Source organism: Mirounga angustirostris, unplaced genomic scaffold (genome assembly GCF_029215605.1).
Source record: "Mirounga angustirostris isolate CCGP_5_RB_7025 unplaced genomic scaffold, mMirAng1.0.hap1 SCAF_13, whole genome shotgun sequence".
NCBI lineage: Eukaryota > Metazoa > Chordata > Mammalia > Carnivora > Phocidae > Mirounga > Mirounga angustirostris.
In genome coordinates, this window is record NW_026991721.1 from 21829515 (window position 1) to 21901603 (window position 72089).

Consider the following 72089-nt stretch of genomic DNA (forward strand, 5'->3'; position numbering starts at 1 on the left):
AGGTGCATGTCTTTTTGGTTCCACATTTAACTCTACAGTATTCAAGAGTGCCTGAAACATGGAAAGATTAAATAAATAAGTTTGGAGTAAGTCAGAAACTGAGGAAATGCATAAATAAATAAATGAGGGAGGAGACATTTAGAAATTATTGCAGCAGAAAGTTGATTTCATAACTAGAACAGCATTTTCCAAAACCACCTAATATGTTATGCTTTCAGACATAGGCATCCACGAATGAGTGAAGTGCATAGCGATCTGATGGGTTAGTGAAAGCTGGCACCTGGCATCAAACATGTCCAGAGAAATGTGGCAGCTTCATGGGGAGGCATATTTACTTTTGGGCTTTCCAAAGAACATCTATGTATCTGGTAAAAATCATTAGACAATGAATTCTTGGCTTGGTTGCATCAGTTGCTTGTAATAAAGCACACTGTGGCCCCTGCAAACAGTTTCACATGAAACTTTATATAAGACTGAGAAACCCTCAGCTGATTTGCAAGTACTATTTACTGGAATTTTTAATAGGCATTCAGGGAAATTCTGATGGCAGGTCCTAGGAATCCAGCCACTGGGGAATACAACTGCAGATTCCTCAGCTATTGATGGTAGTAAAGTTGGAAGCAGATTATAAAGACAGAGTCATTCAGAGAAGATAAAGGAGAAACTGTAATGAGTAGCACCAGGATACCCAGTGGGGCCTGGGATTTATGAGTAGGCAGAAGCTATTTACCTAAAATGAATATGGGTACAGGATGTGTGGAATAAAATGGACAAGATGAAAGAAAAGAAGAAGAAAGAAAGAAAGAAAGAAAGAAAGAAAGAAAGAAAGAAAGAAAGAAAGAAAGAAGGAAGGAAGGAAGGAAGGAAGGAAGGAAGGAAGGAAAGAAAGAAAGAAAGAAAGAAAGAAAGAAAGAAAGAAAGAAAGAAAGAAAGAAAGAAAGAAAGAAAGAAGGAGGGAAGGAAGGAAGGAAGGAAGGAAGGAAAGAAAGAAAGAAAGAAAGAAAGAAAGAAAGAAAGAAAGAAAGAAAGAAAGAAAGAAAGAGGGAGGGAAGGAAGGAAGGAAGGAAGGAAGGAAGGAAGGAAGGAAGGAAAGAAAGAAAGAAAGAAAGAAAGAAAGAAAGAAAGAAAGAAAGAAAGAAAGAAAGAAAGAAAGAAAGAAAGAAAGGAAAAGAAAAGAAAAAAGAAAGAAAGAAAGAAAAGAAAAAAGAAAGAAAAAAGAAAGAAAGAAAGAAAGAAAGAAAAGGAAAAAGAAAGAAAGAAAAGAAAAAAGAAAGAAAGAAAGAAAAGAAAAAAGAAAGAAAGAAAAAAGAAAGAAAAGAAAAAAGAAAGAAAGAAAAAAGAAAGAAAAGAAAAAAGAAAGAAAGAAAAAAGAAAGAAAAAGAGAAAGAAAGAAAAAAAAGAAAGAAAAGAAAAGAAAAAGAAAGAAAGAAAGAAAGAAAGAAAGAGAAAAAAGCTGGCTCTCAAAAGGGATCTTGAATGCATATACAAACACGTACCTTTAAATCTCATGTACAGAGTAAGTGTGACTAGTTAAATCAAACAGCAATCCCCAGTGCATTTTCACATTTTTATACTCAGCTAAAAGGATACAGCTTTCTGCTTTTCTTCAATGTTCCTCGACCCCTTTCCCATTTAATGTTACTTTCTTTCACCAACATTTAAACCAGCTTTTAACCCAATGGACCACAAGCTCTCAACTCAGGTGATTTCGTTGCTCTGCTAAAGGACAATCAGCAATAAGTCAGACATTTTTATCTATCACGCCGGGTTGTTGGTGTCTCTGGCATGCAGTGGGTAAATGTTAGGGGAGCTTCTAAGCATTCTGCAATGCACAGGACAATGTCACTGGGACAAAAATTTCCCAGCTCTGAATCTCAATATTTCTGAGGATGACAAATAGTGAGTAGCCTAGTAATTAATTTTCTGGGGTTTCCACCATATCCCCATGGAATAAATGGCCTTATGTTGAAAATAATTTGAGAAGGAAAGCGAATAGTTAGCACTTGAGAACGGTGTTTAATAGTAATGCTTATAAAGCTCCAAATCCATTGAATTACTGAGTTTATCATGAAAATCTCAATATTCAAAGCCATTGGACAAGAGTTTAAGGCAGAAATTTCACACCTTTTTCCACAGTTTTATCAGCCCATCAAAATAGTGACTTTCTATCAGAGGTAACAGCTAATAATTTCACTGGATAAAAGGTTTTGCCATGCTATGGCATTATCAAAAAGAAAAAAAAAAACAGAGAACAAAGAATAGTAGTAATAAAGTGATAAAATATAGAGGAAACGCATAAATAAGTATAATAAAAAGAGAATTACTTTCATCTATGTGGATCAAAAATCATCTGCCTGGTGCTGATGTTTGCATTAAGCCAGCTGGAATTTCCAGACAAATTGCTGCATCTTTCACACATTAAACTAATGCTCCTGACTGAATGAATGCAGTTTATTGCCAGGGCATATGATGTAGCAACACTTAGACTATGGAAATCAGACAGATGGCTTGGCAAATTAATCTGTAAGCAGTATACCATAAGGTTGGTCAGTGACAGTGATGGAAGAGTGTGGTCCTTGAGAGGGACGATGCAAAGGTGAAAAAGATCATGAAGAAGGAATGGGAAGACTGCTATTTGCTTTTCTTATAAAGCCACTGGATATGTCAATAAATGTACTTTATTTTTAAGTGCTGAAAAAGAAGAGTTTTACTATTCATAAACAAACAAGTGAAAACTGAGATATCTGAAACTTTGTGACAATTAGAGTCTTGTCCTTGCTCCAAGTACCTCACCAGAATTTCAAACAAAGGGATCAAATATAAATTTGATCAAATATAAGTTTAGGGATCAAATATAAATTATTATTCTCTTTAGGGATCAAATATAAATTATTATTCTCACTATAGGTGTTGGAGTTACTTTATGTGGGACTTTGTGTAATTTTAAATTGTCACTTGTAATCCATGACCACCTTTTTCGTTTTTCAAAATTCTAAGAGTTTAATTATGTGTGTGATGAAAAAAACCTTACTTAAAAATTAAAACATTAAAAAACACTTAAGTACTAATACATGAAGACAATCACTACTAATTTTTTCTAAAGATCCCATAAATGTGATCATACAATGTATGTGTCTAACCAGAGGTTGTCACCTAATCATATGTGGAAGGGATGAAAAGTACAAAGGTGTTTTTAATGAAGTATACTCAAACAAGTTTCTGTGAGGTATTTTCTATTTTATCAGGGAAGTATGAAGTGAGTCCATTTTTTGAGGGTAAGAGGAAAAGTACCAGCTTTGGAGATTAACAAGAATCTTATATGCAGAGCAAAATGGCTTTTTTTCTTTCAAAGGAAAGAAATCTTAAACAAGGCAAAACCTAACATATATCAACGATTTTTCTAATGCTATGTGCACATTGCATAGTGTCTGAAACATAGTAAGCATTTGCCTGGTAAGAACACTGTATCAGCTTTTGATGCAAACCAGCCCACCCAGAACTTAGTGACTTAACAAACATTTGTAATTGCTCACTAGGTCTGGGATTTTTTTCCTCTAGGCCAGGTTGGCTCAGCCTGGTCAAAGTAGCCTCATGCAAGGTCTGGCAGCTGGCTCAATGCCAGCTAAGTGAAGAGGTAACTTGACCACGTATGTCCCATTATAATTCTGGCTAGTTTGGTGTGTTCATGTAGAGTTCTCTAAAACCAGCGAAAGAGAGAAAACCCCCAAGGTGCAAATACTCTTTCTGCCACTGCTTACATCATGTTTACTAAAAGCCTATGGCCAACTCCAATTCAGGATTCAAGGGGGGGTCTCTCTAAAACAATAATCATGTAAAAGCAGATATGTTATCCTAAATTAAGTCTAAGGTACTTCAACTATACAGAGCCTACCTTAATATACGCTGAGGTTGCCATACATGAGCTCATACATTTCTAAGTTAAAAAAAAATGAGTCAAAATACAATATCTAGATCTAAAATATTGGCTCAGTATAGAGAAGCACTTCCTTGAAATTTATCTTTCATCGGTATTATTTTCAATGTAATCCCTTACCAATTATTTATAGGAAAACTGGTGATGAGAGACTGCCAGGCCATTTCCAAGTGATCAATGAGTAAGGCATCTTTCAGAAAGATCATAATTGGTGGATGCTTTTTATTGATTAATTTTATTTCATGAGAATAGCATGTATTAAGTTGATGTAGGAAAATATGGCATCTTTGGACCATATACTTCTTTGCAGTAACACATACATACACTAGAGTGATTTCTCGCATACACTCAGTTCTCTAAACCAATAAATAAATAAATAAATAAATAAATAGCAAATAAAATAACAGAGCAGAACATTTCTTGGGGCACCTGGATGGCTCAGATGGTTAAGCATCTGCCTTCAGCTCAGGTCATGATCCTAGGGTCCTGGGATTGAGCCCTGCATCAGGCTCCTAGCTCAGCGGGGAGTCTGCTTTTCCCTCTCCCTCTCCCTCTCCCTCTCCCCCTGCTTGTGCTCTCTTTCTCTCTCAAAATTAATAAAATCTTAAAAAAAAATTTCTTTGTTTCAATTTACATTGCTTTTGTGCAACACCCATGTAATGTCCATGAAATACTGCTCACATCTACACAAAATGATTCTCTACTTTAGAAATCATTACGTAGTAGGTGAAAATATATAATGCAGCTCACAGTAACAAAATATTATTGATGAATTAAGGGACATAAAAACTTCAAGCTATAATTGAAAAAAATGGCAGGTTTAAAAAACATAAAAATTCAATTTTCTGAGTGAAAGGATACCACTGATAAATTCAACATCTAAAGAGAGAGAGGAGGAAATCTAAAATAAAAATAAACAATATGGGGGTGCCTGGGTGGCTGAGTCATTAAGTGTCTGCCTTTGGCTCAGGTCATGATCCCAGAGTCCTGGGATCGAGCCTCGCATCGGGCTCCCTGCTCAGCAGGAAGCCTGCTTCTCCCTCTCCCTCTGCTGCTCCTCCTGCTTGTGCTCTGTCTCTCTCTATTAAATAAATAAATAAAAATCTTTTAAAAAATAATAAATAGGGGCTCCTGGGTGGCTCTGTCATTGGGCATCTGCCTTTGGCTCAGGTCATGATCCCCGGGTCCTGGGATTGAGCCCCGCATCGGGCTCCCTGCTCAGCGGGAAGCCTGCTTCTCCCACTCCCACTCCTTCTGCTCATGTTCCTTCTCTAGCTGTCTCTCTCTCTGTCAAATAAATAAATAAAATATTTTTTAAAAATAAATAAACAGTATGGAAAACTGTTAACATATGTAATATAAAGAAAACTCTAGCATATTGATATTAAAAAGCAAAAATTAAACCCAAATCAAAAGAAACAAACCAGCAATCAAAATGAAGAATTTTGGGTAAAGAACATAAGCTTTCAAAGAAATGGAAATACAAAAGGGAAAGAAAAAAGAAAAGAAAAGAAAAAAGAAAAGAAAAGAAAAGAAAGGAAAAGAAAAGAAAAGGAAAGGAAAGGAAAGAAAGGAAGGAAGGAAGGAAGGAAGGAAGGAAGGAAGGAAGGAAGGAAGGAAGGAAGGGAAAGAAAGAAAAGAAAGAAAGGAAAGAAAGAAAGAAAGAAAGAAAGAAAGAAAGAAAGAAAGAAAGAGAAAGAAAGAAAGAAAGAAAGAAAGAAAGAAAGAAAGAAAGAAAGAAAGAAAGAAAGAAAGAAAGAAAGAAAGAAAAAGAGGGAGGGAAGTAGGACAAAAAGGAAGGAAGGAGGGGAGAAAAAATGAAAAGTAAATAATATTTAAAAATGTTCAATTTCATTTGAATATATGAAAGATAAATGAAAATAGTTATAAGACAATTTTCCATTCTTTTGTTTGGCAAATAGTAAACAATTTTTTAATAATATCTTAGATGACTATGTTGAGGGAAAATGGGCACTTTCATGTAATCCTAGTGGGATATGAATATAGACTCTACTTGGGGAAAATATGCTGAAAGTATTGACCAAAAGAAAACTATAAAATACTCATGAAAGAAATTGAGGAAGACACAAAGAAATAGAAAAACATTCCATGCTCATGGATTGGAAGAACAAATATTGTGAAGATGTCAGTGCTACCTAGAGCAATCTACACATTTAATGCAATCTCTATCAAAATACCATCAACTTATTTCAAATGGAACAAATAATCCTAAAATTCATATGGAACCAGAAAAGAATAATACATTATATGTTAAAAAAGAAGAAGAAGAAGAAGAAGAAGAAGAAGAAGAAGAAGAAGAAGAAGAAGAAGAAGAAGAAGAAGAAGAAGAAGGAGAAGAAGGAGAAGAAGATAGTAGGAAGGGAGAAATGAAGGGGGTGAAATCGGAGGGGGGGACGAACCATGAGAGACTATGGACTCTGAGAAACAAACTAAGGGTTCTAGAGGGGAGGGGGTTGGATGGATGGGTTAGCCTGGTGATGGGTATTAAAGAGGGCACATACTGAATGGAGCATGGGGTGTAATACACAAACAATGAATCATGGAACACTAAAAAAAAAAAAAAATCAAAGATGAATATAAAGCTTGTTTTTTTTCCTAAAGTAGCTTGCAGTAGGCAAATAATTTTCCAAAAAAGGAAACTTTTAAAGTGATATCAAAACATGCAACAAAAAAAATCTATATAAATTCATCAGAGAGCTGTCAAACAATGGGTTAGACAGACCACGATTACAGAAAGGGATAATCATGGAGCATTTTGCCTGAAGATTTTTTTCTGATTCTGGCATCACCCAACAGGTTAGGAATCTGGGTTGGGAATCTGGGTGTGGCCCTTGGAAGAGGGCTACTTCAGGGGCACAGGAAAACCAGCTGGAGTTTTGCTGACCTGATCAGGATTTTTTTTTTTTTTTTTTAAATGAGAACATCAGTGGTCAACATCCAAGAGAAAAGAGAAGAGTGGATTAACTGGGCCTGACACATGGCAATTCTCCCCTCAGGGCATTAACTGAAATTTGCAGCTGTACAGGAAGGGAGATAGAATGTGAAGTTCAGTGAAAGCATGTGAAAAAGGAAAGACAGATTTTGATAGTCTCGCCCTGCTAGGAAGATAAAAGAGATTAAAGTTCAGGACGGGCCAGAAAGAGAGGCCATACTAAATAAACTAGATTCTTGGTCAGAAGCCCTGGAGGCTTATGCTCTAAGAACTGGAGAAAAAAAAAAAAAAAAAAACAGATCCTTACCAAATTGGCTACCCATTCTCAACTGGGTTCTCTTTTTGATTTAAAATGATCAGTCACCTTTCCTTCTCTATAGCAAAGGATGAGCTCTTACTGGAAGATTGTCAACCTCTATAAAGTTTTTCTTCTAAATAAACTATAGAGAATCCAGGTATAAACAGAAATAAATGAACACGGATCTCTTGTAGCTACAAGGTTGAAATTTCTGAAAACCAAGCCTCAAACTCTTTCAGGTGACTGGATTATAAAGAAAAACTGAAATCACAGACTAAGTTTAAGTCACTGCTTGCGAAATTACTAGTCGGGAGAGCGAGATATTGGGAGGTTCTGATGAAACCGTGGACCTTGACCCCAAAATTTCCAGTAAGGCTCTCTCTCTTACAAGTGAAAGCAGGGCATAAGTTTCTCCCTTGTCTAAGGAGGATAGCCCCTCCTTGCTTAAATACCTAAAATAATTTCTCTTGAGATAGCTGCCCTGCAGCACAATGCTGATCTCCCTAAAGACCCACTCGTATTAGCTCTAGCGCCTTCTAGGTCTATAACCAGATTCAAATATGATCCAGGAGGGAGGGTATGTGCTACGGTGAGCGCTGTGAATTGTGTAAGACTGTTGAATCACAGACCTGTACCCCTGAAACAAATAATACATTATATGTTAAAAAAAAAAAAGAAGAAGAAGAAGAAGATAGAAGGAGAGCAAGAATGAAGGGGGGAAAATTGGAGGGGGAGATGAACCATGAGAGACTATGTACTCTGAGAAACAAACTGAGTGTTCTGGAGGGGAGGGGGTGGGGGGATGGATTAGCCTGTGATGGGTATTAAAGAGGGCACATACTGAATGGAGCACTGGGTGTTACATGCAAACAATGAATCGTGGAACATTACATCAAAAACTGATGATGTAATGTATGGTGATTAACATAACAATAAAAATTGAATACAAAAAAAAGAAAGAAAGAAAGAAAAAAAGAACAAATATGATCCAGGAGGAGATATCAAAAACACTAAAAGACCTGCAAGATTCTTCCAAATAATATAAGCAGGAACCTCAGAGAATATATATTTAATGGACCTTAAGGGCATTGTACCACTTTGGAAGGAACATAATTTTGGCTGGAGTTAAATTTATTATTAGGAGTATGGTAACAAGACAGTCCAGACTTAGTGTGTTACTCTGAGTAGCTGGAAGTGACTCCAACAGTTGATTCTCTGAGGACTGCACCCCAACGGTGGAATACACTGAATGATGTTGAGATGTCAAAACTTCCTTAGTATTTTATAGGAAAAAAACAATATGAAAAGGCTTTGGGAGATAGAAATGCTGGAACTGATTTATTACGGATTCTCTGCTAACCTACTTCCTTATATTATTGTCTACATAAAGGCCCAGAGGATACCTTTCTCACAGAGGTTTCTAGAAATGTATTGATCAGGGAGAAACGGCATCCTTGCAAGGCCCTGTTGTGTCTGTAGTCCGTAGCCCAGGAATCGGAGCAGAAAAGGCTGCCATGAAAATGGTCTCCCCGACATTAATGGGGTTGATGAGATCCCAGAATGCTAGGGGCCACACATCAGCCTCTAAACAGAAAGAGGATGAGCATAGTTACCATAATGGGCCATCCTCAGAACAGTTTGACCAATAAAAATATTTGGTTACGAGTAATTTCTAAGTCTGAAAAAAAAATGGGCAGTAGACTAATGTCTTACTTGATGTATGCAAGTGAAAAGAGAATACTTGTAATGAAGGATAGTTGGAAGAAAGGCAGTCAGGACAAGGGGCCCTGCCCTAGGAGGAAACCACCCTTAAGAGGATTCTACACCTCTCTGAAAGGAGCCCTTTCCCACGTGAACAACTACTGGATAGGTAGATGAACACGTGGCTAAAAAAACTGATTGGGTGACAGGTGCCTGGAGAATTAATCAGATTTAACAGCCTGCCAACAAGCCCATAAAAACCCCTAGATTTAGACTCTGGTAGCAACCCTCTTGGGTCCCCTCCCTCTATGGGAGCTTTGTACCATCGCTCAATAAACTTTGCTTTGCTGCCCACCACTCTTCTTCTGGTCTACCTCTTCATTCTTCTAAGCGGCGTGACCAAGAACTATGGGCAGTAAAGGAAAAGAAATCCTGCACATTTGCAGGTCTGGTGAACTTGAATCACTACAACTGAAGATCATGATCCCTCACAAAATTCCCAGATTTAACAAATTCAAAGATCGAGGGCCCTGTGAATGCAGGAGAAAAAATAGGTTCTCTTGAGGAAGAAACTTGTTATATCATTGTCCATTCTATGCATATTTTCCAGGTTCCAGAATGTACTGTGGAAATCAACATATATTGGTCTACCAACCAATGTAGCAATGTAGCAATAATATATTCTGGAGGAATTTCAGAGCTGAATTCCTTAAACATAAAAGTTACAAAGATAGGGTCTTTATTATATCCTTCTTTAATACCTCTACATGGTCTGTACAAAAACAGATGCATTTTGGAGACCAATAGTGGATTATCATGAACTTAATCAGATGTTTATTCTATTCCATCTGCTATTCCAGAATTGGTTTTTCTACCAGCTGCATCTGGTATTCAACCAAGGATCTTATGAGCGGCTTAGTTTTACCTCTTAGTAAAGACCACTGGACTTAGTTTTCTCTCACCTGTCTATGAGAATACTTACTACCTTAGTGTAAGGACATGGCAACTCTCCAGCATTTGGTCATAATGTAGTCAATAGGAACACTGACCATCTTTCATTCCATAGGACAAAGTGTTGGTCTTCTACATTGATGATACCATATTGATTAGACATTGGTGAAACATATATGTGTGCCAAAGCGTGGAAAGAAAATTCTACACAATTAAAGAACTTGCCATTTCACTGCAATGCCAAGGATCTAGTAGTCTCGAGCACAGTAGGGCAGTCTTTCCAAATGAAAGGACAAATCGATACATGTGACATCCCCTACCCTAACAAAAGAAACATAGAAATTAACGGGCATCTTTGGGTTTCAGAGGCAACATATATTTCATCGTTGCATGCTCCTTAAGTACATTTACTGAATCACTTGAAAAGGGCCAAGAGGAAAAGGAGGCTTTTCAACAAATTCAGGTTGCTGTAAAAGCTGCTTGTCACTTCAGCCATATGACTCAGCCAGTTGCATGGTACATAAGGTGCCTGTGACAGTAGAAATGTTGGAATAGAGAGTTTGGCAGGCCCTTGTGGGACATAATAAAACATTTGCGCCTTTCAAAAGTGAATGGATACAGCACGGTAGCCCCACTGGGGAGTAGCCCTGAAAGATGGGAGTGAAGAGAACACCTCCCAGTGACAGAACTTTAAGGAAAGTACATGGTTGTTCACTTACCCTTAACGGGAAATGGCTAGAGATACTGATATACATTGATTCATGAGTAGTGTCTAGTGGATGGTCTGGAGATTAAAAAATGCAAAAGAATAAAGATGAAAAGTGTCAAGATGTAGGAAGAGATGTTGGTTGAAACTCCCTGAATGGGCATAAAGTGTGAGGATATTTATATCTAATGTAAATGTATTCACCAACAATATCTTCAGTACAGGAGGTGGTCAAAAATCATGTAGACAAAATGACTGATTTCTGCTGATGTCCCTGAGCCTCCTTCCCCAGCCACCCTTGCCTTTAACCAATCGACTCACTGTGGCAAGTACGGAAATTATCATGGGCTAAGCTACATGGCATATGACTTACTACCAACTATATAGTCGATCAGACCAGTCTTCAGTGACAATTTATCATCAGCAGAGAATAACCCTGAGTCCCTGATATAGCATCATTTCCCAGGGGACCATGCAGCCACCTGGCTGAAGGGGAACTATTTGTACTTTCTGGAATAGGAATATATCCGGGTATAAACTCATGTTCAGTATTACTAGTGCTTCTGCCCAAACTATCATCTGGAGAGCTAATAGAATGCCTTATTTTTGTCATGATATTCCAGACCCCAAAGCGTATCTCCGGGAAATTAATTTTACAGAAATTCAAAAACAAGGTTCTCCTGCTCAACTGTTCACAGATCTTAGTATTTTTGCCCATAACTCTGAAGTAGTTGTCTTGATAAAAAAGATGCCATAGCCTTCTGGAGGACTGTCATGGCACCAGCTGAATGACAGACAACACCTTGAGGTATTGTAGCACTGTTCTGCCAGATAAGGTATATGCTCTAATATACAGTAGTATCCTTTGTACCATAGCCATGATACATAATTACAGGAAACAAAACAAGGAAATCACATTTGCTTTGCTTATTACCTATTATAATCTAAGGAAGAAATACTTCAAGTAAAACCAGTGGTCCTTCTGACTGGAAGCAGAAACAGCACAAAGAAAAGGATTGCTGGGCTGTGATGATTAATCCTATCTGTGATGGGGAAATTAGGTTGTTACTGCACAAGGAGAAAGAATAAGCTTAGAATATGACGGCAACCATGAGATTTTTCTGGGAATACTCTAAGTATCCCATGTCTTATGCTTCTAGTGAGTTGAAAACTACAGTAACCAAATACAAGAGAGACAAATACTAGTGTAGACACTTTAATAAAGAAGTTTGAGTTGCCCGAATAGGTGAGACACCATAACCAGATTACAGATATAGAACAGATATTGGAAAAAGAAACTTGTAATTACTGCCTGCTACCGCTTTATTAACTGCTACATTATTTTTTTAAAAGATTTTATTTATTTATTTGACAGAGAGAGACACAGCGAGAGAGGGAACACAAGCAGGGGGAGTGGGGGAGGGAGAAGCAGGCTCCCCGCAGAGCAGGGAGCCTGATGCGGGACTCGATCCCAGGACCCTGGGATCATGACCTGAGCTGAAAGCAGTCGCTTAACCAACTGAGCTACACAGGCGCCCTTAACTGCTATATTATTTATGCATTTTCTTCTTTGCTTTGATATTATTTGTATATATTAACCAATTATTTTTCTCTTCTCTTAACTCTAATATGTGTTCTTAGAGGTTAAATCTCAAACTAATGTTTAAATTAAAGGACATCAAAGGGAAAGTGTAACTTAACTAAAAAAGAATGAATATCATCTGGAGATTCTATGGGTCTTTGCATTTCCCTCTTTGGGGAGAGTGTTGGCATGTCTTCAGTTTTGTGTGACAGAATTCTTCCCACTCAGTTAAAACTGAAAATTTGTTTAATCAGTGTCTTTACTCAGAAATTACATATATTTATAAGGGACATGTGTGAATGCTGCATTGGCAAAGAGGTAATTATAATAATTTTTTTGCTTCAACCTAGCGTCATCACTTTTGCCAGTATTTTCCAGAATTCCCTTCCCAATGTGGATCTTGCTTAGTTTGCTCACAAGAGGTACCTGCCTAAAGTGTGAAGGCAGTCATGAAATTGAGGCCATTATTACTCTAAACTGTTTGTAGCCGTCAGATGTTGCGGTCAGAAGTGGTGAATGACTCGTCAACTTGCAAAGATACAGAAACTTCTACAAAGGCTGGAAGCTATGTGGCCATTACCCCCTTTTATATTTGTAGTAGTAGAGTCTCAGATTTCCCCAACTGTCTGTTTTCTTTCTCCTCTCCAGTGCTTCAGATCAAAACCACAGCAAGCGGTTTCTGATCTCTTGGCCACAGCCATCCAGACATTCTCTCACCCAACTCTACACACATATGTGTAACCTCTAGTTCCTATATGCAATCCTTATCTTCATAATACTGGTAGTATCTCTTATGTTCTTACTGATCCAAATCAGATAAAATAATTAAGTAGCTGGATAAATAAACAAAAGCAGGACATATGTGAACTAATGAAGTGAATATGTTAGGAAACAATGATCATGATTGACTCAAGTAACACTTGACTGAGGTTCAGAGAAGGAAATCACTCAGTCAGATATGATTATAAGTCACCTTCAAATGATTCCCTTAATGGAATTAACAATATTTACACAAAAACTATAGAAGATAAAAATCTCAAAGGAGACACATTAGACACAGCCTTTTTGCCTTTTTTAAAATTAGGAGCAAGACAAGAATAACTGCTGTCATCACTTCTTGCCACTGTGTTGAATAGCTTTTCAGTGCACTACAACAAGAAAAAAAAGTAATGTAGAAAAATTATATGGGTATGAATTCTGGTGAGTTGTTAGATTTAGGTAATGGGAAGATGGGAAGATAGAACAGTTTATCAAGGGAATAAACACATAGAAAAACAGATTTAGAATGGATTAAGGGGGAGATAGAAGGTTTGGGAAAGTTCTTGGGAATAATAGAAAAAGTAAGTAAACCAGGAAAATGTAGTCGGGTCTCAGATGTACTGCGGTCTTAAATAAAAAGATGTCAATCAGTAGGTTTCCCATAATTTTTTTCCCTCCAGCTATACTCAACTGTTTGGATGCACATGTGGAGACATATATGAATTTCACAGGTATTTGGTTAGGCAGTGCAACAACAGGGTAGAGCAAGGTTGGTGAAGACGGAGGTAAAGTGATAAACACTGGATTCTAAATTAGGTAAGAAGAGAAGTGGGGATAAGAGGGAGGACACATGGGGCGCCTGGGTGGCTCAGTCGTTAAGCGTCTGCCTTCGGCTCAGGTCATGATCCCAGAGTCCTGGGATCGAGCCCCTCATCGGGCTCCCTGCTCAGCAGAAAGCCTGCTTCTCCCTCTCCCACTCCCCCTGCTTGTGTTCCCCTCTCTCGCTGTGTCTCTCTCTGTCAAATAAATAAAATCTAAAAAAAAAAAAAAAAAAAAAAGAGGGAGGAGACATTACAGTGGCACAAAAGGAGAGTAGTGGAGTCACAATATGAGACTGATGCATTTGAGGAAGTGAGTCTCAAAGATAGGGCGTAGTCAAAGAATAAGATAATGAAAAATTCAGAGAGTGGAAATGGTATGGTTGTTGGTAATGGCAATATTTGGAGAATACTCCTGTGGGAGTAGTCACTAGGGTAAAAATGAAAATCAGATTGGAGGTAAAAACATTAATAAAAACTCAGAGAAAGTGGGTGGATTATATGGATAGTGAGCTCCACAAGAATAAGGACAAAAGTAGGATTGAGATAAAGACAGTGAAACATGTATTTTCACTGATTTCACAATGTTGATTTCACTGATTTCAAAATTTCACAAAATTTTCAGTGATTGAAAGAGAGTGACTGGGTAAGTTGACTGGATAATTTTATGTCATGGGATTCAAATAAATCATTATTCATTTATTTGAGGAATGAGGGGGAGATAGTGGTAGCAATAATTTGGATATGAAAATGAGAATCAAGTAGGACATATATCTTAGCCTATGTCCTACAGCATATGGGTGTGGAAAGAAATAAAGCTTACCAGAAACAAAATATTTAAAAATGTATCATATAAACTGTAACTCTAACCAAATCTGTAATAAGTAGACTATTTTACATCCTATATGAGAAACTTTTCAGTGTCACATTTATTTGGAAAGAGAGAAATATATACTTATAATTCCTTATTGAAAACACTTAAAATTTTTATACTGTGCTTTTTTAATGTGTCAGTGGCCAGCAATGTCCAAAAGTTTTATTGCTCAAATTTAATATTTCTGTCTTCTGAAAGATTTAATTCAGATTTAATTTACATTTTATTTATTTATTCTAGAGAGAGAGAGCGAGAGTGCACGTGCAGAAGAAGAGAATCCTCAAGCAGACTCCCCGCTGAGCGCAGAGCCCAACTCAGGGCTTGATCCCAGGACCCTAAGATCCTGACCTGAGGTGAAATCAAGAGTCTGATACTTAGCTAACTGAGCCACCCAGGCACCATTTTAAAAGTAAATTTCTTTATTTTGGATATGTTATAAATGAAAATCAATTTATATCATCATTATGAAATTTTGATTACATGTAATTCTTTTTATTCAAGAATTATTTTCAAGTATTTTTTTCTTGAAAATTGTTTTTTACCATTCTTCATTTTATCTTGCATCTTACCTCCGCAAATATAAAATGAAATAAATACAATGTGTTTAAAGAAAGGTGTTCTAGAAGAAAATTATAGGCCTTGAATACTTTCCAAATTGTGTCTTAAGAACAAATAAAAATTGAAGCTGACAGTTTACATAATTCAGGAAAGCAAATCTCACAAATACTCAATGTTTTTATTTTCAGCCCATTTCCTTTAACATGAAAGAAGTTTAAATAGCATGCATTTTTTTGTTGTTGTTTTTTGTTTTTTTCAGTGGATGGATATCATGGGGCTTATAGAATCCCCATATAACTCTTTTCTTGCAGAATTATTCTGAAGTTGATTTGGGAGCATTTTGTGGGGAGCGTGAGGATAGAACCAAGGAATATAAACAATACAAGGTGTGTTCCTTACTGGAGTCGAAACTTTGTATAAATATCAGGCTAGCAAATCGGTTTTGTGGTCTTACCAGGGTAAGTACTAATTGTTAGCAGCAAATATATGAAAGCTTTGCCTGACTTTGCAACAGAAGACATGTCCGCAAATGACTCTTCTAGATATACTGTCTTTGTTAGAGTTCTCTAAATGCTGTTGGAAAGCTGTACCAAACAAAACTGTTAAAGAAAAACAACAACAGCAGCAACAACTAATGAGGGCAATGCTGATAAATCAGACCCTTGGGTTGAAAGAAATTAGACACTGTTCACATCTTTGTTGAAAAAAAGAGACATTCTTAAACTTACTCTTTTTAAATGTTAGTTTGACAGCAATGTGTCCTTCATAAAACAAATGTTTACTGTCTTCTGATAAGTAGCTCACTCAAAAACATATACATTTTGCTTGCCTAATTGTCACAGAGCTATCTGTCCCGCTTGTAAAATGATATGAATGGAAATTCAAGACTTAACGAAAGCTACACTCCCTAATGTTCACTAAATTAGCTTTAACCTTGACTTTCCAAAGTCTGTACAACTTTATGACAAGGATATCCCTGCACATAAAAAGATGCTGTTCGCTATGTCTTTCATCATACTTCAAACTACTAAGCACCTTCAGGATGGCCTCGAGGGTCCTATATAAATGGAAGAAGAAATACACAGGTACACCAATAATTACTTTCCTATCTCACAAACTGACTTCCAAAATTTAATATGATAAAACCCTTAAGGTTTTGGAAAATATGCTGAGTCATGTTCCAAGATTCAAAAGATTTTTGAATTGATTATTGTTTTTCTGATCTTTTTTATGTCAAAATGTGTATGCAACCCGAGGAAATAAATCACATAGTATAAAAATGACAATACAACCAGAAAATAAAAAGAAAGAAGACTGGGCGTTCAAAATCAAGTCAGGATAATATCATCAAATGCTGCAAGTAGAGATGCATAGAAAAAGAGACATATTGATGAGTATTTTAGGAGCAAATTATCTTTCAACTTTAAAATTAGAAACGTCAAAGTATTAGGTGTTTTAAAAATAATGGTGTCCTGTATTCCTAAGAATTTATGTCTAGTTGGTTAGCTTTTGGGGGGGTTGGAGATGAGGAGAATGTCAATTCAAAATCTTGTCACCCCAAATTTTTAATCATATTAATGCTACCCCTTGATTTTGTAATATGTGCTTTGTGCTAAAAAATGCAACATTTGAAGGGACTCAGTGAATAAGTAGGCGTGTGTAGTGCAGAGTATGGATAATGTAACCCAACAAAGTAGATGGAGTAGGTATGGGGTGAGGTGATGGTTGTTGTTCTGCCACTTGGCTATCTAATCAGTGGCGTAATTAACTTAAAGCAACCTCTAACAGAATGGAATAATGCCATAGACAACTTCTACTCTATAATTCTCTATAACCATCTCCTTTTTTTTTTTTTTTTTTAACCTTACCTCTTTTTTCCTGGCTATTCTGACATAAATGTCTATGTTTCTGCCTAGTGTCAGGGGAAGACTACTTGCTACTTGAAAGAATTCATTTAGTCAAATACCAAAAAGCCAAATCTTCTAAGATTCAGAAGAATGCTCAATAAAACTAAACTTTACAAGTTATTGGAAATTACTGTGGGTTGTTCATTTCTTAGAGAGAGAGAGAGAGAGAGAGAAGCTAAAACCTCCATGTTTCGTTTTAAACAAACTAACAGAGTATCTTATTGAAATTAAGAATATTATTCCAGGTTGCAGTAATTCCTCAAAGTAGCAATTAATTTTGCTCAGTACTGTCTTTAATGAGAAGCTAAATAATTTTTTTTAAGAATCACTGTGTAACCACCAGATTGATCACAAGCTGCAGAAATTAGGTTAACCAGCAGGGGCTGCAGTCCAGCATTGCTGTCATCCAACAGAAGTGATGGGATTAAAAATAAATAAATAAATCAAAGATTAAGGGTTTAATCTTTTATTTAAGCTGATTAAAGCTGATTAAAGACAGAAATACTTCATGCATGAAGCTTCTTTTTCTATTAAATAACACATAAGTGATTTGTTATTTAATAGTTATATATTTTTTTCTCATTAAACTTTTGTTTTAATGGGTCTCAAAATTCTGAGACAGAGTTTTGGTCAAATTGTTTCCATTAAAAAGTACTGACTTTGAAAACTAATAATTTAAAACCGCCACATACACACAAAAAACCCCAAATGGCCCACAGAACATTCTCCTTTCCTTCTGAAGGTTTTATGATGCACTGTTAACATTAACCAGTCTTGTGCTATTAAACTTAAATGGCTAATTGACACAGTCCTGAGACTGTACTTCCACCGCTCATTAAGACTGGGGTGGCAGCCATTGGGCATAATATTCATTTAGCCCCCTGAGCTTTCTGGGCAGACTTGGTGACCTTGCCAGCTCCAGCTGACTTCTTGTCCACTGCTTTGACGACACCCACAGCAACCATCTGGCTCATGTCAGAAACAGCAAAACGGCCCAGAGGAGGATAGTCAGAGAAGCTCTCAACATGCATAGGCTTGCCCGGACCCATATCAATGATGGCAGCATCATGAGAGTTCAAGACCTGGGGCCATCTTCCAGCTTGTTTCCAGAGCAATGATCAATCCTTTCCTTGAGCTCAGCACACTTGCAAGCAATGTGAGCTAGGTGACAATTTAGCACAGGGGCCTATCCAGCACTGATTTGGCTGGATGATTCAGGATAATCACCTGAGCCATGAAGCCACCTGCTTCCATTGGTGGGTTGTTTTTGCTGTCACCAGCCACACTGTCCCAAGGAACATCTTTGACAGATACGTTCTTGACATTGAAGCCCACATTGTCCCCAGGAAGAGCTTCACTCAAGGTGTCATGGTGTATTTCAATAGATTTTACTTCGGTTGTAACACTAACTGGAGAAAACGTGACCACCATGCTGGGTTTAAGAATACCAGTCTCTACTTGGCCCACAGGGACCGTATCAATACCACCCATTCTGTAGATGTCTTAGAGGGGCAGACGCAAGTGCTTGTCAGTTGGACCAGTTGGCAACAGAATGCAATCCAGAGCTTCAGGCAGCGTGGTTGCACTTGCTTTGCCATCTTTATGGGTGACTTTCCATCCCTCGAACCAAGGTTATGTTGGCTCTAGCATGTGTCACCATTCCAACCAGAATGTGGCACAAATGCTACTATGTTGGGATGGTAGCCAATTTTCTTAATGTAGGTGCTGACTTCCTTAATGATTTTCTCATATCTCTTCTGGCCGTAGGGTGGTTCATGGAATCCACCTAGTTAACACTAACAATTAGTTGTGTCATACCCAGTGTATAAACCAGAAGGGCATGCTCACAGGTCTCCCATTCTGGGATTCCCTTGTAATCAATTTCTATCAAGTTAAGAAGATGCATGTGACAAAGAAACCCTTAACATTCTCCTCAGCTTGACTAAACTTTAGACAGTCTTCTTGCCAACCAAAAAAACCTTCCCTTTTTGGAGAGCATTTACTTTAGAAAACTGGTAAATTCTTTCTCTTCCCCTTTGAGGTATATGCAGATTTTTAAAAATTATCTTGCCAGTACTATGATCCAGGATTGTCTTTATCAAGAATTTGGGAGAAATTCCTTTGAACTGTAATCACCAAGGAAGATTAGAACCTGTATCACACATCTCTGTTAAGAAAGTAGGAGCCTAATTTCTGTGGGTACCAGAGAGCAAGACTACTCATAGAGAAAATCATTTGCAAACTCAGGAAAAATTCAACGTGGTGGACACATTCCACTAGTTAACCTCCCCTATTCTTTATACTAGCTCACCCTAGTGCCAAGGGGTAGGGGGAGGAGACAGAGGGAGAGAGAAGACAGAGAGAGACAGAGAGGGGGGAGAGAAGACAAGTCTCTCACCTTTTGTTTCAATGGAACTGAGCCAGACTGAGTTCTGGACCCTTTCCGTTATTGCAATATTCTTGAATAAAGCCTTCCTTGCCTATTTAACTTTGTCCAATGTAGTGTTTGCTTTGACACATGCATCCACATTTTGCATCTTCACGAGAAAACACAGTCATCATTCATTCATCATTCGTTGATTCAGAACAATAATTTATTCATTAAGCCCATGAATGTGTGTTTGATGTCTGGTACATGCAAGAGTCTTTCAAGTGCTGGGATTCAAAGATGAAATACTCTTGCTCCTTATATTTCAATGGCCAGAAATCTTTAAATTTCATTTATAAAATACACATGGGAAGTAAGGATTCCTTTGGGAAAAAAAGACTTTACCCAACTTGGAGCCTCATGATTTACTCAGGAGTTTTTCATTTGTTTATTTTGATTTATTTATCTTGTTTGCTTGTTTGTTTTTGCTTGTTTATCTTCTCTAAGCTGGAAGCCTGAAAAGGCCCCAAACCCTCTTCACAAAGCTGCAAACAGAAATTTCAGAATGCTGGGTTTTTTTTACAACGATTTTAATGTCAGAAGAAGAGAGGAGCTTTTATCCAATTCTTTTTGTAGTCATTTAATTATTTGCTTCATTTATATTCCTTTCAGATTTGAGCATGTAAACACAATGCTGAATAGGTGGTTTGTCTTTCTGCTCATCACTTTGTGGACAGGGAAATCTAATTTAAGCTTTATGTGTAAGTTGCTGATGGAACAGCAGTATGTTATCCCCAAATGATGTCAGCCACATGACCTTATAGCCATTCATACTGATTTGGGAAGAGGCAAAGTCACTGTTATTTTGAATTTGATACAACTATAAAATTAGATCCTGCCTATTAGAGCCTAAACTTGACCTCTAGGATATATGACCTAAGCTATCATGATGTACCACCCATTAGCAAAATGATAAGTCAACTTTCTTAGAGAAGTCACAGAAGTTACTTTAGAGGATGTGGCAGACATCAGAGAGGTATACAAAATGAGAGTACTCTCTGGTAGTTTTTTAATAAAGATGGTATTATCTAGAATGAATAATTTGGTAAAGCATATTCACTATGACATTAATTCTAGAATAAGAAACAACTTATCCATTCTAAAGCCACGAGGAGACAAACTCCTTTTAATGATAACTATTTAAAATGTTAAGAACTAGAGTAGATTTTGACAGGATCCTGTAGTAAATCTACTACCCCATATCCATGTGCCTTTATTTTGAAAGGATGAAGTGAAATCTTCAACAGAGGCCAGAGCAACAGAGAAAAATTGGGTGAGCCTTGATGTGTGACTCACTAACCGAAGGGTGAAAAGTATGACTTCAGTGGAATCTACGAAACCAGATCAACACTTCTGGAACAAACCATCAGAAGGAAGTAAACCACAAAAGCCTTTACCCAGTAAAGAGCCTCACAAAATTAAGGATTACAGAAACCACCTCCTGTGCAGATTCTGATTATGTGGAACTCCCAGCTCAGCCCTGAGAGAACCAAAACACACATGAAAAAATATTAAATGAAAAATTGCTGAGACCTAGCGACTTTATCTTGTAGATTTTTTTTACATGTAAAAAAGAGAAGTACACTATGAGTATGAAAAGATGCTCAGTGTAGATTTATTTTTAATAATTAAAAGCTCTAAATTACCTAAATATTCAATAATAAGAGAATGATTATGTAAATAATGGTTTAGTTATAATAAAAGAGAATACTAGGCAGATATTCAAAATCATGCTTAAAAAATTAATGAAATACTCATTCTAATTTTAGGGGACAAAAGGGGCAGGCAGAATGCAATTTATGCCATTTGCAAATATACATAATATGATGCATGTACCTATATAACGATACTAAGATTTATGCTAAGATCAAAATATCACCCTTCTCTAGGTATGGAGATCATGGATTTTTTTTTTCCTTCTTAACTATCTCCTCTACTTTTCAAATTCCTGGCACAAAAAAAATACAGTTTTTATCATCAGAAAAAAGAATCTTTAAAAATTAATAACTATAAATTGTTGATACTAAAATTTTGCTCCTCTTGTAAACTAAGCAATTAGCCTGCCACAGCTTCACAGATGTTGTCAGAAGACACATGATTGTAGGTCAGAGGCAAAGATCTTTATTACTCATGACACAGCAGGCAGCATGAACTTCATAATCAAATTAGTCCTCTTGCCCCACAGAGTCCCACGGGGGTGAGGCAGAGAATGCGGTTTCGGCCCAGGGACCCAGAGTTCACAAAACTGAGATTTTCGGAGGCTTCTAGCAAACCTGCCCAAAATTTGTCTCCAAAGGGAAACATTATCCTTATCATACCTTTCAGGGAACAAATCTGCCCTCTGCCCCAGAGGGAGATACTATCTTTATCTTTGAAAGCTGTTTGCTATAAAAATATCCTTGGAAAGATAGTTTGGAGAAAAACATCAATGCCTCTTTGCAAAATCATGTGCGGAAATATAAGAGACCCATTGGAAGTATGTGTCCCACCACAAAACACATTTCCAAACTCAGTATCTGTTTTTTATTTTTTATTCTAAACTTCTTTGCAAAGGAAACAGTGTCTCCAAGACATTATTTTTACAATTACTGATATGATACTGCCATCCTGGCCCCTCCTGAGTCAGCTATTGAATTCTTCACAGGACAGCATTGGAAGTCCTTTAAAACCCCACTAAGAATCTATAGTCTTTTTTTTTTTTTTTTAAGATTTTATTTATTTATTTGACAGAGAGAGACACAGCGAGAAAGGGAACACAAGCAGAGGGGGTGGGAGAGGGAGAAGCAGGTTTCCTGCCGAGCAGGGAGCCCGATGCTGGGCTCGATGCGGGGCTCGATGCGGGGCTCGATCCCAGGACGCTGGGATCATGACCTGAGCTGAAGGCAGACGCTTAACGACTGAGCCACCCAGGCGCCCCAAGAATCTATAGTCTTGATTCCCACTTGTGACACTGCATTTCACTGCTAAGCAAACACTGGCTTGTCCTTTTGTTCTCATGGGTAGTTTTGAGCATCTCTTACTCCCCAGAGGAATCTGTGGCAAAAGATAGATTTGATGCACTACCCACCCTGATGTGTGATGAGGTAGCTTTGGGTAACCAGCTCATTTCAGCCAGTCAGGATCCAAAGATACAAAATACATTCCCCACCAAGACATATTCCGAGAGGACTGCTCTTGTCCGTAAAATAAATAAAAACAGGCTATTAGACAAAATGAAATTCTCTGATGCTGGTTCACATAGATGCCGCATGCCCTTCTACAAATGAGAATCTCCTGTTGGTCAAATGGAATCCAGGGATACCTGAGTTACTAAATCTCAATTCTCTCTGACATTCGGGAAGTTGAATTCCCCCCGCATTCTTGGATCTGTGTTTCATTATTTCTCCTTTCTTCTAGATAAAGATCAAAGTTAAGGTACCAAGAATGACACAGGTGAATGTCACACCACCTACCATAACTGTAACTTTGGAAAAACACTTAGCCCAGTGATTTTTTCTTTTTCTTCCTACTACCACCTCCAATATCACTAGCATTCTATCTGGGGGGAAAAAAAAATCAGATTTACAAAAGTAGCTAGAAAAGTCTAAATAGAACTTAAATGTTCTCACCAATAAATAAACAAATAAATAAATAAATGTAAATAGGTGAAGACACGTTAACTCAATGAGGGGTGGATGGGAATCCTTTTCCTGTGTATCAAATCATATTGTCACACTATACACTTTAAACGTATCTTATAATTTTATTTATCAATTATACCTCAATAAAGCTGGGAAAGGAAAAAGAAAGGAAAGTCTCTCTAAGCTTTCTGGAAAAGTCCATAAATAAAATTAAAATACTAAAGTCATACAGCTTTTTCTAAAATGGTCATTGAACCTAGTGATTTAATGAAAAAGCAAGTAACAATTTACTATTACAGGTTACTATTACAGTAACCTGTAGAATTTGCAAACACCAATACCTGAGAAAAAGACGAGAATTAACAAAGTCTATGCTGATTATGAACTAGCTTTTTTATCATGTTTCTGTTCATATCCCTATTAAATAAATGCTTTGCTTTAGATCCAATTAATGATTTTATTGGTACACAAAACTTTCCTTTTCCTCAATATATTAACCTATCAATGTTTAAATAAAATAAAATAAAATAAATCTCCATGCTACGAACAATGGTAGGCACATTGGTGAGTTAAAAAAATGAATTATTTTTGACACTGACATTTATAAAAAGTAAAAAAAAAAATGTTAGAGAACAGAAGCAGACAATAATATTATTCTTTCTTTGTCAATAAACAGCTCCATATTTTATATTTTTGTGTCCCATTTGATTTCACTTAGCATGAACATTTTCCAATGTCATTACAAAGCTTTATTATAAGCGATTATATGGAAGTAATATAACTTATTTAACTATTCCCCTTTTGTTGGGCACTATTTTCTTATTTTTCACACTTATAAAAAAAAAAAACTCCTATTACCAATATTCCTGATCATAAGGTGGAGACCACATTATTTCCTGAGCTAGATTTCTAGAAGTAGATTGCTGTATTAAAGGAAGGAGTCATTTTTAAGGCTCTAGATACCTGCCAAATCTCCATCCAATACACTGTTATAGATTTACTCTTCTTTTGTAGTGCATGGGAATTTTCATCCCACTGGACTCTTCTCAGAATTCAGTGTTAAATATTAGAAGAAAATTATTTTTATTTTGGCTTTAATTTATATTTCTTTAATGAGAAATAAAATTAAACATTTTTTTCTCATAGAAATATACCATTCATATTTCTTCTTCAGCAACTTCTTAGTCTTACATGCTTACAAAGGCTTTTTCAGTCTCTATTTTACTCTCCTGTTCAGAGTGGTTGGGAAGATAAAAATCTGCATTTTTCCCTAGTCCCTTAAAGTGAATTGGGTTGTATCATTTAGTTAGAAAGCATGAGTTCTAAAAGATGGACATGGAGGTTGATGCCACCTTCCTGCTGGGGTACCAGAAGACTAGTGGCCTCCGGTGTGTGTGGATGTTGGCAGTGGCCCATTTTCCACATTCTGTTGTTTACTCACCAGCTTCATGGATGTGTAGCACTTGGGATATTAACAGCAAAGTTTCTAGCAGAGCAAAATTTGGATCCTGGCCACTCTCTAGGCAAGAATATTATTGTGGCTCCTTAATTCTCACTTCCCTAGCTATTCCAAAAATTTTGAAAACACCTCTCTTACATTTCTTTCTGCTAGAAATATCTACACTGGTTTCAATTTCCTGCACTGAAATATGGCTGAGACACCGTCTATTCCTCAGGTCCTCAGGCTTCTGTCCTTGTGGCTTATTTGTATGGGTCTATATGGCATATTTTACAGAAGACTTTTCATGATTTTTTTTGCAAAGCAATGCAAAAAATTAATATTACATATTTGATAACCCACTTCATAAAGGGTTTTTGGCTACTATTCCCTAGTGTCAGTATTAATATATCTATTAGTATTTATTCATTCCAAGATCTTTTATTTCTATTTTCTAGATTCCATCTTTTCTCTAAACTACTAATTAATTTCCTTGTTATTTTTTTAATTATGAAATATATTTTAGCTTCTGATACATTTAGAAAATAAAAAGGTTATAGATCTTTTAGATTTAAATTTTTTTAATCATTAGTGTGTTTTCTTACCTGTTGAAGAAGAAACTCCTTATTTTTCTGTAAGTTTCTTTGGGTATTCATATCATTTATTTTTTTCAGATGAACTTGAGAAATATGCTGTCAAGTTCTAAAAAGTAAGTCATAGCTGGTTTTAGAATTGTTTACCTTTTTATATGGCTGACACTTTCCATCCATAAATATTGTTCAGTCATCATTTATTCAAATTTTTTTCATTTCTTAATAAAATATCAGTCATAATTTTCTTAAGATATTTACATTTCTTAATAAGATTATTCACAATCTTTTTTCCATTTTACGTACATATTTTTTCTTTTTAATAACTCTTTAACATTTGTCCCACCCTCCACCCCCACCTCTAGCAACCTCCAATCTGTTCTCTGTATCTATGAACCTGCTTGTTTTGGATTCTACATAGAAGAGAGATCATATGGTATCTGTCTTTATGTCTGACTGATTTCACTTAGCATAATATTCTCAAGGTCCATCCATTTTGTTGCAAATGGCAAGATTTCTTTTTTTTAAATAAATAAAATTCCTGTGTGTGTGTGCACGCATGCACATGTGTGCATGTGTACACATCTTTATCTACTTATCTACTGATGAACACTTAGGTTGTTTCCATAACTTGGCTATGTAAATAACACTGCAATAAACATAGTAGTGCATATATCTTTTTAAATCAGTGTTTTTGTTTTCTTTAGATAAGTACCCAGAAGGAGAATTGCTGGATCATAAGATAGTTGTATTTTTTTAAATTTTTTGAAGAACCTCTGCAGTTTTTCCATAGTAGCTGCACCAGTTTTCATTCTCACCTACAGTGCGCAAGGGTTACCTTTTCGCCACATCTTCACTATTTTTTGTCTTTTTGATAACAGTCATTCTGACTAGTATGAGGTAATAGCTCACTGTGGTTTAGACTTTCATTTCCCTGATGAGTAACGGTGTAGAACATCTTTTCATGTACCTGTTGGCTATCTGGACATCTTCTTTGGATAAAAGTCTATTCAGATTTTCTGTCCATTTTTAAATCAGGTTGTTTTTTTTTTTTTTTTGGCTATTGAATTGTATGAGTTCTGCATATATTTTGGATATTAGCCCCTATTCAGATATGTGATTTGCAAATATTTCTTCTCATTCAGTAGGTTGTCTTTTCATTTTGTTGATAGCTTCCTTCACTGTGCAGAAATATTTTCGTATGATGTAATCCCACTTATTTTTGCTTTTGTTGCTTTTGCTTGTGGTGTCAGATTCAAAAAATCATCTCCAAAATCTGTGTCAAGGAGATTACTGCCTATATTTTCTTGTAGTTTTATGTTTTCAAATCTTACATTCAAGTCTTTAATTTATTTTGAGTTAATTTTTGTGTATGGTGTAAGATAGTGGTCCAGTTTTATTGAAGAGCCAGTCCTTTCCCCATTGTATATTCTTGGCTCCTTTGTCATGAATTAGTTAACCATATATGCATGGCTTTATTTCTAGGCTCTCTATTCTGTTCTATTGACCTATGTCTTTCTTTTCATACTAATGCTATACTGTTTTAATTACTGTTGCTTTGCAATATAGTTTGAAATCAGGGAGCATGGTATCTCCAGTTTTGTTCTTTCTCAAGATTGCTTTGGCTATTTAAGGTGTGTGTGTTTGTGTGTGTGTGTGTCTGTGTGTATATCTGTGTGTGTGTGGTGCCATACAAATTTTAGGATGTATCTATTGCTTTGCAAAAATGCCATTGGAATTCTGATAGGAACTGCACTGAATCTATAAATTGCCTTGGGCAGTATGGGCATTTTAATAATATTGATCATTCCTACTCATGAGCACAGAATATCTTTCTATTTATTTGTGTTTTCAATCTCTTTCATTAAACTCTTATAGTTTTTAATATGCAGGTCTTTCACCATCTTGGTTAAGTTTATTCTTAGGTATTTTATCCTTTTGGATGTAATTATACATGGAATTGTTTTCTTTATTTCTCTTGCAGGTAGTTTGTTATTGCTATATGGAAATGCAACAGATTTTGCATATTGCTTTTGTATCCTGCAATTTTACTGAATTTATTAGTTCCAATAGTTTTCATTTTTTGGGGGGGGGTTTATGATGCCTTTAGGACTTTCTATATATAATATCATGTCGTTGACAAATAGTGACAGTTTTACCTCTTCCTTTTGAATTTGGACCTTTTTTTTCTTTTTCTTGCCTAATTGCTCCAGTTAGGACTTCCAATTCTAGGTTGAATAAAAGTAGTTAACAGTGGGCATCCTTGTTGTGTTCCTGATCTTAGATGAAAGGCTTTCAGCTTTTTACTGTTAAGTATGATGTTAGTGGTGGGCTTCTAATATATTATGTTGAGGTAAGTTCCCTCTATACCCACTTTGTTGAGAGTTTTTATTATAAATGGATGTTGAATTTTGTCAAATGCTTTTTTCTGCATTTACTGAGATGATCATATGATTTTTATTCTTCATTTTGTTAATGTGGTATATCACACTGATTTATAGATGTTGAACCACCCTTGCATCCTTGGAATAAATCCCACTAGATCATGGTGTATGATACTTTTAATGTATTATTGAGTTCAGTTTACTAAAATTTTGTTGAGCATTTCTCCATTTATGTTCATCAGGGATTTTGGCCTCTTGTTTTTTTTTCTTGTAGTACCCTTGTCTTGTTTTGGTATCAGGGTAACACTGGCCTCATAAAATGAGTTTAGAAGAGTTCCCTCCTCTTCTATTTTTTGGAAGAATTGAGAAGGATTGGTATTAATTCTTTTTTTTTTTTTTTTTAAGATTTTAGTTATTTATTTGACAGAGAGACACAGTGAGAGAGGGAACACAAGCAGGGGGAGTGGGAGAGGGAGAAGCAGGCTTCCCACAGAGCAGGGAGCCCGATGCAGGACTCGATCCCAGGACCCTGGGACCATGACCTGAGCCGAAGGCAGTTGCTCAACAACTGAGCCACCCAGGCGCCCCTGGTATTAATTCTTTGATGTTTGCCATTTTCACACTTGTTGTGTTCTCCCTTTGCTTTGCTTCAGAGCACCAGTATCTCCCAGGAGGGAGTTTTGACAGGTGTCTGGTGCCCCAATCTTTGTGGTTGCCACCCAAGGAACACATCTACATCATCTGGCTCTGGCAGCCAATGGGACTTATGTTCGTGTGTCCCACAGAACCATGACCAACAGGGGAAGAGCTCATAAGCAGCTGCCACCTTCCAGGACATAGCAAGAGGCAAGAGATCCAGAAGCTCAGTTTTCATGGGAAGGAGGCCCAATTTTTGTAACTGCTGCCCAGAGGATACCACCAGATCACCTGGCCAGCAGAGCATACGCTTGTGGTCTCATGGGACAGTATATATTTGCATACTTTTAAAAGCTGTTGCCTGAGGGTCTGGCTTCCAAAAAGCTTGAATCTAGGTGCTGAGATCCTCCCCTTAGGGACATTGATAGGTCTTGACACACTCTCAATTATTAGGAGTCATTACAAATATAAGAGGCTGCTTGGATAAGCACAAAGGTTTGAGAGACAACAAAGAGTTGGTGCTGGGTTGAATAACAAGGTTCACCTCCTACACAAACTGGGAGAGATGGTTGTTTCATCTATTGCATGGAGACCAACATAAAGAGTTAAACAGAATGAAGAAATAAGAATATATTCCAAGAAGAAAAAAAAAAGATAAAACCTCAGAAAAAGAGCTTAATGAAACAGAAATAAACAACTTACCTGCTAAAGAGTTCAAAGTTAGAAAGATGCTCATTGAACTGGGGAAAAGAATGGATGATCACAGTGAAAACAACACAGAGATGGAAAATATAAGAAAGTACCAAACAGAAGTCAGAGCTGAAGAATATAACTAAACTGAAAAATACACTAGAGGGGGTCAACATCAGACTTACAGAAGAAAGGATCAGTCAGCCTGAAGCCACAGCACTGGAACTCACCCAGAGCAGTGGAATTCACCCCTCCCCCCCAAAAAAAACCCAAAAAACAAAAAACGAAAAAATAGAATGAAAAAAAGTGAAGAAGCTTAAGGGAGGTAAAGGACAATATCAAACAGACTAACATTTGCATCATAGGACTCTCAGAAGGAGAAGAGAAAGAGAAAAGAGCAGAAATCTTGTTTGAAGAAATAATGGCTGAAAACTTCCCTGAGGCAGAAAACGGATCTTCAGACCCAGGAAGTTCAGAGAATTCCAAATAAGATGAACCCAAAAAGACCCACATCCAAATACATTATAATGAAAATGTCAAAAGTTAATGACAAAGAGAGAATATTAAAAGCAACAAGAGAAAAACAAGCTTTTGTTACATATAATGGAAACCCCATAAGACTACTAGAAGATTTTTCAGGAGAAACTTTGCAGGCCAGAGAGAATGGCACAATATAATTGAAGTGCTTAAAGAAAAAAAAATCCCAACAAGAATATTCTACCCAGCAAAATTATCATTCAGAATTGAAGGAACAATAAAAAGTTTTCCAGATAAGCAAAAGCTAAAGGAGTTCATCACCACTAAACAGGCCTAAAAAGAAATGTTAAAGAGATTTCTTTAAGCTGAAACAAGAGTACTTATTGGTAACAAGACATATGAAAGAATAAATCTCACTAGAAAGATAAATATATAATAAAGGTAGTGGATTAATCACTTATAAAGCTAGTATAAAAATTAAAAGACAAAAGTAGTATATATGTGTTAAATTTCTTTGAATTGTCTTTAAATAGATTAAGAAATATAAGTACAGGGGCACCTGGGTGGCTCAGTCATTAAGTGTCTGCCTTCGGCTCAGGTCATGATCTCAGGATCCTGGGATTGAGCCCCGCATCAGGCTTTCTGCTCAGCGGGGAGCCTGCTTCTCCTTCTCCCACTCCCCCTGCATGTGTTCCCTCTCCCGCTGTGTCTCTCTCTGTCAAATAAATAAAAATCTTAAAAAATATATATATATAAGTACACACTATCTCTATACATCACCTCTTTCACTTAATAATAAAGAAATGTGTCATATATGGTTTAAAAATATAAAATATATGCAAATATAAATACATATAAAATATGTCAGAACTGATGTTAGGCATTTTAAGGATCTAAAAAAAAATGTCTATTTCAAAGGTAGAATCAAGTAAATATAGATAAATACACCAATGTTTGTGTGTGTGTGTGTGTGAAAAGACATCTTTTCAGACTTCAAATATGACTGAAAATGCATTAGAATACAATTATATGATTCTTCTTCTAAATCATCCTTTGCATTTGGTGATGAAAAAGTAAGAAATTTGCCAAGGGACCTATGATACTATTATAGTGAATTCAATATGCCATAACTTTAGCAAACCATGTAGCTATTTTGCCAACTAATACCAAGCCCCTCATTCATATTTGCACAGAAATCCAGGACAGTGTTCAGCAACCTTTTTCTTTAAAAGGCCAATTTATTATTTTTTTTTAAGATTTTATTTATTTATTTGTCAGAGAGACAGAGAGAGAGCACAAGCAGGGGGAGCAGCAGGCAGAGGGATAGGGAGAAGCAGACTCCCTGCTGAGCAAGGATCATGATTCGGGACTCGATCCCAGGATCCTGGGATCCTGACCTGAGCCAAAGGCAGACACTTAACTGACTGAGCCACCCAGGTGTCCCTGTAAAAGGCCAGTTTATAAATATTTTAATTCTTGCAGGCTATTTTGTCTCTGTCGCAACCACTCAACTTTGACATTATAGTGCCAAACCAGCCATGAACAATATGTAAATTAATCGACAGCATTGTGTTCCAATAAAACTTTATTTACAAAAGCAGGCAGCAGGGCAGATTTGATTGGGCCATACTTTATCAACCCTTAGTCTAAAACATTTATTTAAACTTGAGTCATAAATTGAGGAATGTTCTTAGGATGAAAGATTGCCTGTTTAAATGCATTATTTTTTTCCTTCTTGCATCCTTTGTAATCACTATATGAACTAGTCACAGAATGCTCTTGGGGTCACCCTTGAATTGCATGCATTTTCTGGCATTTGGAATGTTGATTCTCCCAGGAATTCCTGTCTTAACATACCTCTACCTGTAAATATCATTCATACTTTTGAGACTATCTCTAAACTTGCCTCCATCTTCTCTCAGCTGTGTCATTCTTCCTCTTACCTCTTAAAACTGTGTATCTGCAGATTCCTTAGGACACTCTTAGTTTCTTTTCTGCATTATAATTGTTTATAAACATGCATCCAAATAAGTGGATTTCAGAATTTTTGCCCCTTAAATTGACCAGCACAGTGCTTTGCATGAAATGTTCAATAAGCAGTTATTCAGTGGATAAATGCCTGAATAAGCACTTATATTTGGAAAGGAACGGAACAAGATTTAAGGTCAATGTCATGGGATCAATTTGGCTAGAACATTTCAAGTAAACCACAAGTCATTTAATTTTTATTTCCATATTAGTTTAACTACATAGCCTACCCATACTGAAAACTTCCAAAATTGGCTGAGAATCTTGGGCAACTGAAACCATATGTTTGAATAAGAAATTCTTGTCATTTTTTCAAATTGACCCACTAGTTTTATTAAATCATTTAATTTCTCTAATGAATTCAAAGTATTGTGTAAATATATAAAGAGCATTTTAAATAAACATGGATGATTGTCTTCTAATGACATCTAAGTTACTGAATAGGTATTTTATTTGCATTTCAATATTATCATAGATAGTTGTATTATTTTTTGGGAATATGAAACTAGACTACAAAAAATGTAAATTATCAAATAAATACTATTTTATTCTTTCCAATGTCATATGTTTACCCACCAACAAATTAAGCAGTTTTTTTTTTTTAAGATTTTATTTATTTATTTGAGAGAGAGAGAATGAGAGAGAGAGAGCACGAGAGGGAAGAGGGTCAGAGGAAGAAGCAGACTCCCTGCTGAGCAGGGAGCCTGATGCGGGACTCGATCCCGGGACTCCAGGATCATGACCTGAGCCGAAGGCAGTCGCCCAACCAACTGAGCCACCCAGGCACCCAAATTAATCAGTTCTTTCTCAATTTTTAACTCAATAAGAGAGACTCAATTTACAAAAAAAAAAAAAGTGTAAATTAAAAGAACATCATGAAAGTTAAGGACTTAAAATCCTTTCATGGGAAAGGCTAATTCCCATAGCTTGCTTTCTTTCAGGAATTCTGTCATTTATCTTTTCATTTCTCCATTTATTTTTTCTTTTCCTAAAAATAACCCTAGGTCTTACAGCACTTTACTATTATGAAAATGCAACTGCATTTACATAAAGCTTTGTTTTTGCCAGTCATGTGAAAATGAGATTTCTTTTCATGTCTAGTGTGTTTTAGGCACACATGCTTGGGGAAGGAGCCATGAAGGGCAAGGCAAGGTCAACTGGAGTGTGCAACTAAAGAGAATCAGAAATAGAAATAGCTCTTCATCCTGGATCGAAAATCATGTCTTAAAATACCCATAAGAGTACATAGTAATATTCAGAAGGCAGAATTTTAAACACAAGCCAAGATGGCTTGGGCTATTTATAAGGGTTTTGAATGTACAAATTCAGTCCAGGTCTAGGAGGAACTAGTTGTTTATGTTCCATGGGATTCTCTGGATGCAAGTATCCAAACCAACTTGATGACATGGAAACAGAAAAGAGGAATTTATTTTAAGGATTTAGAGGCGAATACCTAGTGTTTAACAATAGGAGGGCAGGGCGCCTGGGTGGCTCAGATGGTTAAGCATCTGCCTTTGGCTCAGGTCATGATCTCAGGGTCCTGGGATCGAGTCCCACATCGGGCTTCCTGCTCCTTGGGAGCCTGCTTCTCCCTCTGCCTCTCTCTGTCTGTCTCTGTCTCTCATGAATAAATGAATAAAATCTTAAAAAAAAAAATAGGAGGGCAGTAGAACTTCAGCAGGGGACTAAAAATGAAAACTGAAAAGTTGGCTAAACTCTTCAACCTTTGACTCTACCTCTTTCTCTCTGCAGTGCTCCCAACATTTCTTCCAGAACATGACCATGCCTTGCTCTTCTTATACACAGCAGGTAAAAGAAGGCTACCCATCTTTCCTCAAGAAACTATACCAAATTAAATTAGAATTTCCTCATCCTAATTCCAAATATCCAAGATTGGTAATTTCATTTGCCCAGCTTGTGCCCAGTGTCAATACTGGGCTTATAGTTAACTGTACCATCATACCTGACAGGAGACCAGTCATGGTAAGAAAATAGGGAAGGAGGGCATTGTAAGCTGGAATGAAACTCTCAAAATGTGTTCACTTTGAAGAGTTCAGATAAGTACATAATTCAATGTGGAGGACATTATCAATAATGTGGATAGGAATGAAAACTTGGTTGAAAATTTGGCAATGGTGAACATAAGTATAATAAACTTTTGCCCAAGAAATTGCATTTTTAAGAAATTCTGAAACAAAGCTATAAGCTTTGCATAAAATGTAGGTATAAGGATGTTAATCACACCTTATTTAGAACAACAACAAAAAAAAGCCAACAATGGGCTTCTAAAAATGATAGCAGATCCAGAGACTGTTGTTGGTTAAAATGATACTAAGAATTCAATATAAGGTGGGAATTTTTTTTTTTCAGTAAGAAAAGTAAAATAAGTTTGGAGAATATTTATATGGCCCTAGACTAAAAGTCTCATTTAAGTCTCCAAAGTATCTATCTCGATATAAAAAATTGTTAATTACAATTTTTTATTTATTATCCTAGGAATGCCTATATACATATCAGAGCATTTCAAAACCACAAATTATATTGCTCATTTAGTTGTTAATATAATTGTTTTGGGAAAAGTATACATTTGCTTAAATTATAGGTGGCTCCCTTAGCCTTTTGTGAATTTATCCATTGCCCTATATATCAGTTAGTCTAAAAGGTCCAAACTTTTTTCAGGTCTACATATCTTAGTGCAATATGGCTCAAATAACAGTTTTGACTCTAAAATTTTGAAATTCAAATTCATTTTGAAGCTTAGGCTCTTTAGCAATCCTATGATCAAGACAGTATCTCTCTGAGGAGATGAAAGCCAAAATCAGAGAATTCATCAATATATGTTTATTGGGGAGGGTGGGCAGGATATTTAGACAAAACCAAGAGGCTATATAAAGTTCCAGAGACATGAAGAAAAAAAAACATATGATTGGCATGTAAACCCAAAGTGAAAAAAAATCCATTAGTCCATAGTGGTAGGCATAAATGATTAGATATATAAATAAGTAATGATGAATATCTGATGCAGAAGAATTCCAAATAATCTATATCAATACCTTGCTTTTAAGGAAGTGAAGCATAACTCTCCATTATTTAAGGGCAGGCTGTGTGTAGTGACCTCCTTCTAAAGATTACAGTACGGAAAGAGAAGGAGAAAAAAATAGAGACAACCTACAGTGGAAAAACATGACTAGCACTATCTCAAGCCAGGGGATTGGGTTTAAATCTGCACCCATATGTTATACTGATAGTATGCACTCTTGATGTGATGTGAAGAATATGGTACTTACCTCTGTGGTCTTCTTCCCCAAAAACCCATAGTGTCAGACTAACCATGACAAAAACATCAAACAAACTAAATTTAAGGATATTCTACAAAATATCTGAGCAGTATTCCTCAAAACTCTCACGGAAAGTCTGACAAACTGTGTCAGCCAAGAGGAGTTTTGGTAGATATGACTATTAATACAGTGTTACCCTGGATGGGATCCTGAGAACAGAAAAAGGACATGAGGGGGAAACTAGGAAATTTTAATAGAATAGGGACTTTAATTGATAACAGTGGATCAATATTGATCCATTAATTGTGACAGCTGTACCATATTAGTGCCAGATAATAATAGAGGAAACTGGGTGTGGGGTATGTACGAACTCTCTGTACTATCTTTATGATAATTCTGTAAAATTATAAAACTGTCCTATACATTATATTAAAAATGGCATTTAAGAGAAACTAAAAGAAGGAAACTGTGGGAATGAAGCATCTTATGAGAGATATACTGCAGCATAAATTGAGAGGTGTGAATTCAAAGATGATTTACTGACTGCCTTCCTTTGGGACCACGCCCATGCAGGAAGAACTGTGGTCCTCATCCTCATGGAGCTTAAACATTTCTAGTGGGATGGTGACACAATAAGACATTAAGTTGATAAATGAAGAACACATAGTGATTGTTCCTGTGAAGGAAATAGGCAAAACCCCTATCTGTAAGCTTTATAGTGACCCAAATGTTATTCCCTTTTTAGTATTGCCCCCACCTGCAGCCCATCCCTCAGCCCTAACTACAGAGCTCGCTTGTCAACTCTGACAGTCTGGGATATCTGTAACTGGCCAGTGTGTTTGCAGATGCTGATATGGTAAATAAATTTCTAATTGTCTTTGGGTGTGTTCACGTGCGTTCTTTTTTTTTTTCTTTATTATGTTCAGTTAGCCACTGTATAGAACAACATTAGTTTTTGTGTAGTGTTCAATGATTCATCAGTTGCATATAACACCCAGTACTCATCACAGCAGGTTCCCTCCTCAATACCCATCACCCGGCTACCCCATCCCCCACCCCCCTCCCTTCTGAAACCCTCAGTTTGTTTCCCAGAGTCCATAGTCTCTCACGGTTTGTGTCTCTCTCTGATATCTCCCCCTTCAGTTTTCCCTCCCTTCCCCTATGGTCCTCCATGCTATTCCTTATGTTCCACATATTAGTGAAACCATATGATAATTGTCTTTTAAAATAGAGCTACCTTACAACCCAGCAATTGCACTATTAGGTATTTACCCCAAAGATACAGATGTAGTGAACAGAAGGGACACATGCACCCCAATGTTCATAGCAGCAATGTCCACAATAGCCAAACTATGGAAGGAGCCGAGATGCCCTTCAACAGATGAATGGATGAAGAAGATGTGGTTCATATATGCAATGGAATATTACTCAGCCATCAGAAAGGATGAATACCCACCATTTGCACTGACAGGGATGGAACTGGAGGGGATTATGCTAAGTGAAATAAGTCAAGCAGAGAAAGACAATTATCATATGTGTTTGTTTTAAACAGGGTGGGAGGGGCTGGTACCATGGGGCCTCATTATAGTTTGGGAAAACAAGCACAGAAATGAAATTGTGACAAACCTGGAGATAAAGCAAATGTGAATGGTAATTTTTTACTCTACAGAGACAAAAGAGATGTGTGAAATGTGGGGGTTTTTCTTCATTCTTACTACTTCTCTAGGATGTATTTTACTCTTCCACTCTTTCTAGCATAATTTAATAATATATATTTTAGAAGCATAGCCACATAGATTCTAAAAAATGTTCACTTTTTTTTTTCTTTTAAAAGGATTTTTCTTACCCTGTAAGAGCATTGGATTCTGAAGGACCATGAATCAAGACTGGGGGAAGGAAAGGAAGCTACCTAAACTGGGCAGACTGGGAAAATCAACCACAGCTTTCAGTTCACTGTGAGACATCATAGCCTCCCATTTATGTCCAGCTGCTTTTAAGATATTTCAGTTTGTTGATTGAGATAAAAACAGGTATCATTTTCATTTGTTTTAAACTTAGTTTTTGTTTGAAACTTAGTTCTACATAATCAAGTTGTACTTTCCTAAAAATTTTTGTTTTATTTTATTTTTTATTTTTTATTGTTATGTTAATCACCATACATTACATCATTAGTTTTTGATATAGTGTTCCATGATTCATTGTTTGTGCATAACACCCAGTGCTCCATGCAGAACGTGCCGTCTTTAATACCCATCACCAGTTAACCCATCCCCCTACCCCCCTCCCCTCTAGAACCCTCAGTTTATTTTTCAGAGTCCATCGTCTCTCATGGTTCCTCTCCCCCTCTGATTTCCCCCCCTTCTGTCTTCCCCTCCTGCTATTTCTTTTTACTTTTTTTCTAAACATATATTGCATTATTTGTTTCAGAGGTACAGATCTGTGATTCAACAGTCTTACACAATTCACAGCACTCAACATAGCACATACCCTCCCCACTGTCTATCACCCAGCCACCCCATCTCTCCCACCCCACCCCCCACTCCAGCAACCCTGTTTGTTTCCTAAGATTAAGAATTCCTCATATCAGTGAGGTCATATGATACATGTCTTTCTCTGATTGACTTATTTCGCTCAGCATAACACCCTCCAGTTCCATGCACGTCATTGCAAATGGCAAGATCTCATTCCTTTTGATGGCTGCAAGTTGTATTTATATACCACATCTTCTTTATCCATTCATCGGTCGATGGACATCTTGGCTCTTTCCACAGTTTGGCTATTGTGGACATTGCTGCTATAAACATCGGGGTGCACATACCCCTTCGGATCCCTACTTTTGTATCTTTGGGGTAAATACCCAGTAGTGCAATTGCTGGATCATATGGTAGCTCTATTTTCAACTTTTTGAGGAACCTCCATACTGTTTTCCAGAGTGGCTGCACCAGCTTGCATTCCCACCAACAGTGTAGGGGGGGTTTCCCTTTCTCTGCATCCCCACCAACATCTGTTGTTCCCTGACTTGTTAATTTTAGCCATTCAGACTGGTGTGAGGTGGTATCTCATTGAGGTTTTGATTTGGATTTCCCTTCTGCCGAGCGATGTTGAGCACTTTTTCATGTGTCTGTTGGCCATTTGGATGTCTTCTTTGGAAAAATGTCTGTTCATGTCTTCTGCCCATTTCTTGATTGGATCATTTGTTCTTTGGGGGTTGAGTTTGATAAGTTCTTTATAGATTTTGGATACTAGCCCTTTATCTGATATGTCATTTGCAAATACCTTCTCCCATTCTGTCAGTTGTCTTTTGGTTTTGTTGACTGTTTCTTTTGCTGTGCAAAAGCTTTTTATCTTGATGAAGCCCCAATAGCTCATTTTTGCCCTTGCTTCCCTTGCCTTTGGCAATGTTTCTAGGAAGAAGTTGCTGGGGCTGAGGTCGAAGAGGTTGCTGCCTGTGTTCTCCTTTAGGATGCTGATGGACTCCTGTCTCACATTGAGGTCTTTCAACCATTTGGAATCTGTTTTTGTGTGTGGTGTAAAGAAATGGTCCAGTTTCATTTTTTCTGCATGTGGCTGTCCAATTTTTCCAACACCATTTGTTATTTTTTCCATTGGACATTCTTTCCTGCTTTGTTGAAGATTAGTTGACCATAGAGTTGAGGGTCCATTTCTGGGCTCTCTATTCTGTTCCATTGATTGAGGTGTCTGTTTTTGTGCCAGTACCATGCTGTCTTGATGATGACAGCTTTGTAATAGAACTGGAAGTCCAGAATTGTAATGCCACCAGCTTTGCTTTTCTTTTTCAACATTCCTCTGGCTATTCGGGGTCTTTTCTGGTTCCATACAAATTTTAGGATTATTTGTTCCATTTCTTTGAAAAAAGTGGATGGTATTTTGATGGGGATTGCATTGAATGTGTAGATTGCTCTAGGTAGCATTGACATCTTCACAATATTTGTTCTTCCAATCCATGAGCATGGAACGTTTTTCCATTTCTTTGTGTCTCCCTCCATTTCTTTCATGAGTATTTTATAGTTTTCTGAGTACAGATCCTTTGTCTCTTTGGTTAGATTTATTCCTAGGTATCTTATGGTTTTGGGTGCAGTTGTAAATGGGATCGACTCCTTAATTTCTCTTTCTTCTGTCTTGTTGTTGGTGTATAGGAATGCCACTGATTTCTGTGCATTGATTTTATATCCTGCCACTTTACTGAATTCCTGTATGAGTTCTAGCAGTTTTGGGGTGGAGTCTTTGGGGTTTTCCACATAAAGTATCATATCATCTGCAAAGAGTGAGAGTTTGACTTCTTCTTTGCCAATTTGGATGCCTTTGATTTCTTTTTGTTGTCTGATTGCTGTGGCTAGGACTTCCAATACTATGTTGAATAGCAGTGGTGATAGTGGACATCCCTGCCGCGTTCTGGACCTTAGGGGGAAAGCTCTCAGTTTTTCCCCATTGAGAATGATATTTGCTGTAGGTTTTTCGTAGATGGCTTTTATATTGAGGTATGTACCTCTATGCCTATACTCTGAAGAGTTTTGATCAAGAAAGGATGCTGTACTCTGTCAAATGCTTTTTTGACATCTATTGAGAGGATCATATGATTCTTGACCTTTCTTTTGTTAATGTATTGTATCACGTTGCTTGATTTGGGGATGTTGAGCCAACCTTGCAGCCCAGGGATAAATCCCACGTGGCCGAGGTGAATAATCCTTTTAATGTACTGTTGCATCCTATTGGCTAGTATTTTGGTGAGAATTTTTGCATCCATGTTCATCAAGGATATTGGCCTGTAGTTTTTTTTTTTTTATTAAGATTTTATTTATTTATTTATTTATTTATTTGACAGAGAGAGACACAGTGAGAGAGGGAACACAAGCAGAGGGGGTGGGAGAGGGAGAAGCAGGCTTCCCGAGGAGCAGGTAGCCCAATGCGGGGCTCGATCCCAGGACCCTGGGATCATGACCTGGGCTGAAGGCAGACGCTTAACGACTGAGCCACCCAGGCGCTCCTGTAGTTCTCCTTTTTGATGGGGTCTTTGTCTGGTTTTGGGATCAAGGTAATGGTGGCCTCATAAAATGAGTTTGGAAGTTTTCCTTCCATTTCTAATTTTTGGAACATCAGAAGAATAGAGAGAGCACACTGTCCCGCGAGGGTTCCACCCCCCCACTCAGCCACTGGAGCGATGTCCCTCAGTGGAGCAGATTTCTAAAAGTTGCAATTTTGTGCTCCGGGGCTCTATCACTTGCCAGAAGCGGCCACTGGAGGTCCCCTCCCCCGCTATCTATCCTCCCGAATATCGCCTCAGATTAACTTCTCCGCACGTCCTACCCTCCAGAAAGTGGTCGCTTTTCTGTTCAGAGAGTTGCTGCTATTCTTTTCTTCGATCTCCTGTTGAGTTTGTAGGTGGTCAGAATGGTTTGATCCCTATCCAGCTGATTCCTAGGACCAGACAAAATCCAGGTCTCCTACTCCTCTGCCATCTTGCTCCACCCCCTCAAAATTTTTGTGTTTTAAAATTTAGTTTTGCATAATCAATAATATAAAGCAAATTTGCTTAGAGGAAGACATAATTTTTGAAAAATTACTAGTGGACTTTTTGTAATTTTTTCATGATTGCTCTCTCATTTGATAAGTATGTTACAGTTCTCTTTAGAATTATCATGTTGAATAATGATATATAAAGTGAGCATTCAGTTTCAAAGATACACCAATCCAATAAATTATTGTGTAAATCTGAGTTTGGATTTGAATTGATCTTATGTTTAAATTTTGTTGTCACTTCATTCATTTTGCTTCATTTGTAAGGCTGATGAGGTCACAGGCCATACCAAAGAGACTGAAGCTTCTGAGTGTCATACCTTTTTTGGACTTCAGACCATGGAGCTTCTAGAGCTATTTAGATTGAAAAGAATTTGATAGAAAGCACGGTTTCATCTTTGAAAGTGTTGACTGCGTAATTCCAGAGTCATAAGGGAAGCAGGACAAATTTTCTAAGGGTGACCGAGCATAAGTAAACATCCTGATGAGGAAATTCTTATGATTGCTAACCCCCAGGTTAGAGGGCAACATCGGTTCAATGATTGTAGAGCAATGAAAAATAGAAAAAATAAGACCACTATTTAAAATATTTTGGAAAATATACTTTTCATAGGTATTCAGTTTGAAAGAAGGAATGAGTTAGAATGAGAATAAGAGGTTTATAGATAGAGCTATTTCAAAATGCTTTTATTCACCCAATTCAATTTCTATACAAGAAAAGGAAAAGCTGTAGAGTAGACATCTGAGGATTATCTTACCAGCATCCACCCATTCTCTTTTCAGAAGTTCTCTTCTATTTTTTTTTAAGTCTGTTTGTTTATCAGACAGAGAGAGCACAAGTGCACAGCAGGGGGCATCCCTTGCATGAAGTTTTAAAAATAGATAATTAAATTCAGATGTGAAAAACGATATAGGATTAAAGGTCAATCAAATAATTTATGAAAGTGTTTTTTGTTGTCCAAAAACTGCTTATTCCAAAACAAGGAAGTATGTCCATAAAAACTCAGAAAATAAAATTTTAACACTATTTCAGAATGATACTTATAGGTGAAATGAGAGAATATTCTGGTAACTATATTATTGCACAGTGAAAGTTTGGATTAAACAAATCAGTGGGTAAAATGACCATACGTATTAAGAGAGTAACTGAGAGAAAAATAATATAGATCTTAAGACAGAAGAAAACTTAATAGGCAAAAACAAAGGAAACAACAACAAAAAAACAAAGAAACAGAAACCAATGTTCAAAGTGAGTTTTAATACACTAGTACTGATGTAAACATAGAAAAAAATTCATGAAGCATAAAACAAGTCTTTCAAATTAATTTTAAAAATTTCAACAGTGTTATCAAAAGATAAACACATTTGAAAAAAACTGAAATTTTAGAAAATAGGATAAAGAAGGAAAACATGAAACAAAGTTGGGTTTCTAATTGTATCATGTAATATTGTTTCATTCAGATAAAAGAAAAAAATTAGGAAAGAATGAAACAGAAACCAATAAAAGAACAACTGAACAACAACAAAAAAACATCATAAAAAGAAATGCAAATAAAAAAATATTATATATATATGAAGCGTCAATAGACAAAGCTCCAGGGAAATATAGGTAAACTAAGAACTTTGAAATAGTTTTGTGTTTTTTTTAAAGATTTTATTTATTCATTTGAGAGAGAGAAAAAGTGGAGCGAGAGAGAGTACGAGTGCGGGGCTGAGGGGCAGAGGGAGAGGGAGAAGCAGACTCTTTGCTGAGCAGGGAGTCCAATGCAGGGCTCGATCCCAGGATCCTGAGATCATGACCTAAGCCGAAGGCAGACGCTTAACTGACTGAGCCACCCAGGCGCCCCAGAACTTTGAAATAGTTCGAAATTTTTAACACAACATTCTCAGAAACTAGTGGATAGAGAAGAAAAAGAAAAGTAATTGGAGAAGGGTAAAGATCTGAATAGCAATACAGCATTAAGATTTTATTTTTATTTAGAATTCTATACTTGATAATATGCACCCTTTTGCATATTCATGGAACATGTTAAAAGAAGATCTTACATTAGTCTCTGATAAAATAAAAAAAGTGGATGAATAGAAAAAAAAATGCAAATAGTAAGTCAAAAGAAACCTAAAAACCTGTGTTATAAACCACCTATTATGATTTAACTTAATTATACAGGAAATTATAAAAGAAATTAAGAAATACATAGAATGATACATATATTAAATGATAATAAACATGTCAATATATTATAGGACACAGCTAAATGAGTTAGACATAAATGGCTTATGATCAGAAATAATAGGTTTTTCTAATTTATTTTTTAAAATAACTTATGCACTGAAATAAAGGAGCTGGGAAAAAAGCAATAGAACAAAATAAACAAAAAGAAATGAGAGGAGAAAGCATTGTATTATCTATATTATTTATATTATCAATGAAATAAACTCCCACCCTTGAAAAATAGTGAAGATTAATAAACTAAAATGGATCTCTACAATAGATACTTCAAATACCTTAAATGTCAATAATGAAGAAGAGGAAAAGGAGGAGGAGCTAGATAGTTAAGTAGGAAGAACACTCACAAAATATAAAATAAAGTTCATTTATTGGGTCAATGAGGAAGGAAATGCTGAACCACAAAGCCACTGGAAGGGCATGGTTACAGTAAGACCCTGAAAATACCTGGGAACAGAGATTCCAGTGGTAACAACATATTCTTAACATATTCTTACTCCATTATCATATTTTCAGCTCCCCTTATTTAGCATTAAATTATTTTTGTGAATTCTCAGATAGCTTATATATTCAGTGATTTTTTTTTTCCCATCCAAGAATCACATGCAACAGATAAATTTTCCCCCATTTTCCAATTTGAAAAATGTAAAGACTGATTGTTCTGGTTTTAATAAACAGTCCTTGATGACCATGTCCCAGTTTTTATCTGAATTAATCAGATAAAAAATAAAGGAGAAGGAACATCTGGGTGGCTCAGTCAGTTAAGTGTCTGCCTTCAGCTATGGTCATGATCACAGGGTCCTGGGATAGAGTCCTGCATCGGGCTCATTGCTCAGTGGGGAGCCTGCTTCTCCCTCTGCCTGCCACTCCCCCTGCTTGTGCTCTCTCATTCTGACGAATAAATAAAATCTTTAAAAATAAATAAATAAATAAAGTAAAACTTCATTCAAGAGTATTTTCAAAACAGATTTCTGTTTGCCAAATGTTCAAACATCTAGTATGCCTTAGGGCTTCTTTATTACCTTCTAACACTTAAATGAAAATTTGGATGGTTATAAAATTGTAGAATTACAAATTCTTTTTCATCCCTATATTAACCAGAGTAAGATATACTACATTGTTATAGTAAACTATCCCAAAATATCACAATAAAGTTTATTTCTTGGTCATGTCTGAGGCAGATCAGGCTGCCCTCCCATGGGAGCCTTCTCTGTAGAGTGACTCAAGGATCCAGGATACAGAGGGCAGAAATCTTTGTTTTATTAGTATTCTATCAGCCTAGAAGAATGCAATGTACTTAGTGCTCAAGAAATATTTGGTGCATTAATTAAATAGTGAATAAAAAGTAAAGGAAAACATAGAAAAAGTTCGTAGAGTTATACTATTGAGGAAGATGATATTTATAAAATAATATGTGGTTTGTTTAATGTATCAACATATGCCAAGATGAAGTGCTGTAGGACTTTCTTCTAATTTAGAATATAATTCATTTGCATCTTTAACTGAGTGTGAAAGAATGCCTAGACACATAAATATGGTGGTGTTTTTCTTAAGAGTGTGAGAAAACTTCCTAAAATACCAGTTAATTGAGTGTTAGAGGAGAAAAAATTGGAGAATATAGAGCATATGATGAATCTTATTAGTTCTCAATTTCTCCATTGTTCCCCTGTTCCCTTCATCACTTCTTCCTCTAACTGTGCCCCATGGTTTACTATCCAATACATTTTCAATAGAATTATTGGGTAATATTTATTTTGGGTTTGTTACAATCCAAAATGAGTTGTAGTTAGTTGGTCATTTGTAATTGTTGAATCAAGTCTATTCACTTTTATTTCTAATTGTTGTAAATTTAATTATAATTTTTAAAGGAATATGCCAGTTTATAAAATATATATTCCCATAAATAAATTTGCCAGGCTATAGAAATTTACTACCTAACAAGAAATCGCAATCTTAACCATCAGATTTTTTGTTTTCTATTCATGGCTGCACATTAGAAAGCTCAAAATAGAGTTAAGGGACCAAAAAAAATGTAGTTATATTAGTTACATTCTAAGAATTATTTTCACGCCATGTACTATTAAGAATACCCTATCAATAAGTCATTGCCACCCAAGGAAGCACTGGCATGCCCTGTAGAGGTAAGTTTCCTCTCTTATATTTTTGAAGCTAACCCCCAACTTGCTGCTACTTTAGCAAGGTGACTTTCCTGACATTTCATATATCATTAATTATTTTTCCATTTTGCTTAATCTTACCACCCTCAGTAATTTGTCATATCCTTTGAATTCAGACACATGTGGTTGCATGCTAAAGGGACTGAAACACATCAGGACTCTAATTTTTCTTGACAACTACATTATGTCACCTCTAGCATTGGCATATTTTAAATTTCTGTGTTTTCTCCTGATTTGATTGACACATAGCATACTAAATTGTCTTAGCTCTTGGTACTTGATTATAGCCCCAAGAACTCAACCCCCTGGTAAGTGAGTATGCTATGATTTTTAGAAGCAAATATTCTTATAATTAAAGGAAACCTCTCTGTTATCCTCACTTATTCCTGTTAAGGAATAGCTTTTAATTTAGGACTAGAGCTTCAAAACTTACTGGCTTATAATACTATAATTCTGTTTGATGTGTGGAGTAACAAAATATTACTATTCTATAGTATTTAGCTTTTAGTTTACCTAAAATTCCACAGTAGTGTCTATTCTATAAGAATTAATGACTATAAGTTTCTTTACTTTTTTCTTTTAAAGATTTTATTTATTTATTTAAGAGAGAGAGCTAGCAAGAGAGAGCAAGATCAGGGAGGAGAGGCAGAAGCAAGCTCCCGGCGTGTTGGGCTCGATTCCAGGACCCTGGGAATCAGGGCAGACACTTTAACCAACTAAGCCACCCAGGCACCCCTAGTTTCTTTACTTTTAAATGTGCCTCTGAAAAAAACCTAATTAATATATTGAATTCACCTAGACATATGCCATGTTTACAGCATACATCATTTTCCTGAAGAAAAGCAAAATGATAAGGAAACGACATTCACAATAATAGTTTGGCAATTTCTTTAAAGATATGAAAATAAGATCATTGTCTTTCTCCTTGAAACAAAAAGGATATCTAAAAAGGGATATAAACTCAAATAATTCGGTTTTAAAAAATAGTTCTTGGTCTCTTGTCCACTTTTCACTAAACCCTAGTAATACTACCTTATATGCTCCCACCAAATCTGCCCATATTATCTATTACAGCACATGAGACACCCCAGTACTCCATGTGCTTTTGCTGGGACCGCCTCTTCCCTGGTGTTGGCACTGCAAACCAACTACTTACAGGACCAATTATAAAAAGAAATCTATTAATTAGAACTGATTACCACTTATTTCCTATATATCAGCACAAATCCCATTAGGTCTTTATTCCTGTTTACCTCACTCATTTGTAAGTAGAGTGATCTTATACTTTGTCTTCCAAATAAGGCCACTTTGGAAAGTGGAGGAAACACTATTAAGAATTAAACTGGACCAACAAGGACAAATGGAAGCAGGCATATGTTCACTCTACAAGTAACTGTCCCTCCGCAAACAGGTCTTTATTCCTATGTCACCAGCCACTAAACTAAATACATGTGGGACTCCACCCTCCGCATTTTTCAAACCCTTCTGCTATGCCCTCTGGAATGTATGTGAGCCATCGTCCGTGAACTGTAAGCTATCCCCAAACTCGGCATGCTCCCTTTTGTTCCACCTGAAACCTAGCTGCAAATACCTCCAGTGGGGATTATTCCAACATTTCTCTTACCAAGGAGCCTGGGGTGAAGTAGGTGTCTTCCCTATTCTTCAAAATGCCATTTCCTTCCTAAAAGACATAACTGCACACTATACCACTGAGATGCTGAACGCTTTTGTGGTTATCTAGTAATCAGCAAATCATCCCCCCTCCTTTCTTGAAAATTATAGTATCAAGTTTACTTTTTTATTTTTATTTTTTTTTATTTTTTTTATTTTTTAAGATTTTATTTATTTGCGAGAGAGAGAATGAGAGACAGAGAGCATGAGAGGGAGGAGGGTCAGAGGGAGAAGCAGACTCCCTGCCGAGCAGGGAGCCCGATGCGGGACTCGATCCAGGGACTCCAGGATCATGACCTGAGCCGAAGGCAGTCGCTTAACCGACTGAGCCACCCAGGCGCCCCTCAAGTTTACTTTTTTAAAAAAAGATTTTATTTATTTGAGAAAGAGAGAGAGCATGAGAGCACAGAAGGAGAGGGAAAAGCAGGCTCCCCACTGAGCAGTGAGCTGGACATGGGGCTTGATCCCCAGACCCTGAGATCATGACCTGAGCAGAAGGCAGATGCTTAACCAACTGAGCCACCCAGGCACCCCCAGTTCAATTATTTCTCTCTCCAGCACTATTTTGGTTGTGATTTTAAAGGCAAGTAATTTCAGCTCTATCATCCATCCAACACCTTGGTTACTCAGTTCCTTCGGTTGACCACTTTTAACGATATTTACCTCCACCTTTCATCAGCCACCTGCTCCCACATGAGACAGCACTGTTCTTCATACAATCTCAGTTTTAAACACCCACTCAAATCACCACCACCCCCATCTCTCCAGTTTATCATTCAGTTATCTTCCCATTCCTTCTGTATCATCAATGTGTCCACGGTGACTATTCTTGTCATCATATAAACATGCTGCAATATTTCTCATCTAAGGGAGAAAAACACTCTTAATTCTCACCTCCCCCCCCCATCCAGCTCCTCTCTTGATCTGGTTCCCTTTGTAGCAGAACTCACTGAAAGTGTTGTCTATTGACCTACCCAGTTGCTTTCAATAGTCAGTCACATTATACTTTCATCCCAATAACACTACTGAGAAGCAGGGGAGAGAGCTCTTGCTATTGCAGCCAAGAATTTTCATCTTGCCAATGTGTTTGGACCTCTCAGCAGTGATGACACAATTAATTTCCTCCCCCTTCTCGCAGCACCTGCTTCACTCAGCAGCCTGGACACGACACGCTCCTGTCTGTCCTCCTTCTATACTGTCAGCTCCTTCTCAGGATCTTTTGCCCTTTTCTCTTCGCTGTCTATATTCACTCCCTGAGTCAGCTCTTTCATTCCCATGGCGTCACGCTTCTTGTATATGCTATCGATTACCACATTTTTTCCCTCTCTAACCTGGATGTCATTGCCCAGGGCTCCAGACCTGGGTGTCTATTTACTTACCCATCATCTATCCTTGGAAGTCTAACACATATCCCAAGCTGAACAGAGCCAGAACAGCTCTGAAGCCATCCTCCAACTTTTTTTTTTCCCCTCATAGGTCTTCTATTAATCAATAAAGATCACCATCATTCACCTAGTGACTCAGTGCAGATATTTAGGAAACACTGTCACGTTTTGTTCTTCCCCTCTCATACCACATCCAATTTTTTAACACTGTTGGCTCTTCTTTCAAAAGGTACCATAAATCAGAACACCTCTTTCCATTTGTTACCACCCTACTCTAAGACACAACCAGGATTCTTGCAAAATACAAACATAGTCTCCCTAGGGGGCTTTTTTCTTCCATTATTCTTATCTGAAATCTATTTTCAGCACAGCATCCTCAGTGATCTTTTTCAAAGGCAAGTAAAATCTAATCCTTTCTTGGTCCATCCTATCACAGGCAGAAAATGTCAATTCTTTATGTGGGCATCCAATGGCTGACTTGGCCTCCCTGCTGCTCAGCTCTCTCAAGCCACCTCCTACCTCTGTTTTTTATGGCTTACATCTCTTCCAACTGACTCTTTGTTGATGCCTCCTCAAACATACCTAATTGTTTCCACTTTAGAGTCTCTCCATTTTTTCCCTTCTTCCTTAAATGTTCTTTCCCTAGATATTCACATAGTCCATACCCATTTCTTGCAAATTTTGCTCAGCTATATCCTCAAACCATGGCTCCCTCTCTCCATTACCCTTAAAAAAAAAAAAGGTAAAATCAAAACTTTCCTAAAAATATAAAATATAATAACATGTCAAAATTACATTTAATTCATTAATTAGGGGAGGAACCAGCAAAATGTTATAAGTAGTTCAAAGGAAAATTTAAATAATCATACATATATATGCAATAAGGAATTCTGAAATAAGTTTATAAATAGATGCCAAACCAGTGTATCCACAGGGCAGGGATCAATAGCATTCTGCCACATACAATTTATTTGCATTTTTATGAATGCAATTTTTATCATTATCAGTTTTCTACCTTTTAGAGTTGTAAATTAGCCAAAAGGCAATGAAAGGAAGAGATTACTTGGAAGAATACACCAGATAGCATGCTCCGTGGTCTTTTTTTCTTTTCCACTTCAAAGTCTTTCATAATATTTACTGACACTTGCTATCTTCCTATCCCCTCCTTTACTTTCCCTCACTGAACTTATTACTAAATGAAAATATATTATATATTCACATTTTATTGTCTGTCTCTCTCATTAGAAAATAAGCACCATGAAAGCAAAAAATTTTAAAAGTTTGTGGCACATAGTAGCTGTTCACAATTTGTTGAAGGTTGAAGAAAAGTATATATTTCATAACAGATCTTGAATATTAACTGTGGTCATATATATTTTTAAAAGGTAAATAATGACTCTTATCAAAACACAAATTGAATATATTTCAAAGATTTTATTTAACTCTTTAGCCAGCAAGAGACCAGTTCAAGTTAAAACTAAACTGTTAAAACTAGTTTGAAAGATAATTCAGAGTAAACACACACACATAGGAAATCAGGAGTGGTTTCACAAGAAATGAATTGGTTATGAATTCAAAACTGACCAATCATACCACAATTGGACACATTCATTTGCACTTCTATTAAAACTAATCATTGGCATTACTATCAATTTTCTACAACTTATAGATATTTAAAGTAGCTCAAATATAATGAAAGGTATAGATAATCTGGAATATTAGATAGGATACCTGATAATCTTTTACCTCATTTAAAAATCTTTCAGTTTTTTTCTAACATCACATGGACTATAAAAATTAAGAACATTAGTATGAGAAAAAAAAGAAAAGAACAAAAACATTAGTGAGAGAATTGTCCATATATAGGGAAGATACCTAAACTCTGAATGCTAGTCCTCTATTTTTTTGTATTCCCATTATTGCATATCAATTATCAGCCAAAATTTAAGTAAGTCATAAGCCAAAGAAATGTGATTTTTTTTACCATTAATCTTGCATTTTAAAGTATGTTTTGCTAATTATCCTAGATGTCTTCGTTTACACAGCAATTAAATCAAGTGTTCTGGTTTGGATATTTGTAGAGACTAGTTAGCTTTTCATTCTGTAGTCATATTAAAGCCTTAAGTCAGTTTTTTTTTTTTTCCTATATAATAGATTCTTGGCCACAAGGGATTGTGGCAAAAGATTCCAATATTTAACATGAATCTTGCTCATTGTTTTAATTGCAACTAATGCTATAATGTGGTGTACTGAGACAGAATTGTGAAGTGGTTCCCCTTACCTGTTTGTATGAGCACCAGAATCCTAATTCTAATAAAAAAATGGGGACCATCCATGCCAAACATTTTTATATGACACAGTAAGTATAAAGTCTGGTTAAGCATCCATGATTTTGATTAAAAAATTAATTTATTATATATTTGACTGTCCACAGCTATTGATAATGACCTATAGGCAACTTCTTATCAATGTTATTTCTCCCTAGTGTATATTTCAAGTACCTGGTGATAACTCTGATCCATTGTAGATACTGATTTGTTTCTCATGCTATTTTTGCCCTGTGTGGCCTGACTGAGATATCAGCATATTATTTCAGGCCCTTCTTGCTGTGTCTTGGACTTTATCTTTACACTGACTCAAACTGGAGCCTCTGATCACTGACTATTACACTCATAATGGCTGCTTTATGACATAAATCCTTCTAAATGTGAACTCTTCAATGAATTCAATTCTTCAACTAGGCCACCCTCTATTCTCTTAGTGAGCATTACAATGCTAAGGGGCTGAAACAATTTGAGAGAAGACTGTTTTCCTGATTGGAGACCAAAATGGAAAAAGAAATATATGTGAGCTGCATTAAACCATTTCTTTTAAAACACCATTAAGCATGTTCTAACCAACATCCATAGATTAGAACATTACAATTAAAATATTCTACATTCAGGGGCGCCTGGGTGACTCAGTCAGTTAAGCATCTGCCTTCAGCTCAGGTCATGATCCCAGGGTTCTGGGATCGAGTCCCACATCGGGCTCCCTGCTCAGTGGGGAGTCTGCTTCTCCTTCTACCCCTCCTCCCTGCTTGTGCTCTCTCTCTCTCATGCTCCCTCTCAAATAAATAAATAAAATCTTTAAAAAAATATTCTACACTCAGCAAGGTATCAGTTACACTAGGATATCTTACAGAGTGCTGGTCATTAACACAATTTTTGAAGAGAGCACAAGGTATCTTGTAGAACACACTCAATATATCCTGAAAATTTGACTCTTTCCAAGACCATATGACTTGTATATTTTAGAGATCTTTCTATATTGCTTTAGCTTGCTATCCACTTCTTTCAAATATTGGGAAAGAACATCCTTGTAAGAGATTTTCCTTGGCCTTAGATCTCTTTAACATTGATTTTAATCAACAATATGAGGCAAAATTAAACTGCACAGATAACCCATGGTATGATTAAATTATTATCAGACAGTAACTAATCTAGGCCAAGGAAGTTCAGAGCATTTCAGCATTGGAATATGATTTCTATAAATCAGTAACAAAACTCATACATGGCCAGAGCTAGAAATAAAAGTTCCTAGGTATTGACCTGTATGTGTGTACATGGATGTATATGTGTGTGCATATGCACATGTGCTCATACTATTCTTTGTTTTCTCTTTTACCCTTTGGTCTTAAAAAAAAAAATGCGTACCAGTGCCAATATGTCTACCTAAGCACATGTTGATTTCATTTTCTATATACTTATCAATAACACTTTGCATAAATATGAATCTCTGTGTAAGGGCATATACATGTACATATAGATATATTAGATGGCTATAACTGTACTTACAGCTATCGATACAATAGTTTTATCAGTGTTCTAAAAGTAGTTTTCCAAATTTTCAACAATTTATCTAAAACTCTTAGAATTTACCTGGAAGTCATTTAAATAATAAAGTCACATACTAAATACATGAAAGAGCATCTGATTTTAATGGTACAGTTTTCAGCTTTTCCTCATTCTTCCACTAGCTTTTGTACTTCACAATATGAATGGTAACACTACTAGAAAGAACATCATCTAATAGACACAAAATGCTCTGTAAGTAAAAACACCATGATGATGAAATAATCAGTTCCTCTAGGAAGTCCTGACTGATATTCTCTCCTAGGTGATATCATACTTTTTATGCATAATTGCTTGCCTGTGAGCCTGTGACCCACAAGAGAGCAATCTCTTGTGTGTGTAGGGACTGGACTCTTATATCGATTCTTTAGATCTTCGCATGCTGCCCAGATGAGGTGCTCAATCTACATTCTCTGAATGAGCAGAAAAAAGATCATAGGAGAGAATAGCTGAAAACAACTATCCTAAAGAATTAGTCTTACAATCAAGACACAATGAGAACAACCATTAGAATTGATATCTATCTCCATTAAAATATTCTGCTTCACAATCATTTGAACAAAGGTAGAAAAAAAAAACACCAATTATTCAACTAATATAAATGCTCTAGGTGCTACATAGGAACAAGGGACAATGGTATTTTCCCTGGTTCAGAATGACATATGACATATTGCATATTAACTTTGTAGTATGGATTCTATGTAAGGTGTGCACCTTATGGGATAGACGAAGAGCCCTGATAACTATTAACATCAGAGGAAACAGGATAAAGGCATCTTGAGAGAGCAGAGCATACAATCAAATATAAAATTAACAGTGAGCTACAGAGTAGGCGGAATTTAAGGGGGAAAACTGTGAATCAGTTGTAACTGAGTAGGCTTCTTCTTTGTCATACTATCTACTGATGTGATTACTAAGGAGATTGTTAGATACATGTATTTTTATCTCAGATAAGTTAATGAAGAGATAGTATAGCAAATTGTAGCACCAGCACTTGAAAAAAAATGTATATTTGAGTGGGAAAACCAAGTATTTAGTTCCTTGATTTGATGTCAAGAAATTTAAGTTTCTAAGAAACAGAATATGAACCTGATGCTGCAATGTTTCTGAATACAGCATTCTGCTCTGAGTTGTGATAGATTTTAACAAGCTACAGTTAAGGGTGCCTGGGTGGCTCAGTTGGTTAAGCAACTGCCTTTGGCTCAGGTCATGATCCTGGAGTCCCGGGATCAAGTCCCACATCAGGCTCCCTGCTCAGTGGGGAGTCTGCTTCTCCTTCTGACCCTCCCCACTCTCATGCTCTCTCTATCTCATTCTCTCTCTCAAATAAATAAATAAAATCTAAAAAAAAAAAAAACAAGCTACAGTTAAGCAACAATAACGTACCTAAAATTATTCATATATATTGTTTTTGTACTTCCATATCTCTATATACCTTTTGTATTTTCGTATCTCTATCTTAGCATCTTCTTTCTACTGCCTTTTATATGTATATATGTATACACACACATACTTGCATATAAAAGATCACATAATACAACTGAATTTTATGTCTCTAATTAGACATCCAATAAAGTATTTATTAAATGTGTACTATGTGCTAGATATATGAACACGTAAAGGAAAATAAAATATAATCTGGCCTTGCGGAGCATGATGTCAATGTGGGGAGATGACTACATTAAACAGTATTAGAGTAGGCAGTAAACAATCTTTGATAGAGATTTATCTAACAATCTATGGCAGTCCAGGAAATGGATGTGCAGGATATTTATTGAAGGGAGCCAAGGAAGGCTTTCACAAATGTTAAAATACTTGAGTGCAGTCTCTAAGAAAGAGAAAGAACACACAGGTATAAAAGGAAAAGAGGCAATGTCAGAAAGAAAACAGCATTTGTAAAGGCACAGAGGGGCACGAGAGTGAAACACATAGAAAATCACATGCAGGTCAACTGATGACCTGTTACAAATATATGCAGATATGTAAGATTTAAATAAATGCATGCATATTGTTTTTTTTTTATTCTTCTATGTTTGGACACACAACCTTCTCTAATTTTTTTCTCCAATAGTAAGAAAAAATTCCTTGCTTTTCAAGGACATGCAGAAGAAATCTAGCTAATACTTCCTCAAAGCAATAAAGCAACTGAGTAATGTAATTCAATCCAACAGCTACAAGATACTCTACTCCCTTCATTACTCCATAAAACATTTTGCCTATTTGTGAGGAAAACATTTCACTTTTAAATTGGGATTCCAAACTACTCTCATAAAATGGAGGTGACTCATGCTTGAATATTTCTGTCTGTCTTTCACAGTTGTCATTTCTTGCTTGTACTGGGAATGGGCTATTTCCTCCCTCCTACCCCAAGATTTAAATTAAAAAAATCACAACAGGGGAGTGAAATAAAATAAAATCATGATTTACTGGTTTCAGCTCTAGTCAGAGAAGCATTTTGTCATTTCTTTCTAAACGCTTTAAAAAGCATTTACATCTTCAATGATACCAAGGTCATGTGAATCTCTGAGGCTATTTTTTTTTTAAAGATTTTATTTATTCATTTGACACACAGAGATAGAGAGAGAGAGAAAGCATGAGCAGGGAGAGAGGCAGAGGCAGAGGGAGAAGCAGGCTCCTCGCTGAGCCAGGAGCCCGATGTGGGGCTCGACCCCAGGACCCTAGGATCATGACCCGAGCCGAAGGCAGACGCTTAACCATCTGAGCCACCCAGAAGCCCCTCTGAGGCTATTTTTGATGGAATATTTTTACTAGGTCTGACAGCAGAGAACATAGCACTGAAGCTCACACCTCACAAATGTAATTTGGAGTATTAATTGGAAAGGACCTTGCTGACCCAGTGATTTCTACTCTCTAAGAATTGGTGACAAGATATCCCATCCTTCCTTCTGAAGTCTGGTGGACAGAAAAGGTGAAGATCATGAGGGATTTTGTTGGGGGAGGAAAAGGTACAGAATATGGGCAATAGGAGAAGAGAAATGTAAAAAATAAAAAAAAAAAAGTTTTGATTACTTGGTGAAAATAAATGAAAATAAATTATATCACTTCTGAAAGTTTAAGCAAATGATCTAAGAATGGTTGGGACTAGTCCAGTTTCTATTCAGAATGTCTTTAAAATAGAGTCAAGAAGGAAACCCAGATGTTTTGTAATGGGAAAGTCCAGCAAAACAAAATGGAGACTTGTAACTTCTCAGTAGGAAGTGTAAGCCTACCCAGCTCACTGTCAGAGGGGCTTTCTCTCATAGTCTGCGAAGTTAGACATGTGTACCATCCAGACTAGACAATCATGAGGAGCTTAATTTCAAAATCCTACAAAGTATGTTGTGGGTTAGAAGAAAACAGAAATTTCTGGGGACCTGATTAAGGCCTTCTATACAAATCAAAGTGTATGAGGGCACTGGGGTGCTCGGCATGGGGGTAGGAGTAGAGTAGAAGTCATGAATAAGGAAAAGTAACCCAAGCACAGAGACAGGCGTGTGCCATTTACTCCCCAACTGAACACTTTTCTCACTCATAAAAGTAGTCTAAAGTTTAAGGAAAGAAAATTTACTCTGTATTAAAGTCAGGGCATTGCAAGAAGAAATGTACTTGTTTAGATCATATGCTATGCAAAATGAAGAAATTGACAAAATTTTTCTTGTAAGACTTCTATCAGTACTGACTACTAAATAGATTGAGAAAATCATTCCTGTTCCTGGTCTTAAACTTTTATAGATGTTCCTAAAATGTTCATTTAGCTCACCTCTGGTAACAGATTTAGCAGGATGATTTATGAACAGGGCTGATTTCCACACCACTGATGGATGCTTTATTCACTTAATGATCACTGGCAAGCTACTATAAAACCTGAAGTGTTACTAATAGGACTTTTTAGCTCTTATACTGTAAAACACAATTTGTGAGCTTTTTTTTTTAAAGACCTAAAGCCTCAAAACACACACACAGACACACACACACACATACTTTACTTTTCCATGTACTAGGCATTTTAACCTCAGGTCATGTATTAAACTACTTGACTGCTATGTTTTCAGGCAATACATATAAAAGCCAGGTTGGATAATATATTAGGATAGATAATACACTAAGCTACCTGTAATTAAGAAAGAGAATCTCTAACAAAATAAATAGAAATATCTCCTTTTGAAAAATTATCTACATAAATAAATGTTACATGTAAGTAATTGATGTTTAATAACACTATCAAATGCAGGTTGCTTTAATTATATACCATGTACTGTATGTTATTTTCAGGTGTTGAATGTATGCATGTGATTTTAGGGATTTGGGATTAGAAATATTTTTAAAATATTTTCTTTATATATTTTGCTGTTTTTATATAGAGGATGTAAATCTGTGTGACTTTAAAAATCCAAGGGGCCTACTAGATATCATTCTCTAATTCAGTAATTCAGAGGCTTTTGTCAAGTTTACTCCCATATCAGTGATTTATAGTAGGTATGGTGAGGAAGGCTGGTGCTTGATATTGTTTTCCATTTGATAGAGGGAATCACGACACCAAAATTGGTAATGTGGGTCTTGATGTCTCAATATTCTCATCTGGGCACTGAGGGGGTTAGACTAGCTGATCTCCAAGGGCTCTGACACCTCATACATTATTCAGTTCTATAAACCCAGAACATAAAATGAGGCACTCCACAAATTTAAAACAGTAAAGTGTATGATGACTGACATTCCCTCAAAAAACTTATTACATCCATTTTAAAACCACAATCTTTAGGGAGTATAAAGGAATTTGGTATAAAACTTGTATTAGGCTCCAAAATACGAGGCAAAGACCACCTCCTGTTTTCAGTGTTCATCTTCTTAACTATAGCGGAGCATGGTTATATATCAAAGCATGATGGTTAGTTAAAATTTAACTAATATAAAAAAGATCAATTTCTTGATATAGTTCCTATTTCCAAGGTGAGAGGGTTGGAGATGCTGACTTTATGCAGTACAGATTAACCTGTCCCTAATAAAATGGGAAGGTTAAGGTTCCCACTCAATTTGCCATTCATGTTATAATCATTCTAAACTTCCAGATAGCACAGGATGCCCTAGTAGGGAGAAATAACTTTGAGCTGAATAATTTTTTGTTAAAACTCCATCTAGGACCTGGCTTTCTTTTTTTACCTGGATGAAACTGTTCTTTGACACAAAAAGTAAAATATGATGACAAAAAAAAAAAAAACCCCACAATTTAACATCAATCAGAAACCAGAAAAATTAGAAATCATTTTCATTTCTTCTTTTTTTTCCCTTTCACCAAACTGCAAGAGTTACACATCAAAAGACTGGACTCTATTTAGAGAGAAAAGCTAAGATAGAAGTACTTCAGGAATGCAAAGCACATGGACAAAGCAATTTATCACCTAAGGTACAAGAGTAGCTAGGGCCTACTTGAAACAAAAGCAAAATGTCACCTCAGTGGGCCTGATGAGAGAGGAAGGACCAAAAATAAGGAACTGAAAGAGTCCAAGTCATAAAAGGATTGCACTGTAGATATCTTCAGTCAAATCCTACTCTATGGGCTCTTAATTCCTGCGTTGCCTTATATAGTTCCCCTACAGGAACCACTGTGTTAAGCAAGTTATACTGGGCCCATTTGAGTGATTTGTCCTCCAGAGACACGGCCATGGGCTGAGCTTCACCTCTCTGTGCCCTTCCCAACTCCAAATGAGGCACACCATCTCCAAGGTCCAAGATAGTTGTGTTTACCAAAGGACCATTTGGCAGCAAGTAGGAGACAGGTTATCATCTAAATGTTTTCTAGTATTACATTTGTTAAAAATAGAAGGAAGAGCCAACTATTTTGGCTGAACTTGGAAATATGGGTCCTGAAACTTTCTTCTCACCTTAGTAAAAAGAATGGAGATAGGACCTTTTTTTTTTTAAATAAAGAGCATCATACTCTTTGGAAGATGCATCCTTTGCATTGTTTGCAAAGTGAAAACACCCTATTATTATAGACAAGGAAAATAGAGTACCAGAAGCTACAAACTATAAAAACTAACCAGCAAGAGAGTTGTATCATTTCATGTTGTACTTAGCTGCAAATAATGGGAGAATCTTAAATAATGAGCTTCAGTAAGAGTTTATTTCACTTGCAGGACAAGAAACTCAGATGAAGCTGATTAATGACTTCATCAGAGATGCAGTCTCCATAAGCCCTTACTTAGCACATTGCCTTGTGTCACAAGATGATGGCTACTTTTAGGTATCACCTCGGATTCCAAGCAGGAAAAAGTAGGGAGGGTGAAATCAAAGGACCATGACGGACAAGTCCGCCTCTTTTTATCAGGGAAGCAAGAGCTTTGCCAAATGCCACACCCAGGAAATTCCAGTTATATATCATTGACATGACCTAGGATTCATGGCTACTAACTACAGCTAGTTACGGATGGCCATGGGGATTGAGATTACCATGATGGACTTTGTCCAATGATGATTCACCTGTTAAAAGCTCAATTTCTTTTTTTTTAAAGATTTTATTTATTTATTTATTTGAGAGAGAGAGGGGGAGAGAGAGAGAGAGAGCATGAGAGAGGGGAGGGTCAGACGGAGAAGCAGACTCCCCGCTGAGCAGGGAGCCCGACATGGGACTCAATCCTGGGACTCCAGGATCATGACCTGAGCCAAAGGCAGTCACTTAAACAACTGAGCCACCCAGGCACCCCAACAGCTGAATTTCTTATGTTCACTAATGCAAGAAAGAGGGTAGCCCCATTCCTCAAGAAGAGAGTCAGAGCAAATTAATGGGTGGACAATGAACTTGAGTTTTTAAACTCTAGCTAGTTATATTTCTGCTTCTACATATGTATTTTTAAGAGTCAGGGAATTGTTTTTATTTTACTTGTATTAGCTAATGATACATTTTTCTTTATAAAAATATCAAAAACAGTCATTCTGTATTGTCCTAGCCTTTGGTTAAAAATGAATATAATCTTGGCTTTGGAGCTCAAAGCCAAGGTGAAGAATCACATTGGATGCAAGGCCATGAAAGCCACAGATAGCATTCTATAGGAATACATGAGAAGGAAACAAACCTTACCCTGGGAGATCAGAGAAATAATTTGCTTTGTTGAAGACACTAAGGACTCCATAAAATACAGAAATATTTACTGGTGACACTATAAATTACTATAAATAAAATGCTGACAAAGAGAGAAATATACTTTAAAAACAAAAGAATGTGAAAAGCAATGATTAAGAAAAAACATCTATGCAGAGGACTCTAGCAAAATTGCCTGAATTGGATTACATATGACTTTGTATTACCAAATAAGGGGTATGAGACATCCTGGTCTCACTAAATCTATTTCTGAACAAGACATATGAATTCTAAACTTCAAATCTCTTTACAGTAGATGTGCTTTAAATTATTCCCAATTTGTTTTACATAATAAGGGTAACCCTATGCTTTTATATCTCTATGAAATGATCACGATGTTGAGAGTACCAAGATCATCCTAAGTAGAGAACAAACCCTTAATTTGTTGTTTGAAACAAGATGGGCATAATTAGATGAAATATTTGTTTCACTTGTTCATCTACTTAAATGAGCAACTACAGTGTGTCGGCACATAATTATTAGGAGAGGTATTAAGATCGATATGTTATGGTTTATTGCCCTTATGGAGCTATGAAATAATCAAAACAACAGTTATATACTGTGTCTTATTGTTTTTTTAAAAAATGTAAATCCTCTCATGTAAAGGGAGCAGGGAGCAGATAACTTCAGAGATTCCCATACAAACAAGAAATAGAAGTAGCCAGAAAGGCAAGCAGAGAATATTGACGCTCTGAAATTTGCTCTTTGCCAGATCTCTTTTTAAATGCCTGGAAAGGGAAAGAAAGAAGAGAAACAAGCTGTGGGAAGGGGCTGGGAGGAAGAAGAGGACACTGAGGGGGTAAGAAGTGGATGCAAAGAGGGGAAAAAAAACGAAAAAGAAAAGGTGGAAGAGGTGAGGAGTGGAGAGAGGAGAGAACAAAGGAGATAGGCACTGCATTCTGACATTGAAGAACCCATTCACAAAGCTCTGGGCCTGGACTACAAATGTGCAAACCACATGGACGCACAGACGCACTAGAGAGTGCCAGCACAGTGGCCCCCACTGGCCATGGCTCCTATCAGGCCTCCCTTCTTCTGCCCTACAGCCCTGCAGTCTGTCCCCAATAAAGCAGACAGAATCAGCCTTACTGACTGTAGGCTGGGTCATGTTTCACTGCTCAGTAACTGTCAGTGGCTCTTCATTTTATTTAGGGTAAAAGCCAATATCCTTTTAATGGTCTCCAAGGCGTTGTGTGTGTGTGTGTTTTCCCCCCTTTTAAAAACTCTCTGACCTCATCTTCTTCTGCTGTGCTGTAGCTACTGGCCTCCTTCCCTCTCTCAAACATCCCAAAGGGGCTCCTGGCACAGAGCTCTGCACTGCCTACTTTCTCTTCTAAAGATTGCTCTTCCCAGCTACCTCCTGGCTCCTTCAAGTCTTTGCTCACACGTCAACTTCTCAGAAGTTTATCCATAAGTGACTAAATGGTTTGAATTCCCTTTCTGACAACACTCTCAGTCCTCCTCACTCCGTTCTATTGTTTCTCCTTATCAGAGCCCTTGCCATATCAATCGAATTTATTCGATAAATTTCATTAATATCTGTCTCCTACAATAGGATATAAACTCTTTGAAAAATACAAGATTTTGTGTTTTTTCCTTTTTATTCACTTATATACCCTTAACATTGTGAAGATAGGATGGCTCATAGTCACTAATATAAATATATGTATATTTATTATTATATATATATTTATATATATTAATAAATAAATGATATTAGTTCTATATCCAATTTTCTTTGGGGATCCACAGCAGAGCACCAATTTATTCTTAAACTTTAAAATATTTCTTCTATATAGATTAACAAATGTTGATGTGATTCCTACAACTACACTGTTGCATTTTGATTGATACAAATATTTTATAGCTTATTCTCATTCATAATAATCCATGTAAATAATCATCACCTTTTTTCTACAATCTTTTTTGGAAGCCACTTTCAAGTTTGTGTGTGTGTGTGTGTGTGTGTCAAACTTTCGACTCTAGTCATTACACATATATGGGAAAAGGGCTTGTAAAATGTACTAGGGAAGTACAGAAGAAGCTGTAGGAGGAGCATTTAGAATGATTTCATGAGTACATGATGCTTTGTTAGAAATATTCACTCATTCACAAATTATTTAGGCATTCAAGAGAGAGAGCTGTGCTGTGCGATTAAAAAGTGAGAAATTGCATAAAAGTGTGTCTTGTATGGATGTCCTATATGGATTTTCATGTAGCTATATTTAAAAAGGCAACATGTGAAAAGCGGTGGGAGATAGATATAGAAAATGACCAAAATACTCATCAACTTTTTTCAAAGTCCAGCTCAAATGATGCCTTTACCTCTCTATCTTACCAATTAACCCCTCCTGTAATCCCTCTCCTTACCATTCAAATGTGCTACCTCCCTTCTATATTCTTCCATAAAGAATATTTTTTAATAATTAATATGTTTTCATTATAAAAAATCAATTTTAAAATTTTATTTTTTCCCCTAAAATTTCAATTTTCTTATAATTTCGATCAATTTCTGCCTTTCCCATTAGTCTGCTGTTCACTCGCTTGGTTTCTCTGTTAGAAATTATGTTTTCCCAGGATAGGTATAACCTATCATTTACCTTTGCAAGTCCCATGATTATTTAGACATAAGAGCACCCAATAAATACTGATGATGAACTACTGAATCGAAATTGGTGACCTGGTATACTGTTTTGCCAGGGACAGTCTTAGTTGATGCTATTGCAACACTGTAATTATTAACAGAGCCAGCTTTCATTCTTTTTTTTTTTATTCTTATGTTAATCCCCATACATTACATCATTAGTTTTAGATGAAGTGTTCCATGATTCATTGTTTGTGCATAACACCCAGTGCTCCATGCAGAACGTGCCCTCCTCAATACCCACCACCAGGCTAACCCATCCTCCCACCCCCCTCCTCTCCAGAACCCTGTTTGTTTTTCAGAGTCCATCGTCTCTCATGGTTCGTCTACCCCTCCGATTTCCCCCGCTTCATTCTTCCCCTCCCGCTACCTTCTTCTTCTTCTTTTTTTTCTTAACATATATTGCATTATTTGTTTCAGAGGTACAGATCTGAGATTCAACAGTCTTGCACAATTCACAGCGCTTTCCAGAGCACACCCCCTCCCAGTGTCCATCACCCAGTCACCCCATCCCTCCCACCCCACCCCCCACTCCAACAACACTCAGTTTGTTTCCTGCGATTAAGAATTCCTCATATCAGTGAGATCATATGATACATGTCTTTCTCTGTTTGACTTATTTCACTCAACATAATACCCTCCAGTTCCATCCACGTCGTTGCAAATGGCAAGATCTCATTCCTTTTGATGGCTACATAATATTCCATTGTATATATATACCACATCTTCTTTATCCAGTCATCTGTCGATGGACATCTTGGCTCTTTCCACAGTTTGGCTATTGTGGACATTGCTGCTATAAACTTCGGGGTGCACATACCCCTTCGGATCCCTACTTTTGTATCTTTGGGGTAAATACCCAGTAGTGCAATTGCTGGATCATATGGTCCAGCTTTCATTCTTAACAATACTCCCATTTGGATGAATAGTTGTATCAACTTCTTTCTTGGGACCCACACTAGAGCAAAACCTGTAATGCAAATGGTGGCAATGCAAGTTATGGTAATTGCACGGAAGCCCTCTGAACTTTTCTTGTGTTAGGCAGCACTTGCATGGAGCCCAAATCAACTTCCTTTATTCCATTCTTATGCAAACTCCACCATGGGTCCTTTCTTGACACTTAGCAACTTGCAGCTATCATCTCAGCTCCTACTTAATTTCTTCTTTTTTTTCCTCCTTCTATAGAGTTTAAATTCTGACTTAATTTTTCTGTTATTTAACTTTTAATTTAAATTTTTTTTTTTAAGATTTTATTTATTTGACAGAGAGACACAGTGAGAGCAGGATCACAAGCAGGGGGAGAGGGAGAGGGAGAAACAGGCTTCCCGCTGAGCAGGGAGCCCGATGCGGGGCTCGATCCCAGGACCCTGGGATCATGACCTGAGCAGAAGGCAGACGCTTAACGACTGAGCCCCCCCAGGCGCCCCTATTTAAGTTTTAATTTAAATTCCAGTTAGTGAACATACAGTGTAATATTAGTTTCAGTTGTACAATACAGTGTTTCTAATGTGCTAAAAGACAGGACTGGCATAGTTGCGAAGGATTCACTCTCCAATATATAATGTTCTCTGTACAAGTTATATTTTATAGTTACCAATTACTCAAACTAATTTTTAAATAATTTAGAATAAAGATAATTTATTAGACTGGCCCCAGGTATAGTATTAATGGCCATAAACACTGTGGAACTGGGCATAGGCAGGAACAAGTGGTCACAGATCGTGGCCAATGAAGATAATGCCACCAGTCCTCTACTTCCCTACACTATGTGGCTGCACTTTGCACCCCAGACACTCTCAACTATGCCTCTTTTCTCAGCTATGTGCTATACACAGTCTGTAACTGACCCTTGGCTTTTACCTCACTCCCTTATGATTCAAATTCCGGGGGAAGGATGTATTAGTTGATTTGCTTGAATGATGCGTTCACCCCGTTAGCTGCACAAAGATAGCATCCGTCTTCCAATTCCTCCACAACCATAGGACTGGCTGCAGTGGTTGAAGGGATTCCTCTGCTTTTCACTGAAGTAGGAAAGATCTAATGGCCTGAAAACTTATATTTGAGTCCACACAATGACTTTCCCAACCAATATGTCCCTCTTTTCATATTTACATAAAAATATCCCTTCTAAATAAATTTGACTATTCTTTGTACAACCAAACCCTCACTCAAATCACTCCCCCAGAGATACAATCTAACACCCACAAATTACTAAATTCATTTTCAAGCTCAGATTTTTAAATAACAGTCATACTTTATTTCTGTTATAATTCTTCTTCAATTATTTATTGTATATTATAAATTATAATTATAATAAAATACATACATAATAGAATATGGAGGAAAAATTAAAAGGAAAGTTAAACAATGGGTGTGTACCCATACATGTGATATTTAATAAAAGAAAAAAGAAGTGAATGGTATATTCTTTTTTTTTTTAAGATTTTATTTATTTATTTGACAGAGAGAGACACAGCGAGAGAAGGATCACAAGCAAGGGGAGTGGGAGAGGGAGAAGCAGGCTTCCCACTGAGCAGGGAGCCCGATGCGGGGCTCGATCCCAGGACCCTGGGATCATGACCTGAGCTGAAGGCAGACGCTTAATGACTGAGCCACCAAGGTGCCCTGTGAATGGTATATTCTTCATTTCTGCAAATGGCAATGGGGTTTTCATGGTATTTTTTACTTGGACTTTTCTCCACCGTTATCTAGTCAATAATGAACATCGTTTTTTTGTTTTTAAGTGAATTTTTTTTTTGGTTGTTTGCTTTTTTAAAAGATTTTATTTATTTATTTGACAGAGAGAGAGCAGGAGAGCACAAGCAGGGGAGAGAGGCAGAGGGAAAGGGAGAAGCAGGCTCCCTGCGGAGCAGAGAGCCCAATGTGGGACTCGATCCCAGGATCCCGGGATCATGACCTGAGCCGAAGGCAGTCACTTAACCAACTGAGCCACCCATGTGCCCCAGTTCTTAAGTAAATGTTATTAGGTGGATAACCCAATTGCAGTTTCTGAGGAAAAGGAACTCTTGGTGATCCTGTCTGGGAGGGGTGAGTATTTTTCATTAGCTTTTCCTTCAGATGATTTTTTTGTTTTCTTTCATATTCTTCCACACCTCCATGGTGTAACAAAAACCTATTCTTCTTTAGTTATCAGGATCATTACCCAAACCAATACTGGAATCCTACTCTTGGCCTCTTTAGTGGAATAAGGAAACAGAAAAGTCTATTAGCAGGTTGTTTCCAATTCAATGTAGTTTGACTGTCACATATTTTTGGAAATATTTTCCAAGTCTTTTAACCATGGGGCTGAGAGTTGCAGGGACACAGATATATTTCAAGTGGGCCAGTAGTTCTAACATCAGAAGATGCTACCCCAACTTCCTCCAAGGTGCCTCCAGTTTGGTTTGGGAATCACAACCAAATCCTAATGCTAGAGCTATGTGAATGTTACTTTACATGGCAAAGGGACTTTGCAGATGTGACTGAGATTAAAGATGTTGAGACGGGAAGAGTATACCACAGGGGTCCAAATCTAATCACATGAGTCCCTAAACATGGAGAATATTTCCAGGCCTAAAGAACCAGATGGATGGCGATCTGAGAAGGACGCAACTTGCTTCTCCTCCCCATTACTTGATGAGAAGATGGAGAAAGGGGTCACATTCCAGTGAATGTGGGTGGCCTCTTAATGGGAAAATAAGAAAACATTCTCCCTTGAGCCTCCTGAAAGAAATGCAGACCAACAACATCTTGATTTTAGACCAGTGAGATGTGCATTGGACTTCTGGTAAACAGAATTATAAGATAGTAAGTTTATGTTGTTTTAATTCACTAATTTTGCAATAATTTGTTACAGAAGCAATAAAAATATTTTACACTGGATATAGGGAAAACGGCATATTTACAATTGCTAGTTAACAGCATGAAAGGGATGATTCTCAGACCTGACTGCACATTAAAATTACCTGGAGAGCTTTTAATATTTGCAATGCCCAGGAACCAATGTCCAGCCCAATTAAATCAGAATCACTGGGGCTGGAATCTAGGCAACAGTATTTTCAGAGCTCCCCAGGTGATACCTGGCATTCTTCAGAAGAGTATTTTCACTGTTGGTACTATGACTGAAATATTAATAGATTGTTCCACCAACCTATAAGTATTGGCTACTTCTAGATGAGAAAGTGTATCATAAAACACTAAAACATGTGAACCCCCCTCTCGGCAACTCATTGCCTTATTTCAAAGATGCAGGGACCTTTCTCAGAAAAATGCTTATTAGCAGAGCATTAGATAATATAATAATTTTTTTTTCCAAAATTTTCATTCTAAGCTAGAGTTCTTGAGGAAGCACTGCCTGTTTCACATTTTTGATGAGATTAAAATAATTTGTCGGAGGGATGATTTTAACAAAAGAGGGAAAGGACAAGCATTTGAAAAGTGAACAGCCTCAGAATGGTAATGTATTGGTGTATTTTATTTTTTTAATATTTAAATTTTTTTAAAGGTTTATTTACATCTGAGAGAAGGGGAGGGAGAGAGAGGTGGAGAGGCAAAGGGAGAGGGAGAGAGAAACTCAAGAAGACTTTGCACTGAATGCAGAGCCCACTGTGGGGCTTGATCTCATGACCCTGAGATCATGACCTGAGCCAAAACCAAGAGTCAGACACAACCAACTGTGCCATCCAGGCACCCCTATATTGGTGTATTTTAAAGGTTAGAATCCAGCCATCAAAATGAGGGAAACATACTAGGTTTGTTCTTGATGAAAATTAATAAGTTTACATAGTTGAAAATAAATATATAATTTTAGATAGGTGAATTTTTTTAAAAAAGTAAATTTATGCTGTACGTCATGCCTTCAATTAATAAATAATTTAAACAGTGAAACCGTGCCTTTTCTACTTACATAGTTTTTTTTACATGGATTGAAAATGTGATTCTTATAAACATGATTCTATTATATTACAAGATATATGAGCTATTAGTAATAAAAGAAAATGATAAATAACAGTTTAGTAAGCTGGTAACATGGCAAGAAATACTATAAAGAAAACTTGGCTGGAAGTTAAGTGACCTGAATATTTATCCTGGTTCTACAGCTGACGCATTCACTTGTGACTCCGTGAAAAGAGTAACTCTGAGAAAGAACATCAGCCAAGCAAATGAGATATATTAGAATATATTCATAGGCTAATTTTAAAATTCTATTATTTGAGGTCTGCACATAACACTAAAAATAAATAAAATACAGTGTTGAACGAAAAACCCACTAACCTAGAATTCCATCTTCATCATCCCTCAAGAGTGAAAAGAGAAATGGAGACTTTCTCACACAAAACACTGAGGGAATGTATTGCTACTGGACCTACTCTAAAAGAAATATTAAAAAGATTTCTTCAGGGGGTAGAAAAATTATATAGGTCACAAATTCAGATCTACATAAAAAAGAAAGAACATCAGAGAAGAAATAAATGAAGATCAATAAAAGGTTTTTCTTTTTATTAATTGATGAAATTAATAATTATTTGCTCAGAGTAATAGCCAGTAACAATGTATTGGGTGAATATACTATATGGATAAGTAAAAAGAATGACAGCAATGCTATAAGGGATGGGAGGGGAGAATTAGGGCTACTTTGCTATAAGGTATTTGCACAAACTGTGAAGTGTAATAGTGTTATTTGATAGTGGATTTAGATTAGTTGTAAATGCATATTGCAAAGCCTGCAGCAACCTCTTATTTAAAAAAATAAAAGAAGGGTAATTGAGACGCTTAAAGAGAAAAGAAAATAGAATCATATAAATTGATCAATTCAAAGTAGAGAAAGCAGAAAATGAGGGAAAAACAAGGACAAGAAAGAGAAAACAGGCACTAACATAGTGGTTATTAAACCAAACATATCAATAATCACTTTAGATGTGAATTGTCTAAATATGCCAATTTAAAGACAGAAATTATCAGAGTGAATAAGTGAAATTCAAAAATCCCACAAGGCATCGCTATATGTTGTCTACAGGAACTCACTTTAAACATAAAGAAATGGATAGGTTAAAGTAAAGAAGAGAGAAGATACACCCTGATAACAATAATAAAAAGACAGTTGGAGTAACTATATTAAGATGAAGTAAATTTCACAGCAAAGAAAATTACCAGGGATAAGGAGAGATATTTAATAATAACAAAGAGGTCAGTTATCCTAGAAGACATAAAAGTCCTTATCATTATACATCTAGAGACAAGGTGTCAAAATCTGTGAGACAAAAACTTATAGAACAAGGAGAAAAGACAAATCCACTAATAGAGTTGGAGACATTGATACCCTTATTAAGTAATTGATAAATTAAGGAGGCAGAAAACAAGTAAGAATATAGTTGACCTGCACGGAACTATCGATAGGCTTGATGCATGCTCTCTTTCTCTCTAAAATAAATAAATAAATCTTTAAAAATATTTTGAACTAAATGTAAATGAAACATCCAAACTTGTGAGATGCAGTGAAAGTAGTGCTTAGAGGAAAACTTATAGCACTAAATACATTTATTAGAAAAATAGAAAAATTTAAAATCAAAATCTGAACTTCTATCTTAGGAAAATAGAGAAAAAACAATAATTTAAGCCTAAAGCAAGTTGAAGAAAAAAAAATACAGCAGAAATCAAAGAAACTGAAATCAGAAAAATGATAGAAGAAAGCAATGATATCAAAAGTTTTTTTGAAAGATAAAATGAATAAACCTTTATTCAGACTAACAAAGACAAAAATTACTAATTACTGATATTAAAAATGAAAAAGGATTATCATTCCTGATCCCACAGACATCTAAAGAATAATAAAATAATATTAAGAAAAACTCTATGACCACCATTTTAAAACAAATAAGACGGAACAATTCATTGAAAGACACAAACTACCAATACTCACACAAGGAGTTAAATATATAATCTGGATAGGCTTATTCCTATTAAAGAAGTTGAATCATTAATTTACATAAGTTTATAAGAAAGAAAACATCAGGACCAGGTGGTTTCAATGGTGAATTCTACCAAAAATTTAAGAATGCCATTGCTGTACAATCTCTTCCAAAAAACAGAAGAAGAGAAAGTTCTTCCTAAGTCATTCTGTGAAACGAGCATTACCCTAATATCAGAATCAATGGAAAACTATATACAAATTTCTTTCATAGGTACAAAAATACATAGACACATAATCCCTGGACAAAGTGTTAGCAAATCAAAACCAATAATGTATAAAAAGAATTAAACACCATGACCAAGTGAAACATATTCAGGAATGTAATCTACCCCATGAATAAGCTAAAGAAGAAACATTATGATATCAATTGATGCAGAAAAACATTCTATTCTTGATGAAAATTTTCAGCAAAGTGGAATTAGAAGGAAACATTCTCAATGTCTACAAAAAACCTACAGGTAAAATCTTACTTAATGGTGAAAAACTGGCTGCTTTTTCCCTAAGATCAAGAACAAGGCAAAGATGTTTCCTCTGGCCACCCTTACATTAAAAGTACTAGCTAGTACAAAAAGATAATAAAATAATTAATAAGACAAGAAAAAATTAATAAATGATTAAAACAAATGAATAAGTGATTTAACGAGGTTAGAGTTTGTTAATATAAAAGTCAATTACTTTCCTATATATCTGCAATTAAAACTGTAATTTGAAGTTAAAAACACAATATTATTTATAATAGTTAACCAAAAATGAAATACTCAGGCATAAATCTAACAAATAATGAACAGGATCCATATGGAAAAATATACAACTCTGATGAAGGAAATAAAAAAAAATCTAAATAGGGAAATATTCTGTGTTCACAGATGAGAAAACTCAATATTGTTATTATTTCCAACATGATTTATATATTCAATTCAATCCCAATCCAATTCCCAGTAAGTTATATTTTGTATATTGACAAACTGGAGATATCAAAGGAGAAAAGACCCCAAATAGCCAAAAAACAAAGCTGAAGAAGAAGAAAGCTGGACTACTGACACTACCTGACATCAAGACTTACTATTTACTCTACATTAATGACTAGATCATGTTATTGGTAAAAGAACAGACACATGAATCAATGGAACAGATAGCCCAGAAATGTGTACACAAACGTACACAAAATATTGATATTGAGCTGATCTTTGACAAAATCAAGAGATCTTTGACAAAGGAGCAAAGGGAATTTAACAGGGACAGGAATCTTCCCAACAAATTATAGTGGAACAACTGGATATCTATCTCAAAAAACAAACAAACAAAAAAAACTTAGACTTTAAAGATTTCATAAAATTTAAATGAAAAATGGACCATAGACCTAAATATGAAATGCAAAACTATTAAATTTGTAGAAAACATGGGAGAAAGTCTGGGAACCTTGGGTTTGACCATGAGTTTTTAGATAAAACACCAAAAGCATGATCTGTGAAAGAAAAAAAATTATTAACTGTTAAGTAAAATTAAAAATGTCTGCTCTGTGAAAGACAATATCAATAGAATGATATAACAATACACAAACTGTGAGAAAATATCTGTAAAACACATATGTGATAAAGTACTTATATCCAAATATACAAAGAGCTCTTAAAACTCAGTAATAGGGGAGAAATATTCCAATTTAAAGTAGGCAAAAGATCTGAACAGAAACTTCACCCAAGGAGATATACTTAAGACAGATGGCAAATAAGCATATGAAAAGGTACTCATCGAAATAAGTCAATCAGAGAAAAACATGTATCAGATGATCTCACTGATATGAGGAATTCTTAATCTCAGGAAACAAACTGAGGGTTGTTGGAGTGGTAGGGGGTGGGAGGGATGGGGTGGCTGGGTGATGGACATTGGGGAGGGTATGTGCTATGGTGAGCGCTGTGAATTGTGCAAGCCTGTTGAATCACAGACCTGTACCTCTGACACAAATAATACATTATATGTTAAAAAAAAAAAAAGAAGAAGAAGATAGCAGGAAGGGAAAAATGAAGGGGGGGAAATCAGAGGGGGAGAGGAACCATGAGAGACGATGGACTCTGAGAAACAAACTGAGGGTTCTAGAGGGGAGGGGGTTGGGGGGATGCGTTAGCCTGGTGATGGGTATTAAAGAGGGCACGTACTGAATGGAGCACTGGGTGTCATACGCAAACAATGAATCATGGAACACTACATCAAAAACTAATGATGTAATATATGGTGATTAACATAACATAATAAAATTTAAAAAAGAAAAAGGTACTCATCATCATTTGTTATCAGGGAATTGCAGATTAAAACAACAACCTGGTATTACTATGCACCTATTAAAGAGGCTGAAATCCCTGATGATTAGTAATGTCGAGTATTTTTTCATGTGCCTGTTGGCCATCTATAGGTGTTCTTTGGAAAAATGTCAATTCAGGTCCTATGCCTATTATTTTTAAGATTTTATTTATTTGAGAGAGAGAGCGTACATGTTGTGCGCACATCAAGTGGGGGGAGGGGCAGAGGGAGAGGGAGAAGCAGACTCCCCACTGCGCAGGGGGCTGCATTTAGGGGCTCTTTTGACATGGGGGCTCTCAACAAGGTGCCAACAACCAACCCAACAACAAGGGGGCTTGACAGGGGGCTCAATCCCAGGGCCCTGGGATCATGACCTGAGCCAAAGGCAGATGCCTAACCAACTGAGCCACCCAGGTGCCCCTCTTCTGCCTGTTTTAGTTGGGTTGTTTGTTTTGTTTTGTTTTTTGGTGTTGAGTTGTATAAATTCCTTATATATTTTGGATATTAACCCCTTATTGTTTTTGTAATTTGCAAACATCTTCTCCCATTCAGTAGGCTGTCTTTTTGTTTATTAATAATTTCCTTCACTGTGCAAAAGCTTTTGGTTTTGATGTAGTGCCAATAGTTTATTTTTGCTTTTTTTTCTCTTGCCTCAGGAGACATATCCAGATACATGCTGCTGTGGTCAATGTCAGGACAATTTATGCCCGTGTTCTCTTCCTAGACCTAGAGGGCATTATGCTAAGTGAAATAAGTAAGACTGAAAAGGACAAATATTCTATGATCTCACTCATATATGGAATCTAAACAAAAAAAAAAAAAGAATAAACAAAAAGCAAAATCAGAACTGTAAACACAGAGAACTGCTGGTGGCCAGAGGGAAGAGAATGGGGTGATGGGCAAAATAGGTGAAGGGGAGTGGGAGACACAGGTTCCCAGTTATGGAATGAATAAGTCATGAGAATAAAAGACATAGCATAGAGAATACAGTCAATGATATTGTAATCACAGTGTATGGTGATAGATGGTAGCTACACTTGGGGGGAATACAGCATTAAGTTTACATTTGTTGAATCACTATGTTGTACACCTGAAACTAACATAACATTGTGTGTCAACTACACTTAAATTAAAAAATGTTAATTTAAAAGAAATAAAGTGATTAAAATAAAAAAAATTAAAAAACCAAGACCAAATGCTGCCAACTATATGGAGCTATAGGAACACTCATTTGTTTTGGAGGAGAATACAAAATGGTATAGCCACTTTCAAAGACAAGTTTGGCAGTATCTTACAATGTTAAACATACTCTTTTCAGATGATCCAGCAATCAGGCTCCTATTTTTTCATCCAGTTTATTTGAAAACTTATGTTCACATAAAAATCTGCCCACAAATGCTTATAGCAGCTTCATTTGTAATCACCAAAAAAAAATTCATAATAATAATGGAAGCAAAAAAGATGACCCCAACAGGTGAATTGATAAACAACTGTGGTACATCCATGCAATGGAATATTATTCAAATATAAAAAAAAAAAAAACGAGT

The 72089-nt window shown here is 36.4% G+C and overlaps 1 pseudogene; it reads right to left on the reverse strand.

The window, feature by feature from the left end:
* Positions 1-17910: 17910 nt before the first annotated feature.
* On the reverse strand, positions 17911-47497 carry LOC123857994 (elongation factor 1-alpha 1-like; annotated as a pseudogene).
* Positions 47498-72089: the final 24592 nt, after the last annotated feature.